Consider the following 72,089-nt stretch of genomic DNA (forward strand, 5'->3'; position numbering starts at 1 on the left):
TTCCTGTGGCAGGAGCAACCAATAAACACCAGACTCCATGCAGCTACTGCAGCGTTTTTAAATAGTACTCACAGTCCGACACGCTGGAGTCCCGTACACAACGGCTTTTCACACAGGAAGCGGAAGTTAAGCCAAAGTAAAAGATCGCTGTAGCGCCACCTCAGGCCCTATTTATATGAGCGCCTTCCCTCAATGATAGGTCGTCCAATTACTTGGTGGCAGGTGACTCATCCCACTACACTAAATTCAAAGAGACATATCATTAATCAGTCAGAAGTGGATGGGTTTCCTAGATTATTTGTCAGCAGATAAGTTCAGGGTGATCATTCAACCTTGTTTATCCAATTCAATTCAAATTCAATTCAAGTTTATTTATATAGCGCCAAATAAGGACAAGAGTAATCTCAAGGCATTTCACATAATAAACATTCCAATACAGGTCAGTTCATTAAGCCAATCAGAAAAAACGTTTCCTGTATAAGGAACCCAGCAAATTGCATCAAGTCACTGACTGGTGTCAGCAATCCTCATACTAAGCAACCATTTAGTGACAGTGGAGAGGAAAACTCCCTTTTAACAGGAAGAAACCTCCAGATGATCCTGGCTCAGTACAAGCAGCCATCTGCCACAACTCCAATCCAATGTTTGACAAAGCAATTCTGCAGTATCTTAGATCAAGTGGCTCTTGTTTAGCAGAGGAAAAGTCCTAGGATTAATCAAAACATTTAAAGTCTCAGGACATGCCACAGAGCCGAAAGCCATTGGGAGTTCACTAAATTAAAAAGTCACAGGCTGCACTTTAAAGAACTGATGACATCTTTAAAGGAGACGGTGAAAACTTCCAGGGCCACTTACTTTGCTTAAATGATTGCCGTAAACAAAAATAACTCTAAAGTTATTGGTTGGGGCCAGTGGGGGAGCTGGCTCCCTGGAGGGCTAAGCCCAACCAGCCACTCCTCCCCATCCCCGCATATTTTCCTCCTCCTGCTCCCTCACATCATCACACAAACATACACATAGGACCTTGGGGGGTGGACAAGTCAGGGAGTGCGGGTATGGACTCCATTTCCGCATTCCTGTGGCAACCTGCCCCCCAATTTTATTTGCACCTTATACACTTCCACCGAAGACATTCCACGCAAATACACACTTAGGGCCTTGGGAGTGAGCACATTCAACGGCATTTGGCAGGGGGATTTCTCAGCCTCCTCCCGAGTGCTGGTGCCCACTTCCAATTTTAAACTGCACTTAAGACACCGAGGGCTGTGGTTGCAAGTGGGGTGATGCGGTGGCATCAGCTGGGCGGTGGCCTTTCTGGTTGCAGTCTCCTTGGGGTTCCTGTGTTCTGGGGCAGCGCCTGAATCTCTGGGACTTGGAGCTCCCCCCCGTCTCCTACGCATCTTTGGGGGGCAGATCTGTGGCCCCTCACACTCTCTATTGGACGCTCCTATAGAGAAACCTTACACAAACAAGCGCGTGTACACACACAGGTGCTCATATGGTGCTCTCAAAAGTATGGACTTGGGGACGTTCAACACAGGTCTTAAGGCTGTCGTTGCCACTAAATGCACTATGATTTATTATCGTGTGATTGCTCAGTTAAACAATGTTGATTTCATATTTCATCATCAGGCTGACGCAGTGATAGCTTGCTCCTGATGTATTGTTGTGTGTCCCATTTTTTTCTCTTCCTGCAGGTCTAGAAGCAGACTCTTGTTAATTATTGTTTATTTTTGTGGACCCCCCCCCCCCCCTCTCTCCCCACCTTTTGTCTTTTCCTTTCTCTTTCACCTCTGACTCCGTGTCTTGTCGGAATTGCAAAGCATTAAAAAACAACAATAAAGTTTTAAGTATCAGGCGTGACATTAAAAGCAGACGCTTTGATGCTCCACCTGAGAGTAAATCTGTAAGGCTTGTTACCAGCATTCAGACATCAATTCTGTTTGCTTCACAGCCAGACAGGACATGGTAAAAAAAAAAAAAAAAACTCTAAAGTCCTGTTTGACACCATAAACCGGATTCTTTCATCACACGCCCCTCTTATGCCAGTTTACTCAAGGTCTGACTGTAACAACTTTCTAGCATTCTTTGAGAATAAAATCAGAAATATCAGGGCAAGTTTTTCGCCCCCATCTCCTTCCTCCCCCTCATCCAACCACCTTCCTCCCAATCATGGTCCTTCTTTTCTCCTGGAAATTTCCAGGACAGTTGCTTCATTCAGAAACTAATGAAACCAACCTCATGCTCTGTTGATAATATTCCTACGACCTTGTTTGTCAGGATGTTTGACCAAATTGGCCCAGGCATTGTAGATTTTAATATATCTCTACAATCTCAATCTGTACCATCTGTTTTCAACAGTACAGTTGTTGGACCTATCCTGAAAAAAAGCCTTATGCTCCAATCCGGGCCCTCAGGTCCACACACCAGAACCTTCTAGAAGTTCCAAAGACCAGATATGAAAGTCGAGGTGATCGCTCCTTCCAGACTGTTGCACCCTGACTCTGGAATGATCTTCCTTTATCCTTATGTAGCATTGACAGTCTGGACATTTTTAAAAGCAGCTAAAGACCCTTTTATTGAAAGCTGTTTTTACCTAAATCTTTTGTTTTCTTACTCAAATTTGTAATCATCTTTCATTTGTTTTATATTGTATACTTTTTCTGATGTTAATCTATTTCTGTTTTATGATCATTATGATTTTAATACTTAGTTTCTGTTACTAATGACACAGAACGAATTATGACTGATGGTTGAAACAAGATACCGTAACTGAGAAAAGGAATGAAATGATGGAATGTAAGCTTAGATGTTATGTAGCAAAACCTATTAAGTGTCTTAGAAAATTGTGATGTCTGGGTTGTAAAATCAGTCTGACTGTATGGTTTAACGACAAACTCTCGTGAAGGTCCCCGTGCGACTCAGGCAGTTGACGAAATCAGTCCAGAGAGATGGCTGGTGGAGTTGGACTTCTGATGGTAGGCCAGGAAGCAGAGTTGTAGTTTAACACACCCCTCTGCAGCTTCTGTACTGTTACCCACCCACTACCCCACTGAGACAGTGTCCTGCCCACGGCCAAAACCACACTGATTAAATATCAGGCTTAATAAAGCAAATCATGGAAATCTCATAAATATTAGAACAAATTCAACTGACCAAATACTTATTTTCCACCCTGGTTTACAAATAAATTCTTTAAAAATCCTGCCATGTGAATTCATGGATTTTTTTTCACATTCTGTCTCTCACAGTTGAAGTGTACCTATGATGAAAATTACTGACCTCTGTCATCATTTTAAGTGGGAGAACTTGCACAATCGGTGGCTGACTAAATACTTTTTTGCCCCACTGTACATGTGCTTTTGGTACGTTACATATATAATTATTGTCCAGCCTTTACTTAAGATTACCACACGTTCACTTTACAACAATCAAATGAACACATAGAAATTAACAATAATATTAATATTATCTTAAACATCTCTGCTTCCAATTGCAAAAAAGGAATGTTTAAGGAACAGGAGGATTAGTAAAATGGTCGAAGTATGAGGCTGTAATTTCCTGAGGATAATTGCTACACACACTGATCTGAGCAACGCTGTCTCCAGACTGAACTCAGAATCTGTAAATCATTAAGTTCTGAATCAGATCAATCGTAATGGGATCAACAACGCTGATGAAGATCTTTGGTTCAGATGTCAGCGTGGTGAGGCGAGTGAGGCTCCTGGATGTTCTGGCTCCAGTGTTCTCCTACGTACAGACCATAGTGCAGCATGTCCTTCTGGGCTGCTGCCCATGCCATCTGCAGGCTGGAGAAGCGAGCGGCCCAGTTGCCCTGAGGGTCCACTGTCACAACCCCTCCAAGCCCATCCACTCTGGACTTCATGTAGGCCAGGCCCATGTCACTGGCAGCTTCCACAGAGTGACCTGAGGGGGCAGAGAAGAGGCAGCCGTGAGGGACAGATTATCTGAACCCCCCACAAACACACACACTACACACAGAGACACACACCTAAACATACATCATAGTGAGGACCCTCCATTGACTTCCATTCAAATTTGTGACTCTACCATGCCTGACCCATACCTCAACCCTAACCAGTGCTGATCTATCCCTAACCCTGACCTCAACAAAAGCTTAATTCATACCAGACCTCTAAAACCAACTGGTAAGCTTTAAAAAAAAGTAAGAACCACAAAAATGTCCTCACTTAAAAAAAATGACCTCACTGTTGGTTAAAACCTCATGATGGTTCTCAGTAGGTAATAAGTGCAAGAACACACACACACACACACAATTATAGCGGCTAGCCGCTAGCATTAGACATTAGCTTGCTCCGTCTTTAAGCCATGAGGAAACCTCTGGGTCAATGTTCTGCTCTAAACTTAGCATTCGGCTTACTGGCTTTTATAATTTTGGGACGTTCGTGTGTGTTTTAAGTGAGCCTTTTCATCGTGGCTGCCAACTGGCGCTTTGTTTCCCCCGCGTAGTCAGGACACATCTGCATAGAGCAGTGAGGCACAAAATGCGGGAATGTAACCCTGACTGGAGGATGCCTGACATAAGGATGCATCATGTTCAGCTTAACATAATACATTTTTTTCTCTGGACAAGTAATAATTACTGGTAATAATGTGGATGATAGGATATGAGCCGCCTCTAGATGGAATTTAAATTATTTTACATAAATTATAAATATATAATTAAATAAAAGTGCCTGTGAGAAATCTGAGACATGCAACTCTTGCTCTTAGATGGATGGATAGATATATATTGGAATTAATAATAATAATAATAATAATAATAATGCATTGAACTTATATAGCGCTTTTCAAGACACCCAAAGACGCTTTCACACACTCACATTCACACACTGCTAGTGATGGTAAGCTACTTGTAATAACAGCCGCCCTGGGGAGGTCTGACAGAGGCGAGGCTGCCATTTGGCGCCGTCGGCCCCTCTGACCACCACTAACACAGGCAAGTTGGGTGAAGTGTCTTGCCCAATGACACAACAGCAGGATAACCCTGGCGGGAGCTGGAATCGAGCCCATGACCCTCCGATCATGAGGCAGCCCGCTCTACCACCTGAGCTACTGCTGCCCCAATTGTAACATTTTTTAGAATTCTGAAATATTTTATCCTATTTTCTGTGAAAAGTTATGCTTTTATTGTCAGAATTTTCAAAATAATAAAAAATCGTGATAAAACTGATCATGATTTTGCTAAAACAAACCGTGATTTGATTTTCTTTCCATATCGCCCACCCCTATCTGTAGCGCAACAATAATGAGGAAATCAGTCCTAAGAACAGCAGTTCCACTGTATTTAGACCCCAACTGAACGATTTAGATGTAAAAAGGAAGAATTAAAAATAATGATATGTCTCCTTAAAGTGTGGTTTATCTAGTAAACATCGGTGTGATCTTTTAGCTTCTTGCCCTTTGGCGACCTGAGCGCCACTTCTGCATTCCAGCCAGGCTGGGATGTGGCTCGGTTACACCGTCCATGTTTCCTAAGGTCTGTTAATCATCATTCTTGTTGTTTCTCATCTTTTTTTCTTTTCATGAGTGGTTTTTATAAACACCGAGGACCTAATCCTACCAAACTGCGTTCACTAACTCCAGCTGTTTCTGCAGTTTCTGATTCCTCCACCTCACTCAGCATGGCTCTATTAAACACCTGTTCCATTAACAATAAAACCTTCTGGCTCAAAGAGCTAATTCTCTCTAAAAACCTGGATTTTGTATTTCTGACTGAAGTTTGGCAACAAACATCTGATAATTCTGGTCTAATTGAACTCTGCCCGAGTGGTTATTCCTTCCTTAGTCAGCCCTGGGGTTCTGGTCGTGGTGGAGGCCTAGCTGTTGTTTTTAGAGACCATCTTCCATGTAGCTCTACGACCTCTGGTCGCTTTGCTTCCTTTGAACTGCAGCTTATTAAAGTTGGGCGTAAGGACCGTTTTACTGTTCTGTGGTTTATCATCCACCTGGTCCAAACAGTTCTTTCCTTCAGGAGTTTAGTGACTTTTTATTCTCCACAGTGAAGCTGTTCAGACTGGTGATTGTTGGTGATTTTAATATTCACATCGATGATGCCTCAGACTACGCCCACTTTGCCACGAGCTTCTCCAGCCTCATGGACTCCTTCAGCGTTACCCAGCATGTTTCTGGCCCCACACATACTAGTGGGCACAATCTGGACCTTGTTTTTACCCTGAGTCTAAATGCTGACAGTGTTTGTCCCAAGGACATTTATATTTCTGATCACCATTGCATTTTCTTTAACCCTCCCACTGTCCTAATCTAGCTGCAGCATTTTGGACAAGCATAAGACTTTTTAAACTACATTCTGTGGACTTCCTGAGAGTAATGAATTACAGTAATCCAGTTTTGATGTAATAAATGCATGAACTAGTTTTTCAGCATCACTCCTGGAAAAGATGCTTCTAATCTTAGCAATATTCCGAAGGTGGAAAAAAGGAAATCCTACAAACCTGGTTAACTTGGGATTTGAATGACATGTCCTGGTCAAAGATAACACCAAGGTTCCTTACTTTGTTCTCAGAGATGAATGTAAAGCCATTCAGGTCAGGTGATTGAATAAGCAATTTTATTTTCTGAATATCTGGTCCAAAGATGAGAACTTCCGTCTTGTCTTGCTTTAAAAGCAAAAAGTTTAGAGTCATCCAATTTTTTATGGGGCCTTCCAGCATCTCTCTGTGCAGGTGTTCGGGAATGGAGGGCAGGGCCTTGAGCCACAAGACCCGCTGGATAAGGGTCTGCCAGAAAGCAATGCGAGCAGAACCGGTGAGTATAGCAGCGCACAGATTGAGAATAGCATCAGCAGTTTTGGTAATGATGGTTTTCGACTCGTCAGGAGCGTCGAGCTCTTCTACCATTTTGGAGAGGCCAAAGGCAAGAAGGGAGATGTTATTTCCTGCAGTGCCGGTCTGGAAGGCGCACTGGTGTGCGCGATCGGTGAGCCGCGCCAGCAGATGGTCATGCTTAAAAGCGGGAACTGCTCGCGGGCCAGCGAGGTGGTTCTTGGCGCCAAACAGCGAGGTCAGGTCCAGCTCCAGTGGAGGAACGGTTGGGCAGCCCTGGTCGGAGAAGCCCTCGACTTTGGTAATGGGCGCATATGTGGAAATTGGTGCTTTGAGCTTAGCAGGCTCGGAGAAGGCGGCGGACCAGCAGCTCAAGGCAGCGGGGAAGCGCGGCCAGATGTGTTGCCCCGACAATTCCCACCAAATCATCTGCTTCAGGCGGAGCCGGTTCTGGCACGGCTAGCCTCTTGTGGACCGCAGCCGCGGAGATGATGGCAGGTAGCTCCTGGAGCAGTGCTTTAATTGCTGGCAGGGAAGAGCGAGAAGGCACTGGAGCAGAGGATCCCGCTGAGGAAGGCTCGTCGACCTCCGTGTTGTCCAGGAGGGAAGAAGGGCAATGGCAGCCAGCCTCGTCATAGTCCTCATAGTCGATGTCATCGTCCAGTCGATTGGAGCCAGCCGGCTCCTGGCCGACATTGAAGAACTGCAAGGCCTTGTCCAGCGAGTACGTGTCAGCCACCGGAAATTCCTCGTCGGCGGCGGGGGTGAAGTACTCAACCCGGCGGATCTTTTCACCCATGGGCAGAGCGGCACTAAATGGGCACGAGGCCTGGGGGGTCAAGGCCAGGCCAGCGTGATGAGCCCCAAGACAGACCTCACATTTGGCGTGCAGGTCGCAGCTGGAGATGCAGCCCGTCTGGCAGGCCGGGCAGGTCCTGATGTCGCTGGACAATGTCGGTGAGTAGAAAAAGCTCTTGGATATTTGCTCTTTAATGAAAGCTCTTAAGCTTGGCTTGAAGAGATAATGGAGGCGAACAGTGGAGTCACTCCACTTATGTACCCACAGGGGTGCCCACCATTGGTGGGTGTACATTTAAGCTCTTCATGATTGGCTGATGCTGAGATCACCTTTCCAATAGCAGCTAGCTTAAGGGCTAAGACTAGACAAAACAGAACCTGATTGGTTAGGTAGATTACAGACTTGTCTTTCATTACTTTCATTACTCTCAGGAAGTCCACAGAATGTAGTTAAAAGTCTTCTGCTTGTCCAAAATGCTGCAGCTAGAGTTCTGATGAGAATTAAAAAGAGAGATCATCTCTCTCCTGTCTTAGCTTCCCTACATTGGCTAGCTGTTAAATTCAGAATAGATTTTAAGATCCTCCTTCTCACATATAAAGCTCTTATTAATCAAGCTCCATCATACATCAGTGACCTGATTGTTCCATATGTTCCTAACAGAGCACTTCGCTCTCAGACTGCGGGTTTAACGGTGGTTCCCAGAATATCTAAAAATAGGATGGGGGCAGATCTTTTAGTTATCAGGCTCTTCTCTTGTGGAACCAGCTCCCAGCTTTAGTCCGTGCCTACTTTTAAGACTAGGCCTAAAACATTTTTATTTGATAGGGCCTATGGTTAAAATCTGATGTTAGCCCAGATCTGGACAAGTGGGGGAGTAGAGGGAGGTGGAGAACACAGTCAGTAAAGACGGCATCTAAAAGGCAAGGTTATCCAGAGTTATCTCTGACTGCTGGAGGACATAGTGACCACTTTCCACACTCAAGTACTTTCTTCTACAACTTGCTCTTTAACTGTATTGTTTCCTGCTATTTCAGTGGTTAACTCTATTTTTTCCTCTAAGTGTTTTTCTACAAGAAGAAGCTACAATCAGTGCTGGACTGACCATAGGGCATAGCAGGCAACTGCCCGCTGGGCCGACCCTTTCATCTTTTATGGGCCGGTGTCTGTTTTTTTTTTTTGTTTTTTTTTTCCTGGCCTCTAGTTGTTGCGGACAACTTGCCCGCGCCGCCCCACGCGACGCCTCGTAAAAGTTGGTGGATTGGCCAGTTGGTCATAATACACTCTGGGCTGGACCAATAGCCAGAGGTCTGATGCACCCGCCAGTTGTTTGTGAATCTCAGTAAACAGACAGACGAGCTTAACAAAATGGAGAACAAAAAACGGAAAGGAGAAGCGGAGAAAATTCGACTAAAAAAGAAACTGGCCCTTCAGGCTGATGCTGGCACATGTGTTAAAATCTCACAGTTGTTTGGTAGTGAAGGTTCAAGTAAAATCAATTTAGGAAGTGATGGAGCCTCAGCCCAGCGACAGGTTGGAGAAGAAAAGAGGGAGGAGGAGGAGAAACCCGAGCCGGTGTTGTGCCATAAATTGACTCACTGCCAAAAAATGATTAGCCACCGCGGGATCGCGCACGTTTAGGCAATTGCATTTCTAGACAAAATTCCCCAGGATTTCGCCCTAAAACTCAGCATATCTGGCAATATGGACATTCAGAAAGCAAAGATAACCTCTTCCGGTACTTAAACAGATGTTTATCTCGGATATTAGTGTGGCAGTGTTTGTGGCAGCCTGCGCGGGAGCACGAGGACGTGCTTGTGGAAAGAGGGAGCAAGATGTGGCAGTGTGAGCATCCACAATATCCCGGTAGATTGTGCGCCCTGGCTGCTTGACCAAGGAGATGTCCCTTTGGCTGACTGGTTAGAGCGTATGGCTTTCACCCGGGAGTCTGGGGCTCGAATCCCGTCCGGGCACTAGTTTCTGCACCTTGCCACATTAGTTTTTCCAGTTCGGAAGTTGTTTTAAGTGTTGCTATTTGTCTTAAACGTTCACAATGAGGATATATTAATCCTTTTTGCAATATTTGCGATTGAAAGATGGTTTGTGCCACAAACTTTGTGGTAAGAACTGGCTTTCTTTATGTTACAGCCATGATACTAAAAAATAAATAACAATGTAAAATGGCACCCTGTATTGAATGTAAACGTTGTATAAATGGAAATAAACAATTCTCCAGCGATTTAATTTTTTCCCCTTCCTTTCTTTAGTCTACTTGACATGGAGCCACAGTTAACTAGTTTGGGGCACATTTTTACTTGAAAAAAAGTATTTAAAATGATCAAGCTTTGGCTTTACAATGACACTGTGTAGGTTGCTATCTATACATTACGTTGCTCTATTTAAAAGTAACAAGATAAAAGCACTTCAGCACATAAAATTAAGATTGTCACTTGCCAAATAGACTACATCCTCCCGTTTACCTATAAGAAATGCCTCAAAATATCTTTAAATTCTTTATTGATGATTTAATTGTAGACAACTAAAATGGCATTTTACTTGCCAAAAAGTGATTGAATCGCTAAGATTTTCATGGAGGCTAAAATTGACCAAATAAGGGTTTTATGTATTATCTGTTGACGTTACTGTACTCATACTGCCTATTGTGTCATCAAAAACACCCCAAAAATGGCAAAAAAAAAAAAGAAAAAAAAAAGAAGATAATTTCCCTCGCCAAAAATTGATTACAGTGTCCTGGTCACCTGTAAAGGGTTACATTTACCTAAATATTACCTTATTTATTATCTCTTGATGTTATTAGTGCCATCATAGCATGCTGGGTGTCTTCCACATTCATATTCGAATAAACGTGAAAATATTCTGTCCGAATATCTGTTTCTTGTTATAAATATAACAGCTAGAAGGATTTACAGTTAAAATAGGAGAAACACGTGACTCCCCAGGAAGGGTCGTAACACCACTTGCCTCATGCACATAAGTGAACAAAACAAAGCAGCATGGAGACACTCCATCTCCAACCACCTCTCAGGCAGCAGCCTGCACTCCCAAGTTCTACACGTCACCAGAACATAAACAACCGCAACACAATAAAAGCAGTGTTATACAAAATGGAAGGCCTGTAGTGTTTATTCTCTTACAGAAACAACTTATCAATTTTTTGGAGGAATTTATTTGAGAATTTTTTGGTTTTTATTAATTGTGCAATAGAAAAGTAATCGCTAAATTAATCATCTAAATAGTCATTAGAATAGTCAACTATTCGATAAAATAATCGTCAGAATAATCATTTTAAAAATAATCAGTTACCCCCAACCCTACTTTTTAGAATACCAGGATAGGAAGGATGGTGTAGGTTTACGTTTATTAGATTGATACATAAATATTACCAATAAGAAAGTGTACGTTGGTGTGTGTCAGAAACAGCATAAGGCTTAATGTCTTTTCCAAAAAAAACAGGTGATGGGCCGGTCTCCAGTCAAAATGCCCGGGCTGAATTTTTGTCCCAGTCCAGCCCTGGCTACAATGATGTTCTGCTGAGCTGTGGTGGCCTCATGGTGGGGGCCATCGGCTTGAACACTGCTGCTAACCACTTAAACATTCTCCCTTTCCTGACATTTTACTTTCTTTGACATTGAATGTGCTACTACTAGTTTACCCATGTAATTATAGATTCAAAAGGATAAATACAATAAAGTTTATCTCTCACCAAATAGAATATTTACTAACAAATCACAATGTAACCATAGAAACACTACATGGTATATCTGTTGTGTGTGTGTGTGTGTGTGTGTGTGTGTGTGTGTTTGTGTGTGTGTGTCTGCTCTGCCTTTTCCATCCCCAGTGAGTTATGGCAGATGGCTGCTTATACTGAGCCAGGATCCTCAGAGTAAAAAAAAAGTTAGTTTTCCTCTCCACTGTTGCTAAATGCTTGCTTACTATGAGGATTGCTGTAAAGACTCTGACACTAGTCAGTGACTTGATGCAATTTGCTGGGTTCCTTATATAGGAAACTTTTTTTCTGATTGGCTTAATGAACTGACCTGTATTGGAATGTTTACTGTGTGAATGCCTTTGAGATGACTCTTGTCATGATTTGGCGCTTTATAAATAAACTTGAATCGAATTGAATTGTGTGGCTGTGTGTAGGTACGTGTGTGTGAGTGTAGGCATCTGTGTGTAGGTGTGTGTGTGCGTGCTTGTGTGTGTTACCTTGCTCCATATAGAACAGGATGAGTCGGGCGAGGGTGACCTTCATGATGGTTTCCCCGTGGCCCGTAGTGGACACAGCTCCAGAATGATTGTCGGCATAACCTCCGCTGCCTGACAAACAGAACCCGATTGTCTGAATGTGTTCCAGAGATGATTGGTGATGATCTGTTCCGGATAAACTCCTATCCTACACGGGAACCCTAACCACCTTTATTTATGTTACTCTTTGGTCTATTGAAGTGTGATGGTGAAATTACAAAGAGCACTGTTGAGCGTCCCTCTGATTACCAACACCAGGTGATCAGGTTTTGTTTGTGAGTGAGGGAAGGGGGGTTAGGGTCAGACAGATAGATGGGGGCTGAACTGGGCTGACATGGTGCCGTTCCAACCCTCACCTCTCAGTTGTGGGTAACGACCGACGGAACAAGATCATGAGCACAAGTGACAGAAATCTACATTTAATTTTTTAAACCCCTCCACGGGTCTCCGGAGCCGAGCGCGGACCTCCCTGTCCCGGTACCGACCGATGTGGGCTACAGAAATCCGTCTGGTGGCATCAGCTGGCATAGGCCAGATAATGCCCGCACTGCCCGCTCACCACAGCCATTGAATACACCTCATCAACACACAACACTATATTGGAGCAGGCGGAGGGAGACTAGGGGTCTTTGCACACCTCTGTTGTTGCTTGGCTTCCTGGGGCTGGAGACTAGGAGGGAGATCTGGCCGTCTGGTTGGGGTCTGGGGTTGTGGGTCGCTTTGCTCAGTGTTGGGCGGGGGGGCCTGCTCATCAGCACCCGAGCAGAAAGGGTTAAACTCTGGTAACCGGTGATGGTTGTACCCAATGTGCAGCAGTACCGGGACCAGAGTGAATAGGGTGTGAATGGGGAGCATGAGTGGGTGTCCGGCGTGCATTTTTGTAAGTCTTTGGTTGTATGTGCATGTGTGAGCATGAGGGAGGGAGTGTGTGACTGTGTCTGTGTATGACTGTATATGTCAGGTGGGGCCTTTGACTCCTCTCTTCTCCCGGGGCTTCTTTCGATGATATAGAACTTCGTCTCCCCTCCCCCTGCCACACCTGGTGTAGGGGTGTGGTGCCTTGGTCTGCCTGAGTGTTCGTGGCTCCCGGGTCAGGGGGTTTAAGATCTTTGGCGCCTGCCTGGTCGATCCCGGTGGCTGCCTGGTGGGGTCTGGGTCCCTGGGCTCTGCTGGGTCCCCGGCGGGGGTGGTCGCCCCTGGGTCCCGAGTTGCTGGGTCCCGGGCTCGGCCGGCTAGGAGGTGGGAGGCTGCGGGCGGGCCTGTGGGCTTGCCGCTGATGTCTCCAGGGACTCTGCCGGCTGCTGGTTGTAGCCCCCTGGGGCAATCCTCTGTGCCTCTCGAGGGGGGCGGGGGGCTTTTCTGATTGCAGTCTCCTTGGGGTTCCTGTGTTCTGGGGCAGCGCCTGGATCTCTGGGACTTGGAGCTCCCCCCCATCTCCTACCCATCTTTGGGGGGCAGATCTGTGGTCCCTCACACTCTCTATTGGATGCTCCTATAGAGAAACCTTACATGAACAAGCGTGTGTACAAACACAGGTGCTCACATGGTGCTCGCAAAAGTATGGGCATGGGGACGTTCAACACATGTCTTAAGGCTGTCGTTGCCACTACATGCACTATGATTTATTATCGTGTGATTGTTCAGTTAAACAATGTTGATTTTATATTTCATCATCAGGTTAATGCAGTGATAGCTTGCTCCTGATGTATTGTGTGTCCCATTTTTTTCTCTTCCTGCAGGTCTAGAAGCAGACTCTTGTTAATTATTGTTTATTTTTGTGGACCCCCCCCCCCACCTTTTGTCTTTTCCTTTCTCTTTCACCTCTGACTCCATGTCTTGTCGGAATTACAATGCATTCAACAACAATAACAATAAAGTTTTAAGTATCGGGCGTGACATTAAAAGCAGACGCTTTGATGCTCCACCTGAGAGTAAATCTGTAAGGCTTGTTACCAGCATTCAGACATCAATTCTGTTTGCTTCACAGTCAGACAGGACACGGTAAAAAAAATAAATAAATAAGAAATCCGTCTTTTGAACTGCACAAAACGCCCTCAGGCATAGAGATAGGGGCGTTGTTTATCTTATCTGGAAACCCGTGGACTCGATGTCCAGACAGGCTGGAGTTGGTACAGCCTTCACACTATAGTTTATCAACATGAACACAATCCAACACTAGTAAACACACACACACTGACTGGATAACATGACCTCTCTACCCTAATATCACCCACTCTCCACACTGAGCTGAGGCAGTGCCTAGCTTCTAAAGCCTGGTTTATGCTTCTCCGTCAGCTCAGCAAGGGACAGACATGCACGGATTGACGGAAGCGTTTTGCTCTTTTACTCCGTCTCCTGGAGAGTGTTGCAAAGCAATTGCCCGGCAGGACAACAGAGGGCGTAGCGCTGTTCTGTGGTATCCTGTCATGTATCGGTCCAAGATAGTGTGTTTATATTGTGTTTTTTGTGAATACCGTAAATCCTCTAATACAGGCCGGTATTCAATTAAAGGCCGGGTCTCCAATTTTGGCCGGTATCGGAGTCGGCGGAGGTGAATAATGGCCGGGTGGATTGTGGTAACAAGCAAGTATGGGGGCGATCGTTCATGTCAGTTCATTTCCTTTGATGTTTTCTGTCTTTTATTTGCGCCTGATGCGTTTTGCTGTGGAGCGGGGCGCATCAACTTGTCATCCGGTGACGCACCGATCACTGATGCGGCCGGCAAGCAGCGAGCACTCCGCTGTTTTTGCGGTCGGTAGATCTTTTAGAACTGCAGTTCAAAGGTAACTCATAAGGTGAATATATATGAACCCAGGTAGCAGTTTCTCTTTAGGATTGAGAGGAGATGCAGGAAGATAATAAACAGACAGGACAGATAAATAGTCAAATAAAAACAAGTTAGTTTTTGTACCTGGTGGTTGCAACAAACAGACACCATTGAAGGTAATCAGAAGTGAGGAACAGAAAATGAAATAATTATTTTAATGTTTAGAGCAGCAGGAACTCTGAGAGGCTGCAGGCGCATCAGTGAGTTTGCAGCCGCTGCGCAGGGGGAGGGGGGAGAGGGCTGAAGCAGAAACTACCGTTGTTAAAAGAAATGTGTTTAACTTTGAAAATGTGGGCGCAATATTAATTGTCAAAAACTCCAGCGAACCATTTGTTCATTTTGCTCAAATAGAAATTGAGGCCTGCCTCTAATACTGGCCCTCCTTCCAATAAAGGCCTGGAGCTTGATGACCTTGAGTCAAATACAGGCCCGGGCCTGTATTAGAGGATTTACGGTATAAGAGACTTTTAACACGGACATATTTGTCTCTCATTCTCCCACCGCTTCATGCGCTCCCCACCTCAAAACCCACGTTTCCTGTCATTTCCGTCCACAAATAAAATGCTTGCTGCGCATCTTTTCACTCCTCCAGTCACGGGAGAATTAAACGTTCATATTTTTAGAGTTTCTTCGCGAGATATTCTTCAAGCTTCTCCGTGTCTGCCGCTAGTTATCCTCGGCTCTCTTTGCAATGGCGGCACTGTAAACAACAGCGGCGTCCTGACCAATCACAAGCTTGCGTAATCCGTCTCGTTCGACGGATGTTTAAAAAACTGGGCTTGACTCCGTATGTACTTGCGCGCCCTACGCAAGGATGGACAATGACGTTGCGTGTCTCCGCATTGACGCAGACGGAGAAGCATAAATCAGGCTTTACTCCCTCTGGTTACGTCAGAGGTGTTTACCCTCCTCATTAGAAAAAGTGTGAATGTTAAAGCACCCACATTCCCCACGGGTGGGGGACCGTTTCGCTGCGGTGTGTGTGTGTGTGGGGGGGGGGGGGGTTACATTCACGGACTGTTTCACTGCCACGAGAGCGAGGAAGGGGGTAATGGTGCGCGGAACGTTTCGGTGCCATGAAAGCGGGGGTGAATTTCAAGCATGGCGCAGCACCTGAGCCTATGTCGGGAAAACACCGGGCAAATTGATGGCGTTGTTTTGTAAAAATTACTTATTTCTAACCCAGAATCTGTATTTTGTTTAAGTAAAATAAAAATCTGATAATTGCTCAAATCAAACACCCACACCTTTCCCGCGATTTAGCTCAAAGACTTTTCTATCAGTCCGGTCCCTCTGTGTTTCTCTCGCTGTGTATGCCCTCTCCTTTCTAAGTGAAACCCGCACCTCTGCGCTCCGGTGTTACATCAGTATTCCAGTCGGTTCTGTGGTTGAAACGCTTTCTCCACCGCTCCACACCGCCCAAGCGATAAAAACACACATGCTCATTACAAGCTCGCTCCTGCGGTGCGCTCTGGTTTTGGTTTAATATGAGCCATAGATCTAAGAAGAGTTTATTCATGAAAATTTTGTAGAATCTGGTCGCTCAAATGAGCTCCAACAGAGCCAGCTCTGGTGTCACAGTAGCCACGTTTACATGCACACATTTAATCGGACTGAAAGCCCAATCAGATCAAAAATTCTGCATGTAAACATGTCAATCGGAATGTTCTGATCTGATTCAGCCCGATCAGAATGAAATTTCAATCCGATTGAGAGAAGCGGTTTTGTCCGATCATCATTCCGATTGATATGCATGTACACAGCATTGTTGGAGTAAAATAATCCCCGCTGCACATGTGCGCAACAGCTGGCGAGCCTCCCCACCATCATTTAGACTACCTGACTTTAAAAATGACGGCCTAATTAACACATTTAAATATGATGGCAAGCCGTCCTCGTTTCAGTAATATCTAATCCAGAACTTGCATTTTGTGGAAGTAAAATAAAAACCTGATTATTACACAAATCATTCAACAAACGTGTTCAACTCTGTACTGGAAACACGCAGATTCATTTCGGGTTTGCAGCACAGATCCTCGTTTCTGTGAACGCAGCAGCTGTTTCTGCAGCAGGTGGATGGAGACGTGCTCGTAAAGAAGACAGGGTAACATCGGTTAATCAGACCTGGTTTGAGTTTAAGGAGACTGATGTTGAGTAGAAAAACATCCTCAGTTAAATAATCTTTGTAAAAACACGTTAACGTAGATGAGATGAGGTGTGGTTTGTTAATGAACACATGATGAGCACCGACTTCCAAATTTTCTGAACATCTCCTGTTATTTAGTTTGAACCAACTTTTCTCAACAGTTTCAGCTGACTGTAACATTTTATTAATAATAAAACACTGTCTGATCCTCTCCTCCACCTGCTGCCCGGTGCACTGCTTTGTCCTGTCTGACTAGCTTGTGTGCGAGCGAGCTCGGTCCAACTTAATCTGGCCCAGCCTGGATTTGAACCCGGGTCCCCTGCATGTAAGTCGAGAGCCTCACTAGAGTGTCCCTGTCCTCGGCTCCGCCCACAATCCAGAGGCGAATTTTTAATGAGCTAATGCCACATTCTAGAAACTAAGTACTAGAAAACAGCACAGGTTTTGGGACTTTGGCTAAAAACAGCATACCTTTAGTTTAAAGACCACTGAGAACTATTCAAATGGCTACAAAAGATTATTGGAGTGGGACTTTAAGGTGTTAGACAGATGAACGCACAACCAAGAGATAGGTTTAATTTTTGCTTTGACCACAGATCATTAATAACAAACACAGAGGGGTGCTAAAAGCAGGGCTTAGAGTTAAGTGTGTTAGGCTACCTTTTCAGAAAACCAGGTTTTTGAGGAAATGCATCTTTAAAGTCCTCATGCCTGGTCTCGTAACGTATCAAATAGGAAACCTTCATCACTTAAATGGTCTCTTGGCAAATTAAGCACATGGGTCTGGTGCTGGATGGAGGAAGAATAAAGGCAAATTGTTCTTTCCATCCATCTTTGAACAGTCTATTTTCCACTTTTCTTTTATCTGAGAATTTAGACCACACCTCTTTTTCATACCTGAAAAACTGCAGACGAAGGAGCAGCTCTGAAAGTGAAAGTAAAAGGCGTGGCTCGCTCAGATGAGAGACTGTAACACGGAGAAGACTGAACCGTTTCTGTTGTGGAGCTCACACGAGGGCGGTGGTCCTCCTTAGATACCGCGCTGCCTTGGTAGTGTGAAAGCATCGTGGCTTGTGGGCAGGAAAGTGGAGGTTCATGGGCCAGGTCCATTATTGAGCCTTTTTACTGCTTTGATATGAAATTCTGGAAGACTGACTACCACCTCCATATGATTCCCTGCATTTTTGTGCATCTGTTTAAATTAGCACAAAACCATAATGATTGATACACCTCTGCACAGAATTCCTTAGCTGTATTCCTCTGGTGTAACACTTGGGAATCCCTCATGGCTGCTGGTAAAGGCTTTCTTACACCACCAGCTCGAACCAACTGACGGCTGCGATCAGCTGTTGACTCCTGCTGATCTGCTTAATGAATTACATCTGAGGTGATGTTTAGTCATGGTTCCTACAGGTTTCAAGACCTTTAAAGACCTTTTCAAGATGGCATATACAAAAACAAGAACTGTTTCACAGCTCTACAGGAAAAAACTGTTTTACTTCTGGTTTATCCTATTTTACTAAAACACAGTAGGGAACTGCAACAGAGCGGTTTGAGCGTTCACAGAAAGGGCAGCTATGGTAATGTAAAACACAGCATCAGTTGGTCTGGGTACCAGGAGATACTTCTTGATACGACTACTTTAACCAGGTTTTTGATGGTGGTACCTTTAAGATGCTGTTGTTGACATCTATATTTTTATATTTTAGGAGAAAATAAACTACCTAAAGGTTTTGTTCTTATTGTTTATAATATATTATAGGGGTGTTACGTTCACGGGGGTTATTTGAACTGTTTCGGTTCGGGCAGGTCAGTTTGGTCCACTTGCATAACGTTTCGGTTTATTTGTTCCGTTAAATAATGAATTTTTCACACATTTGCTTGATTTACCCCCAAATTCCACTACCTCCGCTCCGCTCCGCTCCGGTCCGCCCGCGCCTTCCGCAGCCGCTCGCTTCCGAACTCAATTTTTACTGGTACCCGCTCTACAACGGCTCCGCTCCGGTGCGGAGACCTGAGGTGGGCAAACAAGCATGTGCAGGATTTTCGAGATCTTGCAATACAGTCCGAGCAATAAACGCGGAAGTTAGATCCAAACACCCGTTGTGTGGGAGAAGCATCGGCACGAACTGTTTAATCTGCCCATCATTTGTGTTGAGAGATCAGCAGTGTTTGGATCAACAAAGTGTGACTACTTTGATAGTAGAAACTGTATTTATGGCTTACTTTTGTGCATTTAAACTTCAGCCGCCACTGATAGTTGTTAAAAGTTGTTAAACCTGTTCATATGAAACAAAAAACGCCTTTTGTTTATCGATTTATTGTGAAAAACGGAAGTTGTGCTCGCTCCCTTTCCTGTTGGGCGTTTGTAATTTCTGTCCATTTACTGCGGAGCTGCTCCGGCGTCCGGCAAAAATAGGATCGATTCTATTTTTGCCGGACGCCGGAACAGAGGGCGGCGCACGGCGCCGCACTGCCGGAGCACGGCCGCAGTAGTGGAATTGCTCTGATTGACTAGAACGGGACCGATTTTGCTCCGGCGTTCGTGTCGGAGCGGAGCGGAGGTAGTGGAATTTGGGGGTTAAGTGCAGCGGATAAAAGTTCCTCGGCAAGTTTCTGCACAAACGCTGTATTGGGTAACGCATGATGACTGCATGTGCCCAATCTTTATTTAAAAAATGTGATCTTCAAATTCTGATCAGCGTCTTTCAGAGCGGATCAGACCAGCTGGCTGTCGCCGCTGCTGTGGAGTCTGCAGAGACTGAGCATTGTGTCGCCTCTCCCTCCCTTCTCTCACAGTGTGCAGGCACGCAGCGGCAAACATGTAAACAAACATGTCTGCTAAACTTTTCCACTGTGACAACTGATGTAAAGTTTTCATCTTACAATGAAAAACACGGCGCGGAGGACGCTCGTTATTTAATACGAGTTTTAAAGAAGAAACTGTGCGCGGTGTGAGGTGAGTTTTTAAGAAATAAAAACGAGTCAAACACAACACTCGTCTGTATGAGAGTGAGCTACACAAATCATAGACATGAATACGTAGATGCCCCATTGGGCGCTGGAGAGTGTAACAGCATCACCGCCAGGGCTGGACTGGGACAAAAATTCAGCCCGGGCATTTTGACTGGAGACCGGCCCATCACCTGTTTTTTTTGGAAAAGACATTAAGCCTTACGCTGTTTCTGACACACACCAACGTACACTTTCTTATTGGTAGTATTTATGTATCAATCTAATAAACGTAAACCTACACCATCCTTCCTATCCTGGTATTCTAAAAAGTAGGGTTGGGGGTAACTGATTATTTTTAAAATGATTATTCTGACGATTATTTTATCGAATAGTCGACTATTCTAATGACTATTTAGATGATTAATCTAGCGATTACTTTTCTATTGCACAATTAATAAAAGCCAAAAAATTCTCAAATTCCTCCAAAAAATTGATAAGTTGTTACTGTAAGAGAATAAACACTACAGGCCTTCCATTTTGTATAACACTGCTTTTATTGTGTTGCGGTTGTTTATGTTCTGGTGACGTGTAGAACTTGGGAGTGCAGGCTGCTGCCTGAGAGGTGGTTGGAGACGGAGTGTCTCCATGCTGCTTTGATTTGTTCACTTATGTGCATGAGGCAAGTGGTGTTACGACCCTTCCTGGGGAGTCACGTGTTTCTCCTATTTTAACTGTAAATCCTTCTAGCTGTTATATTTATAACAAGAAACAGATATTCGGACAGAATATTTTCACGTTTATTCGAATATGATTGTGGAACACACCCAGCATCATAATACATGAAGTAATATTTATGCCAATTTAAGCCTTTATGGGTGACCAGGACTCTGTGTTTATGAATGTGGAAGACACCCAGCATCCTGTGATGCCACTAATAACATCAAGAGATAATAAATAAGGTAATATTTAGGTCAATTTAACCCTTTACACGTGACCAGGACACTGTAATCAATTTTTGGCAAGGGAAATGATCATTTGTTGCCATTTCTGGGGTGTTTATGAATGTGAAAGACACCAAGCATCCTGTGATGGCACTAATAACATCAAGAGATAATAAATAAAGTAATATTTAGGTAAATGTAACCCTTTACAGGTGACCAGGACACTGTAATCAATTTTTGGCAAGGGAAATTATCTTCTTTTTTTTTCTTTTTTTTTTGCCATTTTTGGGGTGTTTATGATGATACAGTAGGCAGTATGAGTACAGTAACATCAACAGATAATACATAAAACCCTTATTTGGTCAATTTTAGCCTCCATGAAAATCTTAGCGATTCAATCACTTTTTGACAAATGCCATTTTATTTGTCTACAATTAAATCATCAATAAATAATTTAAAGATATTTTGAGGCATTTCTTATAGGTAAACGGGAGGGTGTAGTCTATTTGGCAAGTGACAATCTTAATTTTATGTGCTGAAGTGCTTTTATCTTGTTACTTTTAAATAGAGCAACGTAATGAATAGCAACCTACACAGTGTCATTGTAAAGCCAAAGCTTGATCATTTTAAATACTTTTTTTCAAGTAAAAATGTGCCCCAAACTAGTTAACTGTGGCTCCATGTCAAGTGGACTAAAGAAAGGAAGGGGAAAAAATAAAATCGCTGGAGAATTGTTTATTTCCATTTATACAACGTTTACATTCAATACAGGGCACCATTTTAAATTATTTATTTTTTTAGTATCAAGGCTGTAACATAAAGAAAGCCAGTTCTTACCACAAAGTTTGTGGCACAAACCATCTTTCAATCGCAAATATTGCAAAAAGGATTAATATACCCTCATTGTGAACGTTTAAGATAAATAGCAACACTTAAAACAACTTCCGAACTGGAAAAACTAATGTGGCAAGGTGCATAAAGGAGTGCCCGGAGGGGATTCGATCCCCAGACTCCCGGGTAAGAGTCATACGCTCTAACCAGTCAGCCAAAGAGACATCTCTTTAGCCAAGTAGCCAGGGCTCATCATCAATCGGGACATTGTGACAGGATGCTCACACAGCCACATCTTCCTCCCTCTTTCCACAAGCACGTCCTCGTGCTCCTGCGCAGGGTGCCACAAACACTGCCACACTAATATCCGCGATAAACATCTGTTTAAGTACCGGAAGAGGTTATCTTTGCTTTCCGAATGTCCATATTGCTAGATATGCTGAGTTTTAGGGCGAAATCCTGGGGAATTTTGTCTAGAAATGCAATTACCTAACCGTGCGCGATCCCGCGGTGGCTAATAATTTTTTGGCAGCGAGTCAATTTATGGCACAACACCGGCTCGGGTTTCTCCTCCTCCTCCCTCTTTTCTTCTCCAACCTGTCGCTGGGCTGAGGCTCCATCACTTCCTAAATTGATTTTACTTGAACCTTCACTACCAAACAACTGTGAGATTTTAACACATGTGCCAGCATCAGCCTGAAGGGCCAGTTTCTTTTTTAGTCGAATTTTCTCCGCTTCTCCTTTCCGTTTTTTGTTCTCCATTTTGTTAAGCTCGTCTGTCTGTTTACTGAGATTCACAAACAACTGGCGGGTGCATCAGACCTCTGGCTATTGGTCCAGCCCAGAGTGTATTATGACCAATTGGCCAATCCACCAACTTTTACGAGGCGTCGCGTGGGGCGGCGCGGGCAAGTTGTCCGCAACAACTAGAGGCCAGGAAAAAAAAAAAAAAAAAAAACAGACACCGGCCCATAAAAGATGAAAGGGTCGGCCCAGCGGGCAGTTGCCCGCTATGCCCTATGGTCAGTCCAGCACTGATCACCGCCATATTGGATGGGTCTCCTCGCTCTCCACAGTCAATGCAGACGAGCAACTATCCAATCCAATCCAATCCAATTTTATTTATAAAGCGCATTCACAAGGCATTACAACCAAACAAGGCGCTGTACACTAAAGATGTTAGTTAATCAAACCGGCGGTATACAAACATGTCGAACACAGATAAAAGATAAAAAGGAAATAGAACAAAATTCCCAAAAGCTAACAGCTAAAAATCAATAAGACACAGGGTGAATAAAAATTAGAAAAACATTTTAAAAAAGAACCTCAATAGTATGGAAGTTGATATTGTAAAGTCCATTTTTAAACAATGCAGATGTAAGTGATGGTCATAATTATGTTATATAAGCTAGGTTGAAGTAGTGAGTTTTCAAGTGTGATTTAAAAACTACACCAGTTTCTGTGCAGCCTACGGTTACAACAACCAGCGTACTATTGAAACAGATCATGTGGGATTACTAGTGACTTTTCTAGCCTACCTGATAGGATTTTATATTTAATATTCATTTTTATTTAATTTTATTTGTATTTTAATTATCATGCCGTACCTTGTGTTTGATTTTGTGAAAAAGCTGATAAAAGGCATTTTTAGTTGTGTAAGAACCTTCCTCAGTAGAAATGAATGCACTGGGGGCTAAAAATGGTGGTCGGCCGTTACGCCATCTCCAATAGACAGCGCCAGTCCAAGGGGCATCTACGTATATATGTCTGTGGCGCAAATACCCTGTGAAATAATTAAAGACATCATGCTAGATCAGCAGCCTGGATGACACCTGGTTCTGCTCACTACAGGGGCCGCTTCAGATATTAAATAAATAAATCTAATAATAATATACCAAAAATTCATCCAACCGTGCCCTTCAAAACACTGAACCGAATACGAGTTTAGCGTACCGTTACACCCCTACTACATTATATTTGTTTATATTAGACTTTATTTAAATGTTTTTCTAAGCAAAAACAGAGAAAAGCTACAGCGCAAACATTAAAGGCACACAATGTAAATATATGTGTAAATATATGTATAAAAAAGCCTTCATTAATACTTCCCTCCATGTCAGTAATAGCAGTAATAACCACCCTGCTGAGCTGCATTTATAATGCTGGTAAACAGCAGCTAAGTTGGTTTTATGTCCTTTTCCTCAGCCTCCATCCTCAGACTCCTCCAGAGCTGTGGATGGTGATGGACTCGGGTAGGGCTGCAACAAACCATTATTTGGATCGTCGATGAATCGGATGGGATCTAGACTCGATTTATCGGATTAAATGTGAAAATGTAAAGATTTCTAGGGAAACATTTTAACAACAGAACATAATTGCACTCTGTTTGTTAACAGAGTTGTTAAATGTTAAAAAAAACAGTTCATTAAATAAAAATAAGAAACATCCTGGATCTGTTTCTCCGCTTTCTTTACTGAAGTATCAGATTGATAGTCTGAATCAGCAGATTCTCAAAATCAAATGATTTAGACTCGAGTGCAAAAAAACCTGATCAGGAAAGAAATAAAGACATTTTTCATTTTTCTAATTTTATCATTGCTAGGAAAACATTTTTTCTCTCCTTCCTTTAGCGTCTAAAACAACAAGCCATCACCCAAATATATGCATAATTAAACTATGATCAGTAAAATTTTATCTGTTTCATTAACATGTTCAGTAGCAAGCAACTGGAAATGCTAATAACATTTGTTTTCCACTGCTTAAAATGTAATGGTGACAATATCTATTATGTACGAGTTAATAATAATTCAGTTTAAATTATGTTCACAGATAGATGGGTTTATGAATTAAAATCTACAGTGGCTTGCCGTATTCTTTCAGCTGTTTTGGGCAGAGCAGACTCGAAGCAGCAACTTGACTGCAGCGGTTCAGGAGCCTCATTTATCAAGCTTGCTTACGCACAAAACGGGGTCGGAAAACTGCGTAAGCAACTTTCCACGCAAACTTTGGGATTTAGAAAAGAAAACGTAGCAGAAAAATGTGCACAACTTTAAGTTGACTAAGGACCTTGCTTATGCACAATTTGGACATGGAGAGCACCTGCAGTGCTGCTGCTGAGAAGGATAAAATTATGAAATCGAGCAGCATTATCAATAGTACTGCTCTGTGTTCACACAAAGCAACCCCCCCCCCCCCCCACACACACACACACAGTCTGAAGTGCAGAATACGGAATGCAGAATATCAGCGGGGGACAGATTGAGACAGAATGTCATGTATCTCTGACAGTGTGTGTGTCCTGTCACTGTGACCTGACCGGTCAGGTGCCCTGGCTACTTGGTCAAGGGAGATCTCTGTTTGGCTGACTGGTTAGCGCGCATGACTTTCACCCAGAAGTCTGGGGATCGAATTCTGATCAGACCATTTTTTTATATCCGCCACAGATCTCTGAAAAACTCACAACATTGACGGCTTCAGCAACGCTGTTCCACTCCGTGGATTTTCTCTTATTGGTTTTGCAAAAGCACTTCCTTTCGTTTCTCCACCTCACCCACAAGTACCTCAATTTCTGCTTCGGAGAACTATTCGGAGAACCTCTTCAGCACATCCTGAGCTCCTTCAAAGGAATCTCCTACCATCTTTATGCAGATGACATCCAACTGTACATCTCCTTTAAGCCCCATGAGATGTCTAAGCTGCAGCTGTTACACACCTGCTTAGACTCCTTTAAAACCTGGATGGCTGGGAGCTTTCTATAGCTGAATGAACATTGGACTGAGATCCTCATCTGAGCCCCAGACAAGCTGGTTCCCAAAGTCAGAGACTCTCTTGGTCAGCTTGCTTCTCACACCAAACCTTCCGTCAGGAATCTTGGCGTGACCTTTGACCCAGCTCTCACCCTGGATTCTCATGTCAGTTCTCTTGTTCGCTCTTCCTTCTTCCATCTCAGGAACATTGCAAAGCTGAATCCCATTCTGTCCCGCTCTGAACTTGAGACAGTTATCCACACCTTCATCTCCTCACGCTTAGACTACTGTAACTCTCTTTTCACGTGTCTGAGCAGAACCTCCCTGAACCGTCTACAGGTGGTTCAGAATGCCTGTGCTCGGCTTCTGACCAAGTCCTCCAAACACACCCACATCACCCCGCTTCTCCTCCAGCATCACTGGCTGCCAGTCAACTTCAGGGTTCATTTCAAGATCCTGGTTCTGGTCTATAGGGCCTTACATGGACAAGCACCATCTTACATTGGTGATCTTCTTAGTCCCTACACCCCCAGCAGGTCCCTGAGGTCCAGTGACCAAAGCCTACTGGTTGTGCAGCACCAGGCTAAAGACCAAAGGTGACAGATCATTTGCTGCTGTGGCCCCCAGACTCTGGACCTCTCTCCCCCTGAGCCTGAGATCAGTGGACTCAGTGGTCTCCTTTAAAAAGCAGCTGAAGACTCACTTGTTCAAGCTGGCTTTTGTATGACCTTCTTCACCACTCTCTCTTTATTCTGCTCTCCCCACCTATTCCACCTTCCTCAGGATCCACTGATTTCCCTCTTTCCTATTCACTCTCTCTCTTTCTTAACTTTTTTAATCACAATTGCCTATTTTTGCTCATTTTAAATATATTTTTAAACATTTTCTAAATGCATTTTATATTTTTACATTTTTTGTTTTTGTGAAGCGCCTCGTGATTTTTATCTTGAGAGGTGCTATAGAAATGATACTTTCTTCTTCTTCTTCTTCTTCTTCTTCTATTGCTTCCTTGCTCTGCGGTCGCCATCGTTAATGGTGGAGCGCTGCAACAGCCGGCTTATGTATATGCATGAGATCCACAAGAAACTTTGCATTGACCATTTATGACAGAAAGTGGGTGCGGTGAGGGTGGGACGTGATCCAGAAACACCTGAGAACCTTTCTAGGTAGTTTGTGATTTATGAAGCGGAGATTGCGTGCAGCTGTGCGTAACTCCATGTTTGATAGATCACAAACCTACTTGGCGTAAGTACTTTTTTTTTTGCTGAGCTTAAGTAGGGTTTTAGTAAGGATTCTACGCAATGTTTGATAAACGAGACCCATGCTCCATTGTGCTGCAGCTAATGAACAGGATGATGGTGGGACTTTTCTTCTGCTTGTAGAGTTTAGATGTTCTTAGTTTCACAACCATCGTGTTTTTTCTGAACCCACTTGACCGTGAGCCTGCTACCCACTAGCTTTAGCTAATCTGCTTGTAGTTACACTTTTGATACCAAACTTTGGACCGTTTCTGCCTCAATGTCTCTGCTGGTTTCTGTTTTCGTCCACAACACCTAGATTAGCACAGTGTGAGCCAGTAAAAGGCATCTTCCTTACACAATAATTACACGTATACCTCTCTCATTCTGATCTGCCTCAGTCTGCTCTGTTGCCGCATCAGATGAGCTGTGTGCATTGACTGTAACACAAAGGTTGCACAACACAGCAGATCGATGACGACAAGTGTTGCCAGTGCAATTTTTCATCAGATTTTATTGATTCGTTGTTGCAGCCCTAGATTCGGGTTTACTTTTTTGCAGTTTTGCAGACTTTCCATGTTTCAGCCCTGAAGATGATGCCCTGCATGACGAGGTGCTTTGTTAAATTGCTGGTACTCCTGATTTTGGTGGCACAAATCTTCTCGCTGGTGTTGCATTTAGCTGCTGCTTACTTTAGCAACATGCACCCAAACATTTGAGTTTTTTAGCATGTTCATCCACGAACTGCAGAGGAGTGTTGTTGAAAGGATAACGTGACTTGAGACTAGTCATGTGGAACAGTTAAATACTTTTTTTCTGACATTGCTTCCTGCAGAATGTTTCCACGCAGTCCCAAAGAGGTCCAGCGTCGTGGCCCCCGCCCTGGGCACCAGTCACCCTTTCTCATGGTCTCCTGAGATGTTCTGCGCTTCTCCTCTGCTGGAGGTCTGTGTTAGGCTTACCGTTTTCTACCACTGCTGTAGCACTGGAGCCATTTTGACCCGAGGCTGCGCTGCGTTCTCCATTATTGGTTCCACTACTCTTTATTTATGCTACGTTTTTTAATAAGAATGATTGTGGTTGACAGATTAAACTTTAGAGGACAAATACAGTAAAAGAGAATTTACACACAGTTGTCAAAGTTCAAGACTTTTTAAAGACTTCTAAATTCAATGCTTTTAAGAGTTTTTAAGACAAGTGGGAGCCCTGTTAACTGGTAACTCCTGGTAAAGCCCACAGGAAGTTTCATTCTTGTTGTCCACGGACCATGAGAGCAGCAGGAACTTTTATTGAACTGCTTGTTGCACCATCAGCACGAGTCCGGGGTTCAGTTCCAGCTGCCTCCGATTTACTAAAGGTCAGCTATCTGGAAAAATGAGACGTCCTCCAGACGAACACGTGTGAAACACCAAATAGATTTCTGTCAGAGGTCACCCAGCTGAAGGCTAACTGTTTGTTTTGCTAATCAATCATCAGGCTTCCTGTGCAAGGCTCAACAAAAACACCTTTAATATTCAGTCGTTTTGGAAGAAGAAACGCCGTCTCAGGTGTGAAGGCTCACCTATGCAAGGGGTGTCGCCTACCCGACCCTCCATCTTGTTCATCATTCCTCCAGTGGAAGTTGCACACGCGACGTTACCCTCCACGTCGACTGCCACGGCTCCTACTGTGCCCATCTTCCCCCTGAGGAGGAAATCACATAGGTGATGTGAGTGGTCTTTAAACTAAAAATGTTTGGGTGCATGTTGCTAAAGTAAGCAGCAGCAAAAATAAACGCTTCATAAGCACGGGACCTCCCAGAGTCACCCAGAGGGAGTGAAAGGGGGTGCCTTACCACCAAAACCTCCAGGAACATCTGCCACGACAAATGACCCAAACGGAGTCTAGAAACCGCAAATTCACTAAGACTAGATGGAGTTTTGGAAAAATGTTTTATTGCCTTGGTAGTGGAACAGCGTTGAAGCGCTGAGCTGTGTGGGGCAGTGCCACGAAGTGAAAATAGTAAGTTAACACTGGGCGAGCTGCCGCGTGTCAGACAATTATTGCAAGTGTGTGTGTGTGTGTGTGTGTTTTAAATGTTTACATTTAAAATGACTTGTGCAATTTTCAGACGCCGTTTTGTGCTGAAGCAAGCTTATAAATCAGGTCTCGGGTCTCAAGTCCATCACAGGGACACAGGACCATAAGCAGTCACACCTTGGGAAAAGCACTCATTCCTTCTGCAACCTTTGAAGAAAACATGCGGCCGATCTTGGACTGTAATGTTCAAATAAATCAAGTTATTCAGCAGCTTCGCCTCAAGGTGTGGTTCACTCGTTTAATCCATATGTTTGCAGTGGTCTCTAGTAGGAACGAATGCCTTGTAAATCTTACCCCAGGGATTAAAAGCCCAGATTGACCTGCTTCAGAATGTACTAGTCAGCTGGAGGAGAAAGAAGCTTCAGGATCTAGTCTTAATTCCTGATATTCTGACATCTATCCTCTGATTGGCCAACTGCAAGACGACTCTATGGCTGACTGTTTGCTCTGCAACGCTGACGTTTTATCTCCACAAACAACACAAGCCTGGAGGAGTTCTGCTGTGTGGTGGAGTTGCTAATGTTAAAGATTAGCTTCTACTAGCCAAGACGTTCTCTGCTGTTTCCTGGACGCTAAACCAACAACAGCCTTCCCCGTCGTGAGTCAAGATGGGTGAGTCCATGAATGTTAAGTGACAGTGTGACGTAGATCTGTCGGGCTTTTCTATCCTAGAGTTTCACCGTCTGTTTTCTATCAGAAGCTAATGCAGGAGATAGGTGTAGGAGACTATTTTCATGTCCAGCCTGCATGAAACACTCAAAACGACCCGTTAGAATCAGAAATGATCATTAAAAATATTTTTCAGAGTTCCACACCTTTAAAGGGTCAGACTGGATCAAGAACATCTGTCTCATAACACATTTGGGTTAGTAGACATTTAACAGCGTAGCTGGTTTGCCATTGGGACTAAGACCAACCAGATCTGGGCGTTCCCTTCAGCAGCGAGAGTTAGTCGGCTCTAACCACTGGGCTTGTGACCGTTTTGTTATTTCAGCTGCTGACCCGACTGAAGCGCTGATTTTAGTTTGTTTCTGAGTAAATCAGAGCTGAGTGTTACGGCTCACATTTGGCACGCCACAGGGTCAGCACCAGGTTCCAGGTTCTTTCTCCAGCGCATGCGAGAGTACTCTGTGACGAGGGACTCATGAGGAACCTCTGGGACTCCCATGGACCTGGCAAACATACTGGCTCCTTCTGCAGTTAGACATGCATGGCTGGTCTGAGGACAAATCAGAGAAACACATCTGTCACGGTAAACTCCCAACTAGCCTGACTACAGATCGCTCCTCCACTCTGGGCTGCTATCCTTAGTTTGGACTAAATGTGTTCTTTAGGCAGTGTCTGTACCTTGTCCATGACCATTCTTGCCAGCTCAACAGGGTTAGCTATGTTCCGTACTGCAGACACGGCACCGCTGCACAGTGTTTTTCCGTCCATCACCAGGGCATCCATCTCCACCTCTCCTTTAACGTTCAGCACCGAGCCGCACCCTGAAACAGAAATGTTCTGCTGCCAGAGTGGACTAGAGTCAAAACAACCAGGTCAGCAGCTGGTGAAGGGTGTGAAACCTAAACTGTCCCGTTAAATCTAGTTTTCCTTAAAAATACATCACCTAAAATGTTTTTACAGACTGGACATGTTTCTGATTGACTGCTGTCTGGTCAGCTGACCTTCAGCTGTGGGACTCCTCTCCAGGGTATCCGCGGGTCCTTAAAAAGTCTTAAAAAGTCTTAAATTTGCTTTTCCAAATTTAAGGCCTTAAAAATCCTTAAAAATGACAAATAATCCTTAAATACAGTTTCCAAAGGTTTTAAATGACCAAAGACCCAATAAACAAGATTATTTTATTTCTAAAACATTTTCGTGAATTTCTAGTTAGTCTACAGCATTTTTTGTGTGTGATGTTGGCGTAAGCGGAACCGTACACATTTGGTTGGTTTGTGAAAGGGGGCTATTTTTAGATGAGCACATTAGCTGGTTAAGCTAGTGGGAGTTTGCACCATGGGGAAGTGCAACTTTAATGGTAACTGGATGGCTAATCCCACGTTCACGACGTGGTTAGCACCGGTTCCAGGCAATAGCTGGAAATTATAGCTTAAATTAAATTTAAAAAATAGCTTAAATTTGGTCAAAGTGGCCTTAAAAAAGGTCTTAAAAAGTCTTAAATTTGGCTCCCTTTAACCTGCAGATACCCTGCCTCTCTCACCAGACAAAAGGTCTTTGCATGGAAAAACAAACAAAACAAAGAGAAAATGTTTAGAGTTCAGCGCAACACCCTTACCCTCACTGCCCAACCCCTGGGTGCCAGTAGCTGACGAATGCCTTCTATCATGAAGTACATCATACTCGATGATGTTTGATGCTAGAGTAGCAGGTCTGTGGTTATTGCGGGCAGATAGAATTTATTATGTCAGAAACTCCAGAAAACACAGGTGGACACCTCCACCATCTCCTGGATTAACGACTACCTGACAAACAATTCAAGTTCACTTTATTTATAAAGCTCTAAATCACGACAAGAGTTGTCTCAAGGCACTTCACACAGTACACGTTCCAATACAGGTCAGGGGTCTCGTTTATCAAACATTGCGTAGAATCCTCACTAAAACCGTACTTAAGCTCACCAAAAAAATGTACTTACGCCAAGTAGGTCTGTGATCAATCCAACATGGAGTACGCACAGCTGCACGCAATCTCCGCTTCATAAATCGGAGACTATCTAGAAAGTTTCTCAGCTGCATTTTAGTCACACCCCACCCTCACCACGCCCACTTACTGCTATAAATGGTTGATGCAAAGTGCCTTGTGGATCTCATGCACATACATAAGCCGGCTCGTTGCAGCATTTCGATCACGACCGCAGATCAAGGAAGCGCTATTTCACAAGCAGAAGTTGAGGTACCTGTGGGTGAGGTGGAGAAATGAAAGGAAGTGCTTTTGCAAAACAAATAAGAGAAAATCCACGGAGTGGCACAGCGTTGCTGAAGCCGTCAATGTTGTGAATTCTTCAGAGAGATCTGTGGCGGATATAAAAAAAATGGTCCAATGGGGATTCAATCCCCAGACTCCGGGGTCAAAGTCACGTGCGCTAACCAGTCAGCTAAACGGAGATCTCCCTTGTCCTAGTAGCCAGGGCACGTGATCAATCGGGTCAAAGTGACAGGACACACACTGTCACAGACGCACAACATTCTGTCTCAATCTGTCCCCCTGCTGATATTCTGCATTCCGTATTCTGCGCTTCAGGCTGTGTGTGTGTGCACGCACGTGTGTGTGCATGTGGGGGGTCTTGTTCTGTGTGAAAACGAAGCAGTACAAGTGATAATGCTGCAGAATTTCATAGGTGTGTCCTTCTCAGCAGCAGCACTGCAGGTGCTCTCCGTGTCCAAAATGTGCGTAAGCCAGGTCCTTAGTCAACTTAAAGTTGCGCACATTTTACGCTGTTTTCTTTCATAAATCTTAAAGTTTGCATGGAAAGTTGCTTACTCAGTTTTCCAACCCCGTTTTGTTCATAAGCAAGCTTTATAAATGAGGCCCCAGGTCATTAAGCCAATCTGTAAAAAGTTTCCTATATAAGGAACCCAGCAGGTCGCATCGAGTCACTGACTAGTGTCAGAGTCTTTATGGCAATCCTCATACTAAGCAAGCATGCAGCGACAGTGGAGAGGAAAACTAACTTTTTTGTTGACTCACTGGGGACCGAGAAGTCAGAGCAGATGTGCGTGCGTGCGCGCACACACACACACACACACATACACACCAAGTAGTATTTCTATGGCTACATTGTGATTTATTTGTAAATATTTGATTTAGTGAGAAATAAACATTATTGTCTCTATCTTTGTGAGTCTGTAATTGATTCAACAGGTGAATTAGACCCAATTCAGTCGGTAAATCAAGTCGTCTTTTATGTAAATTAGGAGTGAGATTAGTTACAGCTTGTCAATCTTTATCGCAAATTAGTGTCGTCAAACCGCCGTTTCCAGGCGCCACCGGTCCCTCCGACCACCACCAGCAGGCAAGGAGGGATACTCATTCTCTGGTCAGAGCTGGGATCGAACCAGCAGCCTTCCGATTACTGGACAGATGAAAGATACCAAACTGAGCTCCTTCAATGTTCTAAAGTTGGCAGCGAATGTCGCTAAACGCTGCAAAAGCCCGGGCTATCTTGGCAGTGGGGCCAGGGAAGACAGACAAGACCATATTGTGTATCCGTATTTGTTGCAGCTCCCTGGCTTTCTTAAGAATCTTGGCAGAGTCCAAATAGTACTGTAACCAGATGATCGTGGCACAGGGGCGTGTCTGGGAGCCAACGACCAATGAAATCTGTCAAGCAGCAGTTCCTCTCCATGAGGAGCATAGACACTTCCACAGCAAACAATGCTGTAATCCCACAGAATGAATTTTCCACGATTTTTAAAGGACAAACTCTAGGAGGTGCAAGGCCAGATTTCATGGCTCACTGCAGAAATAAAAACACATGGTGAATCAACAGACAAACGCAGCTTGCAGGGATGCGGATGCTGAACCGGTCTGTTGTGGCGAAGAAGGAGCTGAGCCGGAAAGCAAGGCTCTCGATCTACCGCCCAGTCCTCACCTACGGTCACGAGCTTTGGGTAATGACGGAGCCGGCAGGAGGCCCCCTGGTCGACCCAGGACACCAAGGAGAAAGTACATCTCAGAACTGAACCAGGAACGCCTTGGGGTCCTGCCGGAGCAGCTGGTGGAGGTGGCCGGGGAGAGGACAGTCTGGAACTCCTTAGTTGCGATGCTGCCCCCGCGACCCGGACCCGGATAGGTGGAAGAAGACGAGACATGAAGATGCGTTGACATTTTTATCGTTACGCACATCGCAGAGGTAGCTAAATCAATCAAGCTCAGCACAGCTCGCTGTCGACGTAAGGTGGACAGCGAGCTGAAGATGTGGAGAGGGGCTTGGCGTCGGTCACCGGCAGCAGCAGAACCAGAGTGCAGTGATGAAACTTTGGCTGATATCCCTCCTTCCTATTCATTGTCCCTCTCCCTTTCCTTACATTATTATTTTTATCACAAATTTTATTTTATTCTTCTTTTTCCTTTTAAACCTATTTTTAATCAATTTTTGAAATCTTTTTAATACTTTCATTTATTTTTTGTGAAGTGCCTCATGACTTTATCTTGAGAAGAGCCATATAAAGGATTGTTTTCTTTCTTTGTGTGTTCACATGTGAGCGGCGGTGGCAGAGGGGTTAAGAACCCACTTTGTGAGCTTGCAGGTTGTGTCCTTGGGCCAGACACTAAACTGCGTTCCCGATGGAGGTGGTCAGCTGTGGCATCTGTGTTCCACAGCCTCGACTCTGTCAGTACGCCCCAGGGCAGCTGTGGCTATACTGTAGCTCACCACTACACGTGTGTGTGTGCATGGCTGAATGACTGGTTATGCTGAAAAATGCCGTTGAGGGCTGTAGAACCCTAGAAGGCACTATGCAAATACAGACCATTTACCATTTGTGTGTGTGCGTACAATACTTTGCCATGTTTTAATATTTCTGTGTACAATACCTGCATTAAAGAGAGGGTTGTTCTCCAGCTGGCTCACCGCCGCCACCACAGCATCCATACTGCTGCCCCCTCCTTGGAGGACCAGATATCCTGACCGGGCTGCTGAGGAAACCCCCATGGTGGCCTTTTCTGATCGCTCCTTTGGAACATGGCCTGCCCCTCCATGAACCACCACGACTGGCAACATGTCCAAGAAACACCTAAGAAAGGATGGTTGTCAAAGTCAGTAAGTCTTTGAGCACAATGAACAGGTGTCCCATTGAAAAACTCAGAAGGATGATATATGACCATGGTTTCCTAATCCCGGTGTGTGAGTCCCCTCACTAAAGCTGCAACGGCAAATTTGGAAAACAAATCAGCTCCAACCATTTTTTCATGCCTCTTAACGACGTTCTTTTTTTTTTTTTACCGTGTCCTGTCTGGCTGTGAAGCAAACAGAATTGATGTCTGAATGCTGGTAACAAGCCTTACAGATTTACTCTCAGGTGGAGCATCAAAGCGTCTGCTTTTAATGTCACGCCTGATACTTAAAACTTTATTGTTATTGTTTTTGAATGCATTGTAATTCCGACCAGACACGGAGTCAGAGGTGAAAGAGAAAGGAAAAGACAAAAGGTGGTGGTGGTGGGGGGGGGGGTCCATAAAAATAAACAATAATGAACAATAGTCTGCTTCTAGACATGCAGAAAGAGAAAGAGTAGAAGAAAAAAATGGGGCACACAACAATACATCAGGAGCAAGCTGTCACTGCGTCAGCCTGATGATGAACTATAAAATCAACATTGTTTAACTGAACAATCACACGAAAATAAATCATAGTGCATTTAGTGGCAACGACAGCCTTAAGACATGTGTTGAACGTCCCCAAGCCCATACTTTTGAGAGCACCATGCTCACCTGTGTGTGTACACACGCTTGTTTATGTCTATAAAAGCGTCCAATAGAGAGTGTGAGGGACCACAGATCCGCCCCCCAAAGATGCGCAGGAGACAGAGGGAGCTCCAAGTCCAAGAGATCCAGGCGCTGCCCTAGAACACAGGAACCCCAAGGAGACTGCAACCAGAAAGGCCCCCGCCCCCCTCGAGAGGCACAGAGGATGGCCCCCGGGGCACAACCAGCAGCCGGCAGAGTCCCGGGAGATTTCAGCGGCAATCCCACAGGCCCGCCCGCAGCCTCCCACCAGACAGCCACTGGGATTGATCAGGCAGATGCCAAAAATCTTAAACCCCCGACCCGAAAGCCACGAACACTTAGGCAGACCAAGGCACCACACTCCACACCAGGTGTGGCAGGGGGACGGGAGACGAAGATCTATATCATCAAAAGAAGTCTCAGGAGAAGAGAGGAGTCAAAGGCCCCACCTGACTCTTAACGACGTTCTAACATAGCACAGCTATAAATATACTGTGAAGATTTAAAAAAAGATAAATTAATGAAGTGGTCTGTCTAAAAACCTATAACACGTTTCAGGCCGAAAGCAACCACTGGACCCTCCGGTAGTTGGTGTCACCAAATCACCGTACTTCCCTGGGTCCTCCACTCATCACACACTCACGTATTTAACTACAGAACACCGCAGGTGTGAGAGGATCTCCGCTCAATAACATCAGAGGAGAAACAGCCGGCTGCTACCGCTTCACCTTGAGGACAAACTACCAGAGTCCCAAATAGAAAATCACCATTTGAAGTCACGGACAACAAAAGACGTTTGGACGTAGAAAACAGCGACTGGTGGTTAGCGCTAGAGATGCACCGATGGATCGGCATTTGATCGTAATTGGCCGATAGCGCCCCTATCGGTTTTGATCGGAGTTTTCAAAATAGATCAAAGCAGACCGATCAGGTAGGGTTGTCACGGTAACCAGTGTAGCGGTAAACCCCGGTAAAAAAAAAAAAAGTTGACAATAATAATAACCGTCTTGTTTTTTAAAAAAAAAAAAAAACTATATTATCTTGGTGGGTTTACCGTGGCTGCGGTGTAGGCGCGGTGACCCTTACCAGCCACCGTATCATCTGCTGAAGTTGCAGGACCGGCGGCACATGCTCGCTTTGCTGTTTACAACCAAAACTTTCTTGAAGCTAAAGCTGAAATAATGGCCAAAGGAGGAGACGGCAGCGCTCAGGAGGACATTTTTTATCCCTCAAAGAAGACAAAGTCGGAATTAGGGGCACCTTTTAGATATTTGAAGAATGCCGAGGGAGTTTATAGAAGACGGACGGCTATCCTGTTTGCAGCACGTACAGAAAAAGTGTCTGTGAAAGGCAGCAACGCTTCAAATCTCATGACACATCTGCGTGACCATCACCCACAACTCTACAGTCAACGCAAGGCAAGTTAACGTTAGCTTTTTAGCTAAAATGCGTGATCCGAGGATTTGGGTTGAGGGAGAATGCAACGAGTCGCTATATAAAGCAGCCGCAGCGCCGCTACCTGCATATAAACCGTGTCGCGGACACCGCCATGTTGAAATGACGCTATGCATTACGGGGCTCCCAGGGGCAGATAAGAGTTGGTCTCTCTCCGAGAATAATTATGAATTTAACAATGATTACTGCCTGATGACATTTCCCCACATCTGCAAAGCTCACTGGAAGGACACAAACCGAGGACAATATTTTCCTGATATAGGGTTTATTACTCAAGTAAGGGTAAAAAAGTATCTGATTAGAAGGCTACTTGAGTACTGAGTATCATCTGAACTAATATTTTTAAAATGATGACATCAAACAGACAAAATAAGAAGTTTTAGGCAAATATTGGTATTTTAAAGACTAAAGGGGAAAAATGTAAACAAATAAACAACATAATTACAAAATAACACATTTTAGGCAAAATTTAGACACAAACTGAGGACAATATTTCCTGACACACAGGGTTTATTTAATTGTGTGAAAATGTAGCACGTTTAAAAAAATATATACAGCAATAATACCGAAAACCGTGGTAATTTTGGTCACAATAACCGTGAGGTTAAATTTTCACACCGTGACAACCCTAATACAGACCATTTTAGATTAGGTTGCATTTCCTTTATTCCCAGATTATGTAGTTTGTAGCACTCATTATAATGTTGTAGAAAATTTCTGGCCAATCCACGTGATCGGTATCGGTGATCGGTATCGGTGATCAGCATTCTTTGATATCGGTATCGGTGATCGGCAACAAAAAACCTGATCGGTGCATCCCTAGTTAGCGCCATCTTGTTTCCTCTTGAAATGTGGGGTTCTGGGTCCAGCAGAAGCATCTCAGGGAAAATATCTGAGGGGAGCGGTGAGGGTTCTATGACCATGTTTGCATTCAAAACCTAGCCTGTTCCGTAGATTCGCTATAGCAGCTTTAATGTGAGAACGTGACTTGTGGTGTGAGGAGTTTTGATTGGTCAATTCGGGTAACTAATATAGTCCAGCCTCAGACTTTCCTTTGGTAGAACTCTTCTAGTTATGTTGAGCTCAGGTTATCCTGGCTCATCCCTTTAGTTATGCTGCTGTAGACTGGAGGACATCCTGACCACATTATTCTGGCTTTACTCCCTTTATCCCCTATGTTTGTGTTCTTTTACAGAAATGAAGACAGGTCCAACCTTTCTGTGTTTATCTGGTGTGACAAAAGAAGAAAAGAAATCAGCAACTGTTGCTGTCCATCGACCTGGGAAGGGTCACAGTCCATCATTTTCAGAGACTAACATCATTCCCAAGTTTTTAAAACGTTTCAGCCAGAGGACAGTCTGCACAGAAGAGATTACAGCAGCTCACCCAGAGGTCAGCATCAACCAGAAAAAGGATAATAAAACCTAGAGCTCCATCTCAGACTACGGTTAAAGGTCACGAGAGGGTTTCAGGAGAAACCTGTCTGCTTTGTTCACGTTAGTCAAGTTTGACCTGAACCAACCATAACCAGGAACAATGAGGCACAAGTGGAGATGTTTCCCCACAATACACAGCTGCACAAACAGTTGAACCCACCCAACAGAACACGACCTGGTGTAACCTATTAACCTGGCTCCAATGGCTCCAATAGTCACAGAACCAGCAATCAGGTCTGGGCTGGTTCAGCAGCTACAGGACTCCTCTGGATACCAACCTCACTGAAGCTCAGGCTGATCTGGGTCATGAAACCGAACCAGGTTCCAAACACAGCAGCAGAATCAGTTCAGAACCACAGACTGGGCCACCTACAGGTGGGTCAGGTGGACTCGGTTTGAACATCCAGTTCTAAACCAACCATCTGTTTGCATTATTTGTGTTTTGCCTGAATCGGGGCCGGTGTTGTGTCATAAATCGACTCGCTGCCAAAAAATGATTAGCCACCGCGGGATCGCGCACGGTTAGGTAATTGCATTTCTAGACGAAATTCCCCAGGATTTCGCCCTAAAACTCAGCATATCTAGCAATATTAGGGCTGCAACAACGAATCGATAAATTCGATGAAAATCGATTACTAAAAGCGTTGGCAACGAATTGCGTCATCGATTCGTTGTGTCGCACAACTCTTCCAAAAGCGCCCCCCCCCCTTCCCGAATCCCGCCCGCCGTTGCGCGCAGACCAGAGCAAGTCAGATCAGCACGAGGGAGAGCCGCAGATCAGCGCGAGGGAGAGCCGCAGATCAGCGCGAGGGAGAGCCGGCAGATCAGCGCGAGGGAGAGCCGCAGATCAGCGCAAGGGAGAGCCGCAGATCAGCGCAAGGGAGAGCCGCAGATCAGCGTGAGGGAGAGCCGCAGATCAGCGTGAGGGAGAGCCGGTAGCGGCAGATCAGCGCGAGGGAGAGCCTGCAGACTTGCGCTGCTGCGAACCGGTTCCGCATTGTTGCACAGCGATCCAGGCAGCTGCTTCCAGCGCACGGTCCATTCTCAAAGTGGCGCAACCAAAAAACTATAATTAGCACACGATCGTTCTTGTCTGCACATCTTCTCTATTTTCTGTCTTATTTGTGCCTGAAGCTCGCTACTGCGGAGCTCATCACCTGTGCTGTGGTGATGTCACCTCACGCAGCATCGAAAACGCGCTCTGCGCTTTTCGGTCAGGAGATCCCTTTGATCTGCTCAAAAGTAACTGATGAGGTGAAAAGGTAAGAATCCAGGCAACAGATTTTCTGGAGAATTAAGAGGAGATGCAGGAAGATGAGAGACAGACAGGACAGGAAAATAGTTCAATAAAAACAAAAAATCAATCAATCAATCAATCAATCAAAGCTTTATTTATAAAGCGCCTTCCACAACCCTGTCAGGAAGCCCAAAGCGCTGAAAGTGAAACAAAGCGCTGAAAACAAAGTGTTGAAAAGTAAAATGTAGGTAGATTTATCACCACTACACGTTTTTACCAGTAAAAAACAATAAGTTATACACATGTCATATTTATACATCTGATACAATTCAGATCACCTTCAAAACTCAGTCACACACCCAGGGCCGTTTCAAGACATTTTGGGGGCCAAGGCAAAATGACCCCCCCCCCCCCCCCCCCAATAACTGGGCTCCCCAGAAGCCTCTGTGTAATTCATGCCCTCTCCAGTAGTGTTAGTTATACAGTGTTTATAAAAGCCCCTCAGACATTACTGACATGTTCTAATATTATCAGATGAAAAACTAAATTATCAGACATGCTGTCTCATCTGCTTCTTTTATAAACTTGCAAAAAGTAACAAAACCATTTGAAAGCCACTATTTGTAGATTCTCTGAAAGTTTCCATGGAGTGTGTGACAACTTATTTTTTCATTGATCCTATCGTCTAATCTCACAGCTGAAACAAGCATCCTTAATAATCTGCACAGGAAGCGTACCAATGCTGTAGTAAAACAAAAGGTATAATAATTTATTATTAATAAAACCTTGTTGCAGAACTAAAGCAGAAAAATTTGATTTTGCATTAAATATGCTAAATATTTATATATGAATTGTTTTAGAGCCCTTTAATTGGCAGAATCTGATATTAATTTAGTTCTTACAAAAAATGGGTCCCAACATGGTTTGTGTGGCGTTGCCATAGTGTGACGTCATAGGCACAGATCCCCTGTCCTCTTGTTTGGAAATGGAAATATGGTCACCCTACATTAAACAAACTGTCCACCCGGGCTTTTGCGCTGCACAGAGACGCTTCGCTGCCTACGACTGAACGTCAGTTGAGAGTCAGTCTCATGCAGAATGACCAATGAAGAGAGGGCCTCAAGTTAAGACCCTCTCCTCATTGGTCAGTCCACACGAGGTGGGTCAAAGGTTACTCTGGGCGGGTTACGTGTTGTCAGGCATTCAAGTATTGAGTATATTTACTGCATATTACAGTAAAATATTCTGTATGTGACCACATTATGGTGATCCTTGGGTCGTGATGATGGAGCCCTTGAATATTGTTGCCCAGGGTACAACAAAGTGTTAATCTGGCCCTGGTTCCGCCGTCACATTCCCGCAGAAACTGGTTGATCACACCGGGGCCAGACTACTAGCATGTGGTTTTACAACCACAATGTCCTCAGAAGCAAAAACGCTTTTAAAAGGGAGGGAGGAGTCCTAACTGTTGCTGCAGGCGTGTTGTGTGAGAGTGCAGTTATATACTGGTTAATATATTTTTGGGTTCAGTTGCTTTCATGTGGCCTAATGTGAGTCTATTTGGGATCATTGGAATGATCAGCAGCATTTCTTGATGTGACTTTATGGCAGTTGCCCAGGGCATCATCACAAGGAGGATGGCATTCATTTACTTTTGTTTTATTTGGTATTTTTTCAGTCATTTTTGGAAATAGTGATCAATTTTGATTAATTCACAGCAAATGTTTAATTACATTTAAAATATATGTCAACAGATGAGATCAAACAAAACAGATGAGAATTGCCCTTAAGCTGTTTAACTTGGACCAAGCATTTTAGGTCACAGATAGATGTAGCTTAGGGTCTCTGTCTATACACCTTATAAGACAATTTAGGTGATGGCATGTTGTTTTTCTGCTATTGAACTGTTTTCTAATAATGTTGTGTTAAATAAAGTGAAGGAAGGAGAGAAATAACGTTTCCCTAGCAGTTTTTAAAAATTTCCCCATGTAATCCGATTAATCGATTAATCGTGTCGAGACCCCATCCGATTATTCGATTATCCAAATAATCGTTTGTTGCAGCCCTAAGCAATATGGACATTCAGAAAGCAGAGATAACCTCTTCTGGTACTTAAACAGATGTTTATCGCAGATATTAGTTTTTTCCAGTTCGGAAGTAGTTTTAAGTGTTGCTATTTGTCTTAAACGTTCACAATGAGGATATATTAATCCTTTTTGCAATATTTGCGATTGAAAGATGGTTTGTGGTAAGAACTGGCTTTCTTTATTTTACAGCCTTGATACTAAAAAATAAATAAACAATGTAAAATGGCGCCCTGTATTGAATGTAAACGTCGTATAAATGTAAATAAACATTTCTCCAGCGATTTGATTTTTCCCCCTTTCCTTTCTTTAGTCCACTTGACATGGAGCCACAGTTAACTAGTTTGGGGCACATTTTTACTTGAAAAATAGTATTTAAACTGATCAAGCTTGGGCTTTACAATGACACTGTGTAGGTTACTATCTATACATTACGTTGCTCTATTTAAAAGTAACAAGATAAAAGCACTTCAGCACATAAAATTAAGATTGTCACTTGCCAAATAGAGACTACACCCTCCTGTTTACCTATAAGAAACGCCTCAAAATATCTTTAAATTGTTTATTGATGATTTAATTGTAGGCAAATAAAATGGCATTTTACTTGCCAAAAAGTGATTGAATCGCTCAGATTTTCATGGAGGCTAAAATTGACCAAATAAAGGTTTTATGTATTATCTTTTGATGTTACTGTACTCATACTGTCTACTGTATCATCATAAACACCTCAAAAATAGCAAAAAAAAAAAAAAAAGAAAAAAAGATTTCCCTTGCCAAAAATTGATTACAGTGTCCTGGTCCCCTGTAAAGGGTTAAATTTACCTAAATATTACTTTATTTATTATCTCTTGATGTTATTAGTCCCATCACAGGATGCTGGGTCTCTTCCACATTCATAAACACCCCAGAAATGGCAAAAATAAAAGATAATTCCCCTTGCCAAAAATTGATTACAGTGTGCTGGTCACCAGTAAAGGGTTAAATTTATGTATTTATGAGCATCTGTTTAAGTACCGGAAGAGGTACTGCTTTCTGTATGTCCATATTGCTAGATATACTGAGTTTTGGGGCGAAACCCTGGGGAATTTCGTCTAGAAATGCAATTACCTAACCGTGCGCGATCCCGCGGTGGCTAATCATTTTTTGGAAGCGAGTCCATTTATGGCACAAAACCGGTGACGTGAACGTTTCGGGCTGAACGTTCCATCGGGACTGGACCGACTCATTTCGATCGTCTTACTATAAGCAGACGCGTTAAAGTCTCGAGCTAAAGCAGTTATCCCCGCCAGAAATGACCAGCATTGCCCCTGCGTCGGGAGCGCGTACAGGTGTTCTGTCAGATTCAGTTACCTCCTCGAGATCTGTTTCGGCTCCAACCAGCCCCAAAATGCGTGTCCTAACCCTTACCCTGCCCACAACCCAAAAACAAATATAAAAATCGCCCCACGCAGAGTGCTTTCATAAATTATAATTGTGCTAAACATACATTTTTGGTTATGGTTAGTTTAGGCGTCAGGGTGAGGGTTCTTCTTTGTGAGAGGGGGAACTCAAGTCGACATAACACCAGTGCCCAACGCAGGGGGTACTACTACATTGGCACGACACCTGTCCAGCTGCACAGACGTTCAGACAGCTGCCTACATCATGCAGGTTGTACAGATTCCTGTCAGAATAATCACACACATGCAACGTGCTTCCAACCTACCGAGTAATGTAATGGCTCCTTCAGCGGTGTTCAAAGGCCCAATGTCATTACTCGCACTGCGGTCTTCAGCAAAGTGCACTAGGATAAGGTGCGCTTAGGCTTCCAGTGCGTAGTACACAAGTGTGCAATGGCCTTGTTCGAGATGAGCAGCGCCTCGCCTGGAAAACACGGACCTGAGACTGTAGCAAGAGATGGACGGATACAGCCTCTTCAGTCCGGACCCGCCTTTCTCGCCTCTGATTGGCTAGAAAGGCTCTACGATTGTCTATTTAATTTAGCAGCAAACTGGTTCTTCTTGTCAAGTGCAAACTGTCTTTCTGCCACCAGCAGAAAGCTGTTTTGAGGAGTTCTGTAAAGAAAACGTGAACTTAGTGTAGCATGTGGCAGATGGTCGTCATAGGTGAAGGAGGATTACCAAGGCTGCACGTGGATAAAAGGGTGTGTCGCACTAATTATGGCCCCCTGTGCAAAAGGTACTAAAGGGGAACTATATTATATTACGAAAAAAATGTATGTATATTTAAAAAAATGACACAAGAACATATAATGTAAAATATAATGAATTATTACTGTAAGTTTTGAGGAAGATCACACAACCAACAACAAAAATTTTTTTAATGATAATCTTGCTACATTAGCGCTATAGAGCTTTTTTTTAAATTAGTGAACATCAATCACATTACATTGTAACAACAACCAAAACTCAACAAAAAAAGAACAACTCAGTAGATAAACCAAAACCTTATAACTAGACCATTAGAAATATTCTAATCAGCAGAAACAACCGGATTTATAAGATTAACAAGACACGATAAATAAATAAATAATAAATAAATAAATACAATATTAATACTACTAATAATAACACAATAATAATAATAATACATATTTAAAGACAGAGGACCTTAGTTCACAGGATCTTCACTAAGTCTGACAAGTGTAACAGCCTGTATAGTCTTTACATTTTTAAGAGATTTGCAAAATAGCATAAAATCGTTTTGGAAAAAAGGAAAGTTTGGCTTCACTTTCATAAAACGGCATTTGTGAATAAAAAATTTCCCAAAAATTATCAAATTGTTAACAAATTGAACCTGATTATTTTTTTCTATAGCTCCGGGAGTTGATGTCACTTCTCCTGGCATGCAACAGTTCAAATCGAAACGGCGCCATCTTGACAGGCAGAAGCCTGCAGCTGGACTATTTGTTATTGTCAGAAAACTCAAACGGGAAATATGGTAGATTCCTGTTGTACCCCAGGATGCCAGAACAGACGCGGACGACATAAGGGATGAGCCATCTACAGGATTCCCCAAGATCCGGAACGCCGCAAACGTTGGATCATTGCAGTAAAACACGCTAGTGACTGGGCTAAAATGAAACTGTATGATCCCAAGAGGAAAGGTTTTCGCTTATGCAGCGACCACTTCATATCAGGTACTTAAACCAGCATTTCCTCAACTGTTTCTGGTATTTATTTTAAATGCTTTCATTACGATTCTTAGTGGACTTCCTAAACTTATTTTGGCGAGGCGTTTTCTGTCTTATTACTCATAGCAACAAGTAAACATCACATAAAACATTGCCTCGTGATTTCTGCGCTCTACCGTTTACGTGTCTTATGATCCCAGCAATTAACCGGCTAAGCTGTATTTAATTTTAAGCAATGGTTGATCACCCTTCAGATCACACATAAAAAGCACTTTGGATTGCTGTTATCTGTTAGCCTGGCAAGCCAGACTAAATAAATGTATTATTTGGGACTAAATAAATGTATTATTTAGTCTGGCAACTCTCCATTGACGGCTCTCGGTTGTGGGGCGGGTTCTACCGTTGTCTTTCAAATGATCTCCGCATTCCACTGGACAATGAATGTGACATACTCTTGTTTCACTCTGTTGCATCATCCCACCCACCAGGCATATAGAGTGCCCTGATTGGCCCACAAAAGGGATAAAGCTCTGTGATTTCTTCACTAAGCAGATAGAGCACTATGATTGACCCACCATTATGGACCAATCACAGCTCTTTATGTGTTTGAAACCCCTCTAGAGAGTTGTGATTGGCTAGCCAGAGTCCTGGTAGGAGCTGCGGAGGTTCCAATGGAACATGCCTAGACCAAACTTTGCAAAGCAAGAATTTGGTCTAGTTCACTAGGCTAGTTATCTGTCTCACCGAGACAGATCTCAGACAGATCCTGAGACGCTCCTGCCTGACATTTATTTTATTCACGGAAAAAAATCAGACTAGTGATTTCTCATGGAGTTCAGTTTATACATGCAAACAGCACAGCACTCTATTTAAACTTCTTACATGTAAATCTGTTATTTATCCATCTATCCATCCATTTTCTTCCGCTTATCCGGAGTTGGGTTGAGGGGGCAGTAGCCTATGTCGAGAGGCCCAGACTTCCCTCTCTCCAGCCACTTGGGCCAGCTCCTCCAGGGAAATCCCAAGGCGCTCCCTGGCCAGGTCTGCTCCGACAGCTTCTGGCATTTTTAAAAAGAATCCCAGGGGCATGGTAAGGGTTGGAGATGTTTAGTCTATTTAATTACTGACTATATAAAACTATTTCTTCGGTTTTAAAGTGTGAAGTAAACTCCGACGGAGTAAAATCCTAGCCAATCCCGTTCATTTTGTTTACCTTTGTTGCCTGCCAACATGGCATGTACTCTCTGAGAGTCACGTGACGTCCGGAGTTCTATAATAGCCCTTCTGTCCTGTTTTGATAAATATTTTATGTTTCATAAAAAACAGAAAAACAGAAAATGTTAATTTATAATCTTGTTGCATTTATCAAACCGTTGGACTTAACTCTTGGCTCTCAAGCATTAGAGATTAACATGTGCCTTACGTGGGTATGAAATTTAATAAAACTGCACTATTCTGCCAAGCTGTGTGCATCAGGTCTGTTTCTTTTCTAGGAAAATGAAAACTGGTGAAAAATAGGTCTAAGTCATAATCAGTTTTAGCTTAATTTTTGATTAAATGATACACATTTAATCTGATGATGAGAGATGTACTCTAAGTAAACAACCTTAACCTATTAAAGTGAAGACATAGGATAGCTTAATAATTAAGTAATGTGATAACCCCAATAGAGCCAACAGATAAAGTCAGTCTACAGTGTGATAAAATGCAACAAGATTTATTACAAGTTCACATTTGACATTTTTCAGGTTATTTTAGGAAAGAAACTGAAACTAATTTGTTGCAAAACATGAAAGGATGTTTATTATAGTGATGAGTTCAAATTTTCTTCAAAAGACTCCTCAAGATCTGGCTGTAAACATAAAAACCGGCAGCAAGGGAAAATAGTTCCCTCTTACATGAAATAGCCAATCATATGCAGGACCTTCCGGGACCTTCCTTGGACATCCTAGGATTCCAAATGACGCGTCGCGGCTGCGCCCCCCCAGCTGCAGATCACGGACTGATACGGGACCGTGTCACGAAGTATGGATCTAAACGAGCAACGGTGTAGAGGGTCACAGTTGCTTTACACGGTTTAAAACATAAAATTTGTCTCTTGTTGCTTTTGCTGCTGGAAGCTTCACTGTACATTACGGGTCTTCAGTGAATTCATTAGTGGGTTTAAATGTAAAAAAAAAACACATTTATACATTTAGTTTACTTTATAGTCATCTTAAGTGCATTTGTTCTATTTTTACAACATATGAGATATCAATAATATTCATATTTCCATGTTTGTCCAATGAACTGTCAGTAAATTCGCTGAGGAAATGTCCGCTGGCCGCACCTATCGGACATCCGAGCCCTCCTATAGGGAGCCTGAGTCTCCTCCCTTTCCGGGTGGCTCATGGGTCCCTGGAAGAGCAAAAAAATGAAAGCAAGTCAAAGGGACTAAAAATGCCATTTTCTAATTTGCTTTGCCATAGACCCTGGATCACACATATGTTGTACTATAAAGTAAATGAAAAATAATGATGGACGTTTCGACCTTGCCAGTTGAGATTTATCAGCTTGTAAAAGTTCATAATTAGCATGACTACATCGGCACATCGCATATGTAAAGTCTCCACAGAATCTCCTCTCCCTTACTGTAGCTGCTACTTACCAAATGGCCAGATTTATGGTGGTTCTTTCCTCCTGTGGGAAATATTTGAAGTTTGCTGAACTTAAAGCCATTTTCCCTCTTTTTTTCTCCGTGTCTGGTTCGATGACGTCACTTTTTGTGAAGCGCATTTGTAGTCTGGACTTATTTTCACACAAAACCTAAAATAGCGTTTCCCCCATTCAAAAATAAGCATGTTCTTGGTATCAAAACACATCTTTTAAATTCACAGACATCTTATGTGAAATCCATGGCACAAAATGAGCGGAATTAGAAAATAGCATTTTTAGCCCTGTTGACTTGTATTAATTTTTTCTTTCTTATGGGGACCCATGATACGGAAGTAGATTTGGCATTTCTCAGGCTCCCTATGTCAGTCTGCAGGTACTTGGAGCTGTGAGGGTGGGAACACACCCATCAAACGGAACCCATGTAGCTAACTGACCCACCAAAGCTAGGTGCTAAGCTAACGGAGCTAACATGGAGGTAGCAACCTAGCTGCTAATGGAGCTAACCTGGAGCTAGGCAGCTAAAGCCGAAGCTCACACAGAGTTTGTAGCTGATGGAGGATCGTGATTTTGCCACCAAACACAATCATTCAGACAACAGAAAAATGTCCAGTCGGTAAATATGTAATAATGCCCTTTTGTTTGATGATGTGGAAACGGTTTTCCATGTGTGTTGATCATTGTTGAAGGTGAGCTGCTTCCTGTCTTGGCCTCTTGAATGAGATTTTCAATCTCATGGGCATTTTTTACTGGTTAAATGATAAAGTAAAAAAAAACTATTTTCCCGTATTTTTTTTACTTATTAGTGTTTGAGATATGTGAAGAAGCTTAAACTTATTGAAGTTAATTTATTAATACTTATCTCCCATTTACAAAAGCTTCTTACAAGTGAAGTAGCATTTATTCTATAATCTTAGTACAGTTCACAAAAAGATTGTGCCATATGCTTCTTTTAATGATTTTTTTTTTTACTCCATCCAATTCTGCAAAATGTGTGAGAATTTTTTTAATCATTGGGTTAGGGTTAGGGTCTGGGAGGTTACAACTTTCACTCTTTTTGTTAAAACGCCTCGGGGGGTGGACTGCTGGCGGTTGTGAGTGGGGCCCCTTGGGGATCTTGGCGGCGGCCATGGGTCACTGCCTGGCGGCTGCAATACCCCTGGGCGGGTCTGGGTGGGGGCCTGGGGGCTCGGGGTTTGGGGGTGGCCGGCCCCGTGTGGGGATCTGGGCGGGGCCTTGGGGGTCGGGTCCTGACATGTATGCTGCCGGGAACAAGGCAGGAGCACGCAGCAGTGCCTGGCCCGGGTTCGGGGGCATCAGGTAGACCTTGGCTCCTCTGCCGTTCCATCACAGGGGAGGGGGAGGTCCAGGACGGGGAGGACCAAACCTTACCTGGATGTCCCATGTCTTATATATTCTGGAAGTTGTGCAAATGCAGGGGTGGGCATAGATATTCTGCTGGGATGGGGCTGGGTTGGTGCCCTCGGACTCCGTGAGGCTCTGTAATACTGCTGCTTTGGGCCCTGGCAGGATGGGCTGGGGTCTCCATGCCCTGGGTGGCAGTTTGACAACAGAGGTGCCTATTGGGGCCAGTAGGGGAGCTGGCTCCCTGGAAGGCTAAGCCCAACCAGCCATTCCTCCCCATCCCCGCATATTTCTCTCCTCCTGCTCCCTCACATCATCACACAAACATACACATAGGACCTTGGGGGGTGGGCAAGTCAGGGAGTGCGGGTATGGACCCCATTTCCGCATTCCTGTGGCAACCTGCCCCCCAATTTTATTTGCACCTTATACACTTCCACTGACGACATTCCACACAAACACACACTTAGGGTCTTGGGAGTGAGCACATTCAACGGCATTTGGCAGGGGGATATTTCAGCCTCCTCCCGGGTGCCGGTGCCCACTTTCAATTTTAAACCGCACTTAGACACTGATGGCTGAGGGTGAAAGTGGGGTGGTGTGGTGGCATCAGCTGGCATAGGCCAGATGATGCCCGCACTGCCCACTCACCACAGCCATGGAATACACCTCATGATCACACAACACTATATTGGAGCAGGCGGAGGGTGACTAGGGTTCTCAGCTCACCTCTGTTGTTGCTTGGCTTCCTGGGGCTGGAGGCTAGGAGGGAGATCTGGCCGTCTGGTTGGGGTCTGGGGTGGTGGGTTGCTGTGCTCAGCGTTGGGCGGGGGAGCCTGCTCATCAGCACCCCAGCAGAAAGGGTCAAACTCTGGTTACCGGTGATGGTTGTACCCCATGTGCAGCAGTACCGGGACCAGAGTTAATAGGGTGTGTATGGGGAGCATGAGTGAGTGTCCGGCGTGCATTTTTGTAAGTCTTGGGTTGTATGTGCATGTGTGAGCATGAGGGAGGGAGTGTGTGACTGTGTTTGTGTATGACTGTATATGTCAGGTGGGGCCTTTGGGTCCTCCCCTCTCCTGGAACTTCTCTTGATGTTATAGATCTTTGTCCCCCCTCTCCCTGCCACACCTGGTGTGGTGGCTTGTGCCATGGTCTGCCTGAGTGTTCGTGGCAACCGGGTCTGGGGGTTTAAGATTTTGGCATCTGCCTGATAGATCCCGGTGGCTGCCTGGTGGGGTCTGGGTCCCTGGGCTCTGCTGGGTCCCCGGCGGGGGTGGTCACCCCTGGGTCCCGGGTCGCTGGGTCCCGGGCTCGGCCGGCTAGGAGGTGGGAGGCTGCGGGCGGGCCTGTGGGCTTGCCGCTGATATCTCCAGGGACTCTGCCGGCTGCTGGTTGTGGCCCCCCGGGGCGATCCTCTGTGCCTCTCGAGGGGGGCGGGGGCCTTTCTGGTTGCAGTCTCCTTGGGGTTCCTGTGTTCTGGGGCAGCGCCTGGATCTCTGGGACTTGGAGCTCCCCCCGTCTCCTGCGCATCTTTGGGGGGCAGATCTGTGGTCCCTCACACTCTCTGTTGGGCGCTCCTATAGAGAAACCTTAAATAAACAAGCGCGTGTACACACACAGGTGCTCACATGGTGCTCTCAAAAGTATGGGCTTGGGCACGTTCAGCACATGTCTTAAGACTATGGGGGCACTTAATGCATTGTGATTTATTATCGTGATTATTCAGTTAAGCAATGTTGATCATATATATATATTGTTTTTTTGTTTGTTTTTTTCATCAAGTTGACGCAGTGATAGGTAGATCTTGTTGTATTGTTGTTGTGTCCCTTTTTTGTGTCCTTTTGTTTTTTTTGTGTCTTTTTCTGCAGGTCTAGAAGCAGACTCTTGTTCATTGTTTATTTTTGTGGAACCCCCCCCCCCCCCTCCTCTCTCTCCACCTTTTCTCTTCCTTTCTCTTTCACCTCTGTCTCCGTGTCTGGTCGGAATTACAAAGCATTCAACAACAATAACAATAAAGTTTTAAGTATCAGGCGTGACATTAAAAGCAAACGCTTTGATGTTCCACCTGAGAATAAATCTGTAAGGCTTGTCACCAGCATTCAGACATCAATTCTGCTTGCTTCACAGCCAGACAGGACACGGTAAAAAAATAAAATAAAATAAAAAATAAATAAAAATAAAAAAAACGCTTTTTACATTTTAATAGATCTGTTACAAGATCATCATGGCTGCCTGGACATACTCGGCATCGGCTTCACAAAGCAGAAAATGTAAGTACCTTTCTCCACAACTTCATGTAGAATAGTAATAGTAATGCACTTTCAATAGACTGGCCTGTTGAGCTGTCATTAATTATATTATTTTTTTCTCTGAACAGCCATTTGGATAATCAGAGACAGCTACAAGAGACGTGGTGCCCAAAGAGCTGCCATTGGAGACAGCCTTGGTGTCCCTGACATCCATGTCTTCTGGTTCTGTTGGGGTGGACTGCGGTGGAAAGACCGTCTCAGTAGCGCAGCAGCTATCGAATATTTTAGTATTCCAGTATTTTATCGAATCCTCCATCGATTAATCGAGTGCTCTATTTGACGACATTTCAAGTGAAACGAGATTATGGTCTGCTGCTAAAAATATGAAACTAGATATATTTCTTGCAGAAAAGCTGTTTGAATGCTGGATAGCTTAAACTGTTAGCTGAGCTTAATAGTTGAACTGAAGCTGAACTTAAGCAAAACTGTCAAAATGAGCTGAATGTGAAAGATGTAGAAGCAAAAATCACTAACAAGCAAATAAAGCACAAAAAGTAAGTGAAGAATGGAGAAAAACAATCCTAAATAGCAAAAACTGACATCTGTGAACATTGTATAAAAATCAGGACAGCTAAAATGTCTAAACACCTGTTATTTCAGTTGGACAAGTTTAACAGTTTAATCTTTACATTTAGCTGAACTGTGAACTTAGCAGCTTATGCTAAATTTGGTAACTGATTGCTGAAGTTGTTGAATAACTGAAGTGAAGCTGAAACTAAGCTAAACTGGCAAATGAGCTGAATGTAGTAAAAGATGTGAAAGCAAAAAACACCAACAAGCAAATAAAGCACAAAAAGTAAGTGAAGAATTAAGAAAACTAATCCTAAACAGCAGAAAACTGAAATCTGTGAACATTGTTTAAAAACTGGACAGCTAAAATGTCTAAACACCTGTGATTTCAGGAGGACTAGTTTAACAGTTTAATTTTTACATTTAGCTGAACTGTGAAATTAGCATCATATGCTGCATTCAGAAACTGATTCCTGAAGCTGCTGAATAGCTGAATTGAAGCTGAAACTAAGCTAAACTGTCAAAATGAGCTGAATGTATTTAAAGATTTAGAAGCAAAAATCACCAACAAGTGTAATAAAGCTTAGAATATAGGTGGAGAATGGACAAGAAAATTCTAAACAGCAGAAAACTTAAATCTTTGAACATTGATTAAAAACTCAAAAGTTGAAATGTTTAAACAGCTGGCATTTGAATGAAAATAGTTTAATAGGTAACTTTTTACAATTGGCTGAAGTGTGAATTTAGAAACATTTGCTGATATCTCAAACTGATAGATTAACATATGTTCAGACTTAGTATGGAATTGATGAATGGTTGGATGAATGAAATGATAAATGGACTGTTGGATGGATGTTAGATGGTTTATTGAATGGATGGATGGACGGACGGACGGAGGGATAGAAGCATGTATGGATTTACGTATATGTGGATGGGTGGATTCCTTAGGCCAAGTCGATCGATTTGATGTCTCACATGTGTGGGTGTGTAAGTTAAAGTTAAAGTCCCATTAGTTGTCACACACACTGATGTGTGTGCGAAATTTATTCTCCGCATTTGACCCATCCCCTAGGGGAGCGGTGAGCTGCAGACACAGCCGCACTCGGGAACCATTTGGTGGTTTAACCCCCCAATTCAACCCCTTAATGCTGAGTGTCAAGCAGGGAGGCATTGGGTCCCATTTTTTCAAAGTCTTTGGTATGACCCGACCAGGAATCGAACCCTGATCTCCCAGTCTCAGGGCGGACACTCTACCACTAGGCCACTGAGCTGGTCCATTTAGCCTGAAGATGATTGACCTCTCTCAACCAATCAGGGAGCTGAGAGGGAGCGGGGCACTTTCCCACCTTCTGACGGTCAATCAAATTTAACTTGTTTCTAATTTTAAGTACAGATAGTACAAAAAGATCAAAAACAGGAGTCTGTTATTGGCTCAATATTAAGCTTTTTATATTCATTCCTGTGAGACTTGATTAAAGTGATTTGTAGTTCCTTGTGTTGCCATGGTAACAGATGACAGGAGTCTGCTTTAATGAAGCAATGCACAATGTCACATGACTCTTTTAAACTTTGAATAACATTTCTTTATTAAAGTATGTTGATACAGTTGTGTCTAAAATGTTGTTAAATGTTGTTGCTAAGCACATTGCCATGATAATGCAGAACTAAATATCAAGTTAATACAAGACTCCTGGGACCAAGCAGGTTGAATTGATGTATCATATGTGTGGGTGCATATTTCCTTTTAGGCAGAAGACGATTGAAAACTCTTAGCCAATGAGAGAGCAGCGAAGGAGGAAGTGGCGGTTCCTGCCTTCTGACTAGTGTTAAAATGTCAGCTATGCTGCTAGTTTTAAGTGTATAGGGCTCAGAAAGATAAGAAACAGCAGTATGTTATAGGCTCAACATTAGGCTTTTCACATTTATTTCAATAAGACTTGTTTGGGGATATAATTATGCACTTGTGTTACCATGGAAACAGATAACGAATTTAAAATTGTATTCAAGATTCCTGAGACCAAGCTGGTCGATTTTATGTGTCATATGTGTGGGTGCTCAATCTTGCTTGGACAGAAAATGGTTGAACACTCTCAACCATTCAGAGAGCAGCACTTTCCCGCCTTTTCTCCTGGCTGTTGGAGGCCTGCATCTGTACTCCTTCCTGTTAATGAGAGAAGCCTTTAAATCTGTCCTTCAGAAGTGAAATTGGACCTGTCAAACTTCTCATCACCATTTGAAAAGTACTGCGCCGAATTGAAAAATTCAAAAAGCGTGAGCGGCAGAAGGTTTTGATGGTCATCTGTGTGAATTTTTATGTGCCTACCATGAATTGTCTAGAAGCTATGATGAGAACATTTTAGCTGTCTGAAGCCGATGGGAGGAGAACATCTCTGTTCCTTTAACATGGGTTTCAATGAGACAGAATCAGGGTCTCTCGTCTTTCTGAAGCTTGTAGAGAAAGAACCGTAACACTTGCAGATAAAATGAAACCCATTCTGAAAAGCTGACAAAAATTCCGACTTTTTGAGATATAATTTGTTTTGGTACTCCAAATGGTCTGGGTGTTGGAAAGAGTGCGGAATTTTCAGTTTAGAGTGGTGAGACGTTTTTTAAAATTAAAATATTCTCAAACAAATGAACCGTACGACCACAATGTTTGGAGTACATTCATCATTTATGGCTCAAAACGAAGGTATATCCGTTAGCTGCAAGCCAGCGTGCATCTCATTTCGATCGGACTTACTTTTTCTCAGGACAATGCCAGAAATGGAGCAAAGGAGGGTCATTGCTCCTATCTCTGCCCATTATAATTTTTGAGATTTTTTCTGAAAATCTCAAGCCATACATCAACTTCTACCTGTGATTTTAGAAAAACTGTAATAGATATGGAAAAGATTTTTGAACCAGTAATAGCTGAAAGTCTTGTGAGTTTGTTGAAACTTGAATGAAGTATCTAGGTTAAAGTTAACCTATAAGAGTAAGAGTTCAAAGAAGTCATAGGATTTAGCTGAAAATTGACAGCAGAAAACTGGACAGCTAAAATTTCTAAACACCTGTTATTTCAGTAGGACTAGTTTAACAGTTTAATTTTTACATTTAGCTGAACTGCGAAATTAGCATCATATGCTGAATTCAGAAACTGATTCCTGAAGCTGCTGAAACTAAGCTAAACTGTGTGGCTCCGTTGAAACAGATTACAATTCCACGAATGGAACTGACTGCTGCTAGTGTAGCAAGCAGAATGGATGTGATGTGGAAAAAGGAGCTCCAAATGGAACTGACGGATTCAGTATTTTGGACTGATAGCACCTCGGTGCTAAAATACATAAACAATAAAACAACACGATTCCGCACCTTTGTTGCCAACAGAGTTTCCGAAATCACCAGGGTTTCAAATGCTCAACAATGGAGACACATCAAAACAGAAAGCAACCCAGCAGATTTGGCTTCTTGAGGTATGACCGTTACATCGTTACGAAAGAATAAACGGACATGGTTGTCTGGACCTTCGTTTCCCCTGTTTCCACAAGAGGAATGGCCTCATAACCCAGATGAAGCTGAAGAGATCTCATCACATGATGCAGAAATAAAGACAACTGTGACCAATGTTCAAGCATCAAGAGAAATAGAACCCGTTTCTCGTTTCATTCAACGTTTCTCATCCTGTTCTCATCCTGGACTAATTTGAAACGAGCAGTAGCATGGATCCTAAGAGTAAAAGAACTGCTTTTATACAACAGTAGAAGAAGAATGCAAACCAAGAACAGTTCTGAGCAAAAACATGATGGACAAGCAAACAATGAAAGGATTGTGCTCACAAACAATTTAACAGTTCAAGAACTGGACAATGCTGAAACTGCCATAATCTGTTGTCAAAGGAAAGATTTTGGAGACGAAATTTCCTGTTTAACAAAAGAAAACAATGTTAAAGGAACCAGTCATATCAGCAAACTCAATCCAATTTTGAAAGAAGGTGTATTGAGAGTTGGCGGGCGACTACACAGAACATCCATGCCAGATGAGATGAAACATCCTGTGATTCTGGCCAAAGACGCTCACGTTGCAAATCTAATTCTACAACATATCCATAAAGAGGTGGGTCATGAAGGCCGCAATCATTTGCTCGCCAAAGTGCGCCAAAAGTACTGGATTCCAGGCGTTACAGTACCAATCAGAAGAATTGTAGCTAAATGTATGTCGACGCATACATGCTTCACCAGGACACCAGCAGATGGCAGATTTGCCCTTATATAGGGTAACACCTGATAAACCACCTTTCACCTATGTTGGGGTTGATTATTTTGGACCTTTTCCAGTACAGTGGGGACGAACCATTGTAAAGTGCTATGGTGTGATATTCACATGTTTGGCATCAAGAGCTATTCACATAGAGATGGCATCATCACTGGATTCAAATTCATTTATCAATGCCCTTCGCCGCTTTATCGCCAGACGAGGTCAAGTGAAAGAACTAAGATCTGACTACTGCACCTATTTTGTTGGAGCCTATCGTGAGCTAGAGGAAATGATACAAGGATGGAATCAAAGTCGTATACACAATACGCTTCTCCAAAAGAACATAAAATGGAATTTTCATCCACCAACTGGTTCTCATCATGGCGGCGTATGGGAGAGACTCATACGATCTGTAAGAAGAGTTCTCAACTCCACCTTAAACTTACAAAATCTTGATGGAGAGTCTCAGGACAGTTCTCTGTGAAGCAGAAGCTGTTTTAAATGATCGACCCATTACAAAGGCTTCTACGGATCCGAATGACCTTGAAGCATTGACCCCTAACCATCTGCTACTTCTGAAAACGATACCATCACTTCCACCAGGATGCTTTCACAAGGAAGACCTGTATTTACGTTGAAGATGGAAACAAGTCCAATTTATGGCAGATCTATTCTGGAAGCAATGGATCAAAGAGTATCTGCCACAACTACAACAAAGACAGAAGTGGTTCAACCCACAATGGAACTTTATGCCTGGAGACATCGTGATCATCGTTGATGAGTCATCGCCACGAAATTCCTGGCTAACTGGAAAAATTCAAGGGACTATCGAAGACAAAAAAGGATTTGTTCGTCATCTTCGGATCAAGACGAAGACTGGATTCCTGAATAGACCTATCACCAAACTCTGTCTTTTGCAGGAGACTGAGAACATTTAGGAACTGGGACTGACTTTTCATCTTAAAGTTTTGTTTTCTTTTTCTTCGTGGGATATTGGCTTCATAGATTTATCAGGAAGTTATCGGTAATCGCATTGATGGATGTAGGCCTAACACTAAACGTAATAATTTTGTTTGAAATTTAGAACCGACGTAACTTGAGATACTTGAGTTTTGTAATTATTACTTGAAGTATAATAATTAGGGGCCGGTAATGTAGGTGCCAAATTGAATGTTTTTGTTTATTAGCCATGGCGCAGGTGTTTTAAAATTTTCAACATGCTGCGGGGGGCGGGGGGGGGGGGGGGGGGGGGCTACCTCTTATCTATCAGTTGAACGTCCAACTGGTCAGTGAGCAGTTGTGTCATGAAAACTTTTCTGTTGGCCGTCGTTATCGTTGTTACTTTAAACCATTTAATATAACAGAAGCCAATTCTTTTATCCCAGCCTGTGTATTTTTAACCAAAAAAAAAAAAAAAAAAAAGATGATTCGGAATGGTTTGTTGGAAGACGCGTCACAGCCTGGCCCACTCACCCACAGCGGCGTTTTGAATGAAAAGAAGCCGCTACGTTCAGTCATTCATACAAGTCAAAAATAATATAACTATGTAGTTTACCAGATCTCAACAAAAATGTCTCCATAAATGTAAAATTCAAACCTTGTAATTCAAACCAATAACTTACATATAGAAAAATAAATTAAATATATTGTTTGTCAACAGATAATATTAATGTCACAGTCACGTGAGGTAAGGACCAGAGAACACACAGGCGAGTTTTAAACTGTCAACCTAAACATATACTAAAGAAAAAGGCTGCTTTCCACTGAAATTCCCGTTGATTGTGCATACATGTAAAACAACTCAGAACAAGACTGTAGGAACATATTTTAATCCAGCTCATTTCTGAGAGCCTGCAGCTAGGGTTGAAGTTGTTTTCTTCCAGCATTCATGTTTAAAATGACAACATGGATAAAATGAGCTTTTCATGGCAGTTCATATGAAGATCCTGCATCAGTCCAAACAGTCACCAGTGAATGTGATCTGTGGAACATCACTATCTGGTCCTCAAGGATAAAGAACACATGGAGACACTCAAAGGGAACTCCAGCAGACACCTCTTCATTTGTAGCTGCCACCAGAACCGTTGCGTCTACAGCTGCCTCCAACTCCTGAAAATGAACACATGTTCGGTAAAATCATACTTAAAAAACTACAAAGTCAAATGACCTCCACAACTTTGCACGTACGTCTTTATCAATCATTTTTGTGGCAAAGCGGAGAAACAAGGGCCCGGGCAGGATTCGATCCCCAGACTCCCAGGTGAGAGTCATGTGTGCTAACCAGTCAGCCAAATGGACATCCCCTTGGCCAAGTAGCCAGGGCGCATGATCAATAGGAACACTGTGACAGGACACTCACACTGCCACATTTTAATAAAGGATCTTTTCTGGCTCATTCAATGACTTCTAAACTTACAGGTGGTTACAATCATTCTCTGTGGTACCTACAATATGTTTTTAAATCTAAAGTGTTTTAATAATAGTGAATGCTTTACAGCAGTGGTCCGCAATAGCGGCCTACGGGCCAAATCGGGCCCGCCAGACCTTTCCGCCCTGCCCCCTAATTCTTTGGGCCTGAGGGCCTCCCAATATCTAAGTATTGTCATGCTGTACCTCTAAAGAAGTGTCGGAACCTTGGCTACAAGACCATGTAAAGCTTTTTTATGTGATTCAAACACAACTAAAACTACAATCAAAAGAGTGACCACAAATCCCTCATGTGTGAATGTTTTTGCCTTTATTTCTGTCTTGCTGCTAGAAAGCACACTGTACACACACGCTATCCACCCATGATGAAGCTCAGACCCTACTGATGCTAAACATGATTCTCACAGCTCTCTACACCAGTGAACCTTAAATGGCGGCCCACAGGCCACATCTGGATCAACCTGGCCCCCAAATATTATTGAATCAAGAATAGAGAAATGCATGTTCTACTATTTTTCTGTATCAAATTAAACAAACTGAATTCAGCATTTAGTCCAAATAATTACAAACTCATAGCCCTCAAGACACAACCTCTCAGTGAACTTTAAACTCAACAACACCCTCAGACAGAAGTGGGTCCATCCAAAAGATGAGACACCCAAACAGAAGCTTTGTGGCGTCCTTCATGCAGTCCAGTGCAGCGAGGACCGTCCAGAATGCTACATAGGGGAAACCAAACAACAACACAATGATAAATGACCCGCACTTGTTTAGCGCCTCTCAGAGTAAGGACTCCAAAGCGCTTTACACTACAGTGTATCATTCATCCATTCACACACACATTCACACGCTGATGGTGATGAGCTATGATGTAGCCACAGCTGCCCTGGGGCGTACTGACAGAGGGGAGGCTGCAGAGCACTGGCGCCACCGGTCCCTCCGACCACCACCAGCAGGCAAGGTGGGTTAAGTGTCTTGCCACAACACAGGAGTGGACTCAGGTTTCACCTCTCTAGTACATACATGCATCTCTGAACCGAATCCCTAAACGGTTTCAGTCTAGGTCACACCCTTGTGCATCTAATCAATACAACCCCCACACAATGGAGGCAAACGACTCAACGCGGGAGGGAGGAGGGGCATGGATAGAACGTTTCTACTTGTCAAGCAACAATAGACAGCTACAGCTATAAACTGTGGATAAAGCAGGAGGCGGGACTTAAACGCAGGTTCAGGTTCGGAGAGCGTGGAGTGCGCTCACGTCAAACCAGCAACACAAAATGAAAGGGCAGGGTGAGCACAGATGATCGATAACTGTTTAAAAAAAGACGGAAAACAGATAGATGAGTGGAGAAAATTTCTTATTTTGAAAGATCGGAGGTGAAATAACATTTCAGGAGCGAATAAGAAGAAGCGGGCATTCCCGTTTTGGAGGGGCGTTTTTGTGTAAATGGTAAATGGCCTGTATTTGATATAGCGCCTTCTAGAGTCCTGGAACCCCCAAGGTGCTTTACAACACTACCAGTCAATCACCCATTCACACACACATTCACACACTGGTGTGGAGGAGCTACAATGTAGCCACAGCTGCCCTGGGGCGCACTGACAGAGGCGAGTCTGCCGAACACAGGCGCCACCGGTCCCTCTGACCACCACCAGCAGGCAAGGTGGGTTAAGTGTCTTGCCCAAGGACACAACGACAGCGGCAGACTGAGCGGGGCTCGAACCTGCAACCTTCTGATCACGGGGCGAGCACTTAACTCCTGTGTCACCGTCGTACAAACCAAAACGACCCTTTTATTGGCTGGCCGGATGATATTGGGTCTGCTTGCCCCTCACCCCTATCCCTTACCCATGTCCAAAATTAGTTGCACTTTCATTTGCAGCATGTTCATTCGCTGGGGAGGCTGTGTGTGTGTGTGTGTGTGTGTGTGTGTGTGTGTGTGTGTGTGAGGCCACTTTCATCGATGTAGAATCGCTGAGCATGCGTGCTGGGGAGAGGGAGGGTCCCACCTTTTTCACCCTTGACCCATTTTCATGTCTGAATATCTTCATTGCGCTGGGAGGCTGTCACATCTGTTAACATAGCTAACCACTTTTCTTGTACCAACTTTAGGCCAAAGTTCTTTCTGAATAACATTTTAACAACATCCAATAGCCTTTGATAATTAAAAAGAGACTATAACATTTCAACCATTAACCCTACATTTTGTTTGCAGATGGACCATTATTAGGTCACACAGCATATTAAACAGTGAACATCTTTAAGCTAGCACCACAGTTATGGTCTGAGAATTTACTCAGGAATTGAAACAAGGATGAAACAAAATGCATCATAATTATTGAAAGAACAGTCTTACCTTAAATAAAAACAATAGTACTCAGTAGTTTTTTGATCAACTATGATTTCTGACTCCTGCAGAAAGAAAATGGTTCCTTGTCCTGGGCGCCTCATGGCATGTACACATGGTCGCCTACCCAGTTCAGCAAGGCCTGCTCTGTTAATTTATTTAAAATGAGTTTATGTTCAAGTTCAAGTTCAAAGTCATTTATTGTCATTTCTACCACATGTGCAGGACATACAGAGAAACAAAATTGAGTTTCAGCACACAATTCAAAGATCAGACATATATGGGTAAGACACATGACAAGAATTGGTGACTGCGGTCATTCGCAACGTGAGTCGCGCTACCTTAATAGATAGATGAAAAGGGTGTAACATGAGGATAGGTGGGGGTAGGTAAAAAAAAGGCATAGCAGAGTTAGCCCCAGCGGCGAGTAACTATTATACAAAAAAAAAAACTCCTTTAAACATGGAAGCACAAACAGCACAGATACAACATCAGAGTCCGATGGGGAGGCGGGGATGGGCGGGATCCTGAAGCCTCCAATGGGAGCTGCCACTGCGGCGCATCGACCAGCTGCAGACCAACAGGTGGGAGGGAGAGATAAGGATCAGAGAGCACATTGAAGTTCCCGCAGACGTCTCAGTCTGAAGGAAGAGAGTGAAGGTCGGGACACAGCATCTGTCGGCATTCCTCCTTTCGTGGGGGTGTGTTGAGGCAGCCTTGAGAGGCTGCTATGGCATCAGATAAGGATAAACATGACTTTGTTTAGGGCAGGCAGAGATAATTTTCCTCTCCGCCTTGGAGTCTCTAAGTAGTCATTCATGTCCACCAGTGAAGCCAATTTTACGTTCTAAACATCCCCGCATCGTCCGGCGACCCTCTCCGAGATCAAATCCATCTTGCGTACTATCACAGGCAATGCCGCGAGGACATTGTCCAGCTTACGGTTCACCTCGAGTAACGTCCCAGTCTGTGAGGTCGCCTCCTGAGCGGCACATTCCGTGGGCACGGGTCGCACTCCAATCGCTCCCGTCTTCCCAAATTTCCAGAAAACCAGATATCCTCCCACTCCAATCAGAAGAAATCCAGTGATCAACAGGCCGAACATCCACAAATCTTCCACATCCTCAATGGACAGCTGAGAGAGGCACACGATTCGCCAGACCTCCCAAGAATCGAGTGCATATCCCGATGTGAATGTCCCCTCTGGACAGGTGGGAGCCCCCTTCTCCGTTCTCATCGTAGAAAAAATTTTGTCAATCGCATTGAATGACCAGTTAATTAAGTCCATATTTCCAAAAAAAGAGTAGTGGTTTCAGGAGAAATGCAGAGAAGTGCTCTGTAGGCAGACGGGACAAGAGCCTTGGGGAAGCCGATAAGGGAGCTGAGAAAAAAGCGTCTGTACTCTCTGAAGGCTGAGACCAACCAAAAGAAAACAAGTATATCTAACACATTTCAGATGTTTAATTTATACTCGAACACTGAAATAAAAGACATGAACTCCAATCTGAAGAGTTAGTAATTAAGTTTGTCACTTGAGTAAGAAGAACTTCATAGAAATCAGTTACTTCAACTTTTTCAGAGAAATAAGTTATTTGAACTGACTTTGTTTATTTAGATATGCTGTTAGGTTTTACAGTGAACATTGGTTCAAATGGAGGCTCTAACCTGCAATGTGGTACAGTTTATAGTTCTCAGTAAAGGTGGAAAAAGTTCCAAAAGGATTTATCTTTGTCTCGTTTTTGTACAGCACACATACCCTTTTACCAGAGCATGTCAGAAGCATGAAAATGTGGGGGGACGATTTTATCGGAACGCATTTCCTGCATTCTGGGGTGTTTACACAGGTTGTTAAAAACCTATTTTACCTACAGTAGTAAAACTTTAACTCAATAACTATTTGTTCACCACAAACTTCCAGCTGATTAACGCAGAAAATACTAAAAAACAGAAACATTGTGTGTTTATTTTATTCTTGTTGATAATAAGAACACCAGCAGGTGCATATGGACTAAATTTGAATTGAATGAATTATTTTAACATTTAATAACAACCAAACCTCTTTGTTGGATCTCTATTCTACAAAGCAATAATTTATCCCAGTACAAATAGTCTGATTGAAGATGCAGATATCAGCAGATATTTTGTTAGTAGTAGAAATTTTATGTAAGAATATGGCTTATACTGAGCCAGGATCCTCTGGAGGTTTCTTCCTGCTAAAAGGGAGTTTTCCTCTCTACTGTCACTGCATGCTTGCTTAGTATGAGGATTGCTGTAAAGACTCTGACACTAGTCAGTGACTCGATGCAACCTGCCAGGTTCCTTCTATAGGAAACGTTTTTCTGATTGGCTTAATGAACTGACCTGTATTGGAATGTTTATTGTGTGAAGGTCCTTGAGACGACTCTAGTTGTGATTTGGTGCTTTATAAATAAACTTGAATTGAATTGAGTATCCAACAACTGCAGTGATTTTAGTTAAAGTCCCATTAATTTATCACACACTGGTAAAGTTCATCTCTGCATCTGACCCATCCCCGTGGGGAGCGCTGAGCTGCAGCTGTGGTTGTGCTCAGGAACTATTTGGTGGTTTAACCTCCCAGTCGAACCATTTAAAGTGTCAAACAAGGAGGCGTTGGGTCTTTAACCCGACCGGGATTTGAACCCCGATCTCCCAGTCCCAGGGCAGACTTACCCAAATCCTTAAAAAAAAACAACCTAAGCAACATTTATTAGGCAGACTGGATATGTGTTCCAGATCTCTATCAACCTGTTGTTCAGATAAAATTTCTGATAGCTGGACGTTTTTCATTGTATCTATTTAAAATACAAAGGTTTACTAGTAACAATATTATAGAATTCTAGGTGTTTAAAGTGAGTTTCTCTTAGTCAGAACTGAGTTTAGCGCTTGTGTTTATCTGGAACATGAAAGTTCACTAAGAACAACAGATTGGATCAGAACCACAGAACCAGTCTGCCTAATGAATGTTTAACCAGTCAGAGAGCCGAGCTGATGGATAACACTGACTGGCTAACTCCACTAAAACCTTTCCTGTGGAACTTTTAACTTACATTATGAATCTGTGAGAAATCTCCTGATGTCCGTGTGTGTGTGTGTGTGTGGGGGGGGGGGGGGGCACCCTATTATGTGAAAGTGACTTCTCCAGATTCACAAGCCTGCACTGAAGTTTGAAGTAGTTTGGTCTATTTATTTATTTATTTATTTTACTTTATTGACAACCAGGTCCATGTGTGCGCCAGAGCACAGCAACCAGGAAAACATGGCATGGATTTCAGCAGACTGAGTCATTTCTAATGAATCATGTAGAATGGATTTCTTTGAGAACGCTAGACTGAATGTGGGTTGTTGGGGGACGACACCAAATGCGTCATTATAAAAAGTGGGGGGCACACGTCCCCTAATGGCGTGTATACTTATCCATTTTAGTTACGCACGCAGAGAGCTTTTGAGACTTTTTCACCTCTCAAACTTCCTGCTGCTTCCGCCATTTTTTCTCCCCGTGTTTTATTCACGTCAGACTTTATTATGTTTACTAATTTTACATTGGCGGTTCTAGGGGCGGGGCCACAGGGGCACTGGCCCCTGCTGAAATATGATTGGCCCCTGTAGTGCCCCTGTCCTGTCACTCATCTGTCCTTTGTGCGGTGATGAGATTATAGGTGGATGCAATTCCGAGTCCAAACACTAGTGGCCGTGTGGCGCTAAGGAGCAAAATAGTGTGTGAAATCCAACAGAAGAAGATTTGAAAGATTCCAAGAAGGGAGAACTTTTCAACCGACATCGGTTCTGATGAGAGTCCACGTTATGAGGAGTTTGTTGGTAAGTCACGAATCACTGTTTACTCACAGTTGCCATGTAAGTCAAGTCTGACAATAAGTCCAATGGAAAGCAATGCCGACATTAGTTAAAGGTAATGTTAAAAAGGGCTTGTGAAAAAACGTTAGCCCTTGCTAATCCATGTACTTCTTTTGTAATCTGCATTTCGTGTGTTAATAGTTGGCACTGTCTGATAGAGAACATGAAAAGAAAGGGTCAGATACAGGCGGGAATTCTGCAGTTTTTTCCCAAGAGAGTGAGTGTGTCAGCTGGTGAGAACGAGCATGGAGAAATCAGAGAGAGAGCAGCAGGAGGCAGTAGACCAGAGGCTGGAACAGGGCAAGGGACCTCCATTCCCCCTTTATCAGGTCAGAAAGAATATAATCTTTATTGTGCAACAGTCATGTCAGATAAACACGAGAGACAGCCTCTTGTAGGACATACCATGCTGGGAAATCAGCGTACGTGTAATATAAACGCGCCGTGGCGGCATGGTGTTGCGGGAATTTTGTGGCATTCGTGCTGCCACGGTTGATACTAATATCACCGCAACGCCGGACTTGTGAATGCATATTACAACTTGGCGCAACAGAAGGGGGTATCATGATCACGTGGGCAGTTACTGCCGAGCTCCGGCCGGCAACTATATTGAAAATGAAAGTAAACATGGGCCGTAAGTTTGGCTTTTCTAAACAGAATCAGCTGAGATGATGGCCGGGGAGCCTCTCCGTAAGAGTTGAAGCTCAGATCACCAGAGACTGCACGGGGACAGACACCTTCTGGAGCGGCTTGTTAAAAAAGCTTAATGAGTGTGGCTTTGATCGCAATAAAAAGCAAGTTATGTCCAAGATAAACTGAAGTCCGTGGCAGCGCAGAGACCGCCCCCAAGCCCCCTTTTCACCGCCATCGCATAATCTTTTGTAAAAAGATCATGATTGCACCACATTATCCAGCAGGACGGACTGACCACTTATAAACGACCTAATGCTGCCCAGTGTGTTCTGCTTATAATTGAGGATAACCTTTTCCCATTTTATCTTGGAGCTGATCCAGTTAATGTGGAGTCATTTTCTTGCACAGAAAATTTGCATTGAGCTTTTTATATTTATCAGTAATAATTGGGTCAGTTATTCCAAGCACCAAAAATAAAGGATTATTGTTTAAATTGATAGTTGTTAATCGTGACAAATCATTAGTGGCAAAGTTGCTTCCCTTTAGTAAATGATTTTACGTTTCTCAAAGCATCTTTCCATTCATCATCAGTAATGTTGCAGTTAAGTTTCCTTTCCCACAATTCCTTCAAGGTTTCCCTAAATTGTAGGGCTGGGGGTAAACGATTATTTTTAAAACGATTATTCTGACGATTATTTTATCGAATAGTCGACTATTCTAATGACTATTTAGAAAATTACTCTAATGATTATTTTTCTATTGCACAATTAACAAAAACCAGAAAATCTCAAATAAATTCCTCAAAAAAATTGATAAATTCTTACTGTAAAAGAATAAACACTACAGGCCTTCCATTTTGTATAACACTGCTTTTATTGTGTTGCGGTTGGTTATGTTCTGGTGACGTGTAGAACTTGGGAGTGCAGGCTGCTGCCTGAGAGGTGGTAGAAGATGGAGTGTCTCCATGCTGCTTTGTTTTGGTCACTTATGTGCGTGAGGCGAGTGGTGTTACGGGTTAAACCAAACTCAGGTGATATTTTACACTAAACCGAAAACCCACGACACTCTAAATGTAATAAAAGGGAGATCTACACCACAAAAAAGATGAACTCTAAACCAAAACGTAACAGCTTATCCCAACGCAAGAAGCTGTTAGCGAAGATGCTAACAGTAGCTTTACCAACGTTAGGTTCAAGTTACCAAGTTTAAATAAACCAAAAACACCCAGCAGCAAACAGACCAGCACGGAGGAGAGACTGCTACCACCAAAACAGCTCTCCTAATGTCTGAAAGAAGCTCCTTAATGAAGGGAGAAGTGCTCCCGGTGATTTTCTACATCTGCGATAAACACGAAGCAGCGCATCTGACCCCGGAAGTTGTTGCCCGTTGCCGGGAGACGAAGGGGCAAAACAGGAAAATAATCTAGTAGTGGACGGACGTTGTTCCGGGTCTTCGGTATTTGGCGGAGATTTTAGTGAAGGCGGAGAAGAGGGCGAACTAGAGGAAAAACGGGCAGATTCCTCCTCTATTTACAAACTCCTGGGGATGCAACAAGTGGGCGCGGTGTGTCGACTTCCGGATCTGACGTCGACAAATTTTTAGAATCGAGCCGTCGACTTCGTCGAGGCTTCGATACAGCCCTACTAAATTGTGACATTTTGATGTATTGTAAAATGTGTGGGAAAAGACCTTGTTTGAAACACTGAATTTTCTAATTGGTTGATTAAGTAAGGTCAAGGTTAAGTTTTCCAAAGAGATTTTGTGTTTTGGATATTCCTTTGTTAGTCCAACTTTTCCTGCCATTATTCTAGGTAAAAAAAAAAAAAAAATCACCATTATCTCAAATTTGTTAAATGATGTTATCTTGTACTAATGGCACATATGTTTACTGAATTCTTCCGCTTCATGGTGATGTGATTTACTATAACATTAACATAATGGATTTAAATTGTATTGGTTTCTTTGTCTACATCTACCACATCTAATCTTTATAGTCCAATCTTTCAAGTCTCCAATTTCAAATAAATAAAAATGTGGTCTCATAGAAAACAAAGTTTTGGCTGGATTTAGCTGGAGTTTGACATATATTTGTATTTTAGCTGCAAACTGGGACAAGACTCTCTCCAATTCAGACAACCAGAGTGAAGTTAATGACTCAACCTTCCATCCTGCTGGGCCACCAGAGTCACCAATCAATACTAATCCTGCAGGATCAAATGGTAAACATTGATCTTTGAAAGTAATAAATGCTTGTGTATGTATTTGGCTTATGTTAGATAATTTCTCATTTGCTGTTTTCAGACATCTTCCAGTGTGATGCACAGAATCCTGCGCAGACATCAGAACGGTGTTCTGTTCCAGTAGGACCTGATGGTGTGCTTCTCATTTTGTAAAGGCTCTTTAAATTTAATTGAATTTTGCAGTCAGTCACTTGCAGATTCTGAATGCCATGAATGTTAAAGGTTGAGAGATATAAGCAACTGACTCAGACTTATTTAATTGACTTCCCACCAGACATTTCCCAGTCAAGAGCAGAGGGCCCTGTGATATTCTTCTGGTGTTTTTTCCACACACAAACATATTTTAACCTGATATTTGTGGCTTTGCAAAATTGAATGCTAAAATTTCTCAAATGCTGTGTGTGGTTGTATTTTGTCAATGTACAGTAAAAATTGATGTACAATTGCATTGATGTTTTTCAACATGGTGTTGGGGTAAACTGTATCTACCATACAAAACTGGGAATAGTATGCAAGTATGTTGGACTGTTCGTGGCCCCTCTATAAATATTGTGGCCCCTTGATGGCCCCACCCTCAGAAAAATCCTAGATCCGCCACTGTAATTTTAATGTTTAGCGCTATTTGACCGGGACCCGGCAAACGCGTTCGTTCTCATGTTTGTGATGAACTGACAACCTGTGATGCTCGGACGTGGGGTTTCTCTGTGATCTGGACCGGAACCACCGGAGCACCCTGGACGAACTCGTTTTTTCTGTGTGTGCTACAGAACGCTGGGAGCGCGCATCCTGACAGTGAGCGGAGCCCCCATTCTTAAACGTGGGCTGCGCGCTGCCGCGGCTGGAGTGCGCGCGCTAGAGGGGCTGCGGTCCCATTGACGGTTCCGTCTCCCTGACAGCAGCAGCATCAGCATCAGCATCATCAGCATCCGCGGCGGCGCTGGAAAACAAGAAGTTACCACCCCGCCACGCAGCCACAGAGGCAGCCCAACGGACCGAGCCGAGACCCCCCCACCACCGCCATCCGGACGCCCCTCACCCCATCCCCATCCCCACTCCCCCCCTATCTGTCGGGCAAAAGACGGAAAAGAACCGTCTCCCGTGATCCATCCCGACTGACCGCCGGAGAAATGGGCTCCCCGTGAAACGGAGGTGGTGGAGGGGTGGGCGGTGGGAGGGGGGTGGGGGGAGACGACTGCGAAGCAGCAAGAGGGAGGAGGAGAAGCTCAGAACCAGGACTAGAAGCACCAAGGCCACAGTCACCGCTACCACAGCGGCGGCTAGCACGGAGACCGCCACCGCCGCTCGTGCCGCCCTGAGCGCCCCCCACCACCGCCGCCATGGAAAGTCCGCAGCAGTCGCGCGAACCGCCGTTCCTTCCGCGGGCCATGTCGTGATTCGTGGGCACCTCCTGCGGGTTTTCTCACCGTGATCCGGACCGAGGAGTGGAGCGGGAGAACGCTGAGGAAAGAGGAGAGAAGTGGAGGTGGCAGGGGAGATGTTCGCCTCGGTGGGCCCTCGGGCCAGCCCGCGCCCACCCGCCGCTCCGGCCGTCCCGGAACCGGACCTGAGCCATCTGACAGAGGAAGAGAGGAGCATCATCATGGCTGTGCTGGCTCGGCAACGGGAGGAGGAGGCGAAGGATGAGGCCATGCAGAAGTAAGTGTGTGTGTGTGTGTGTGTGTGTGTGTGTGTGTGTGTGTGTGTGTGTGTGTGTGTGTGTGTGTGTGTGTGTGTGTGTGTGTGTGTGTGTGTGTGTGTTATGTGTGTCCACACAGTCCACCTCTCTCACTCAGGCTTCCACAGACTACCAACTGTGAAAAAGTTCCAGTTAGGGTAACCTATGAGGAACCTGAAGATGGTAGGAGGACAGAGGCCTACATTAGCAGCTTTTCCTCTGCAGACAAGAGGAGCAGGTTTGAAGAGCTGCACAACCTTCCTCCTTAATTCAGACAGGATGTTATCCCGCTGGCTGCTGCATGGGTGTGTAGGATGTGGAGAACATCCTTAAGATGGAGAGCAGTAAGAGCAAAACTGTTGTTTTTATCTGAGACTCCATGTGAACAGCTGCTGTTCTGGGCTGTGGGGTGCGGCTGAGCATCTCTCAGCCTTATGTAGGCCAGCAGAAACCGTCAGCCTGAAAGAAAGAAGGATGGGAACCATTCCACCTCCACAGAAACATGCTGTAAAGTCTATGGTACCCACACAGGAGCAGAAGGCAGAGCAGCACAGCTAGGAGAGGTGCTCCTGCAGCTCTATACTCTGTTCTATTTTAAGCCCAGTGTAAGGACAGAGGGCCCGGCGCTGGAGCAGCAGATCGATTCATTGCATCTAAAGAAGGAAATATCCAAAACATGGCTCTGCCTCCGAGAGCATCATCCTTACTACTGTACTCAAGTACTAAAGCCACCACTTTACAGGCTCTGTGAACTGTCACCGTGCTTCAGACAGACATGGCCATGGCAAAGCAATCGCTGGAGTCTGTTCAGAAACAATGCTGTGGTTGAGTGAGCTGGGATGCAGGCAGAGAAAACACTGCATGTTTCAGTGCAGCTGCTCTGTTGTGTTGTCTTCTGTTTAGTTCAGTTCACCAAATCACAAGAGTTGTTTCAAGGCACTTTACAAAGTAAACATTCCAACAGAACATACTTATCAGTGCATTGAGCTCACTTCATTATGCTTGCTATTTAAAAGTTTCCTATATAAGGAACCCAGCAGGTTGCATCAAGTCACTGACTAGTGTCAGAGTCTTTACAGCAATCCTCATACTAAGCAAGCATGCAGCGACCGTGGAGAGGAAAACTCCCTTTTAACAGGAAGAAACCTCCAGAGGATCCTGGCTCCGTATAAGCAGCCATCCGCCATGACTCACTGGGGATGGAGAGCAGGGTTTTTCCTGGCTCATATTGAGGCAGAGGCGGTACCATCCTGACCGTGCGCCAACACATGCATACTCTGTGCATTCAACTGCCTCACTTTTTTAAAGGCAAAATATGTTTTCGTTAAGTGTTCTAATCTAAGCTTCTGTTGATTAATTGAATATTTCATTTGACAACGTTTCAAGTGAAACAAAACTGGTTTGCTGCTAAAAATATGAAATAAAACAACAAAATAAGCAGGCTGAAATAACAGACTCTTATTATGAAAGGCTCAACAATATGCATTAAATTGGTGTTTAGTTCCCTTTTTCCCATCTGATATTTATAGTTAAAATATTTTTAAATATTTGACCTACATTTCAGTAACATTTTAGGTTTGTATTAATAACACTCATCTTAGTCAAAATAACACATAAATATATCCAGTAACATATAATGCATTTCATTAACATGCATTTGTATTGGAAATGGTAATAACATTTAATTTCTGCTAACAATGTAATGGTGGCATGTCTAATGTACGGGTTGGCAATAATCCAGTTTAAATTATGTTCAAAGTTAGAAGCGTTTGAAAATTATATACTACAACTGCTTGCCGTACATCCTGCTCCTGTGAGCAGACTTGTAACAGTAATGGGACTCGTACCTGCACCGGTTCTGATCCATAGCGCTACAGGATGCAGAATAAACAGGATGGTGGGGATTTTTCATCCGCTTGTAGTTTAGTCTTTCTTAGTTTTACCATCATCATATATTTTTCTGTGCGCCACTTGAACGTGAGACTGCTACCCATTAGCTTTAGCATTAGCCAATCTGCATGTAGATTAGTGTTGTCAAAAAAATTGATACCTAGATATAAATCGATACTGAAAGTGGTATCTAAATTAGATATTCCATCCCTGTGGTATCGATATTATGGACTATTATACACAGCCTTCTTCAAGTACACCGACACTCAGAAGAAGAAGACGCCGCATGGCTACATTGCAATTTCCCACGCGAGTTGTCTCCGATCCAAGTTTTGTCTGCCAAATAAATAAACAAAAACATAAACAGCGAATTTGGGAGGCGCTTCACAGCCCAACTTCATTAGCATACCAAGTCCGACACGTAGTTGTATATTCACGCTTATGTGCTTAAAGGAAAACTCCTGTTTGTTGCAACCCGGTAGGGCTGTAGCGAAGCCTCGATGGTGTCGACGGCTCGATTCTAAAAATTCGTCGACGTCAGATCCGGTAGTCGACGCACCGCGCCCACTTGTTGCATCCCCAGGAGTTTGTAAAAAGAGGTGGAATTTCCCCTATTTTTCCTCTAGTTCTCCCTCTTCTCCGCCTTCACTAACATCTCCGCCAAATACCGAAGACCCGGAACAATGTCCGTCCGCTACTAGATTCCTTTCCTGTTTTGCCCGCCTTCGTCTCCCGGCAACGGACAACAACTTCCGGGGTCAAATGCGCTGCTCCGTCTCTACCGCAGATGTAGAAAATCACCGGGAGCGTTTCTCCCTTCATAAAGGAGCTTCTCTCAGACATTAGGAGAGCTGTTTTTATGGTAGCAGTCTCTCCTCCATGCTGGCCTGTTTGCTGGGTATTTTTGGTTCATTTAAACTTGGTAACTTGAACTTAACGTTGGTAAGGCTACTGTTAGCATTTTCGCTAACAGCTTCTTGCGTTGGGATAAGCTGTTATGTTTTGGTTTAGAGTTAATCTTTTTTGTGGCGTAGATCTCCATTTTATTACATTTAGAGTGTTGTGGGTTTTCGGTTTAGTTTAAAATATCACCTTGAGTTTGGTTTAACCACCCAGTTTAGAGTTTGGACCTTTGGAGATCCTTATTTTGGTCCAGAACCCAGTAATCGTTGGCCAGTGGGACATCCCTAGTTATTTGTACTTTTTTCTAAATTTCCCACAGACAGAATTAGTTTTATTATTCTCAACCTTTGGATGGAAAGATTTATGTTTTTTTGTAGTTGTAAATAAACCTGATCATCATTTTAACTTTTAAATCCCGTTATTGTCCCTTCCTTTTTGCACACGAGCCAAACTCCCCAGGAAGAGTCGTAACACCACTCGCCTCACGCTCATAAGTGACCAAAACAAGCAGCATGGAGACTGTCTCCAACCACCTCTCAGGCAGCAGCCTGCACTCCCAAGTTCTACATGTC

At 43.6% G+C, this 72,089-nt stretch overlaps 2 protein-coding genes across 9 annotated transcripts in view; one reads left to right on the forward strand and one right to left on the reverse strand.

Moving 5' to 3' along the window:
• Positions 1-345: 345 nt before the first annotated feature.
• On the reverse strand, positions 346-43,405 carry asrgl1 (asparaginase and isoaspartyl peptidase 1). Of its 2 annotated transcripts, XM_015941681.3 has the most exons (7): positions 43,023-43,405; positions 34,194-34,393; positions 30,000-30,142; positions 29,717-29,871; positions 28,135-28,256; positions 11,851-11,961; positions 346-3,927 (listed from the first exon to the last, which is right to left on the reverse strand). In XM_015941681.3, exons 2-7 carry the CDS (start codon positions 34,378-34,380, stop codon positions 3,692-3,694), a joined length of 954 nt encoding a protein of 317 aa, XP_015797167.3. In that variant the 5' UTR covers positions 34,381-34,393; positions 43,023-43,405; the 3' UTR covers positions 346-3,691. The 2 variants fall into 2 exon arrangements, with proteins under 2 accessions (XP_015797167.3, XP_015797168.3); XM_015941682.3 differs by lacking the exon at positions 11,851-11,961.
• Positions 43,406-67,701: 24,296 nt separating this feature from the next.
• The window catches only part of rims1a (regulating synaptic membrane exocytosis 1a), a 241,813-nt gene continuing 237,425 nt past the window's right edge, over positions 67,702-72,089 (forward strand). For 2 of the 7 annotated variants that reach the window (XM_070542783.1, XM_070542782.1), the window contains exon 1: positions 67,702-68,705. In XM_070542783.1, coding sequence (XP_070398884.1) covers positions 68,545-68,705 — 161 coding nt within the window. In that variant the 5' untranslated portion in view covers positions 67,702-68,544. The remainder of the gene's footprint in view (positions 68,706-72,089) is intronic. The other 5 variants (XM_070542781.1, XM_070542784.1, XM_070542785.1 and 2 more) reach the window with 4 other exon arrangements.

This window comes from Nothobranchius furzeri, chromosome 12, assembly GCF_043380555.1.
Source record: "Nothobranchius furzeri strain GRZ-AD chromosome 12, NfurGRZ-RIMD1, whole genome shotgun sequence".
Classification (NCBI taxonomy): Eukaryota; Metazoa; Chordata; class Actinopteri; order Cyprinodontiformes; family Nothobranchiidae; genus Nothobranchius; species Nothobranchius furzeri.

What these genes read in the sequence shown, in the direction of transcription:
- asrgl1 (XM_015941681.3), bottom strand. Translation starts at nt 34,380, where the DNA reads ATGTTGCCAGTCGTGGTGGTTCATGGAGGGGCAGGCCATGTTCCAAAG. An exon ending in CAACCCTCTCTTTAATGCAG is followed by an intron (nt 30,143 to 34,193) that starts GTATTGTACACA and finishes TTTCTGTTTCAG; the next exon opens with GGTGCGGCTCGGTGCTGAAC. An exon ending in CAAGAATGGTCATGGACAAG is followed by an intron (nt 29,872 to 29,999) that starts GTACAGACACTG and finishes ATTTGTCCTCAG; the next exon opens with ACCAGCCATGCATGTCTAAC.